At 34.6% G+C, this 72089-nt stretch overlaps 2 protein-coding genes and 2 long non-coding RNA genes across 8 annotated transcripts; all 4 read right to left on the reverse strand.

Annotated features, from left to right (window-relative positions):
- Positions 1-17776: 17776 nt before the first annotated feature.
- LOC139843439 (uncharacterized) lies at positions 17777-21591 on the reverse strand. Of its 3 annotated transcripts, none has more exons than XR_011757594.1 (5): positions 21314-21591; positions 21124-21172; positions 20213-20349; positions 20033-20111; positions 17777-19578 (listed from the first exon to the last, which is right to left on the reverse strand). It is a non-coding gene; the product is annotated as an uncharacterized lncRNA (long non-coding RNA). The 3 variants fall into 3 exon arrangements; XR_011757593.1 differs by having other exon boundaries at positions 17777-18730; positions 19228-19578; positions 20213-21172; XR_011757592.1 differs by having other exon boundaries at positions 20213-21172.
- Positions 21592-22046: 455 nt separating this feature from the next.
- Positions 22047-23462, reverse strand: LOC139841534 (acylsugar acyltransferase 3-like). The gene has a single exon (XM_071831745.1). It carries the CDS (start codon positions 23460-23462, stop codon positions 22047-22049), a length of 1416 nt encoding a protein of 471 aa, XP_071687846.1.
- Positions 23463-36762: 13300 nt separating this feature from the next.
- On the reverse strand, positions 36763-40573 carry LOC139843440 (uncharacterized). 3 transcript variants are annotated; one of them, XR_011757597.1, is made up of 5 exons: positions 40300-40573; positions 40110-40158; positions 39199-39335; positions 39019-39097; positions 36763-38564 (listed from the first exon to the last, which is right to left on the reverse strand). It is a non-coding gene; the product is annotated as an uncharacterized lncRNA (long non-coding RNA). The 3 variants fall into 3 exon arrangements; XR_011757596.1 differs by having other exon boundaries at positions 36763-37716; positions 38214-38564; positions 39199-40158; XR_011757595.1 differs by having other exon boundaries at positions 39199-40158.
- Positions 40574-41030: 457 nt separating this feature from the next.
- Positions 41031-42446, reverse strand: LOC139841535 (acylsugar acyltransferase 3-like). Its single transcript, XM_071831746.1, has one exon. It carries the CDS (start codon positions 42444-42446, stop codon positions 41031-41033), a length of 1416 nt encoding a protein of 471 aa, XP_071687847.1.
- Between the last annotated feature and the right edge of the window lie 29643 nt (positions 42447-72089).

A 72089-nucleotide genomic window follows, 5' to 3' on the forward strand; every position in this document is an offset into this window, starting at 1 on the left:
TTCAGGTAACGATTCCAACCAATCATTGGCTTCTCCCTTTAAAGTCCAGGGAAATAACATGAGATATATCTGTTCATCCTCAACTTCTCTTATTTTAAATAGAGTACAGATCCTATTAAAGGTACAAAGATGTTCATTTGGATCTTCCTTCGGCGCACCACTAAATTGGCATTGATTAGTCACCATGTGTAGAATTTGTCCTTTGATTTCATTATCTGGCGCATTAATGTCAGGTTGAGTAATTGCGTGACCTTGGCCAGTGTGTTTAGCTCTCATTCGGTCTTCCATACTTAATGGTTCCATATTTTCCATAATTGAATTTGTTGAATCTGAATCACTAGAGGATTCTGATTTAATGGTTGGTTCCTCGACAATCTCTGTTTGAATAATTGGTGGTTCAAGAGGAAAGATTAATGGTTCAGGATCTCTGAATCGTCCCTGAATATTCTCCGGATTCTCAATTGTGAGGTCGGGTTCAAAAAATGGATTATCGGAAATTTGAATTGGAGTACTTGGTCGACTGGATGACGATTCTAAAGAAAAATCAACGGCAAAAATATTTGCTAGATGTCTTGATCGAGTTACAGGTGGTGAACGTACAAAAGGTGGTGAACGTTTTGCTCGGTGCATTCACTGAATATCCTATTAATTTTTAAAAAGAAAGAAAAATTATATAAGTTATCCAATTAATAGACTTTTCTGCTTTTGCCCACGTTTCGAATAGCCAATAGATGTAGCAGGGAGCCAGAACCCTTTAAATCGGAAGCTCACAACTCAGCCACTAACAAATCCAACTATTACTATGAAGCAGAAAATTTTAGATGTCTATCAATTTAATCACTTAAAATAATTTTTCGTTAAAATTTAAAGAAATTTTAGAGAAGAAATAGAAAATTCTATGTTCTAAAAACTAGAGCGTCGAGAAATAAGAAAGAAAAAGAGCGCGTCAAAAAACGTCGAAAAATAAAAGGTCGAAAAATAATAGGCGTCGAAAAATAAAAATAAGAAAGTAGCGCGTCGAAACTTAAAAAGGAACTAAAAACTAAGAATTAAAAGTTGCGTCTAAAAATATTAAAGCTTAAAAGAAAAACTATATCCCAAAACGGCAATAACTTAAAAAGGTACTAAAATTTTAAAAAGGCGTCGCAAAATTCTAAAGCATCTAAATCTTAGTCTAAAGAAAAAGTACTCAAGGGATTTTACGGCAAAGCCTAAAAATCTAGAAATAAAAATAACTATGGCAAAAACTATGACTTAAAAGTAAATACGAGCGAAAAATACAAATATTACGCTAAAACGAATAAATAGATACAAAATATAAAAATAAATTTAAAGTTGTAAAAAGTACAATTTTTATAAAAATATTATTTTTATATTATTTATTTTATAAAACTATTAATTTTATAATTTAATAAAACTAAATAAACTTAAAATATAAATTAATTAAAAACTAATCTAATTAATTTAAAATTAAACCTAATTAGGGTTTTAATAATAATAATAATAAACTCCGTAATTATTGCAGTTACCAGTCAACTGTGGCGTGTCAGAGACGTTCATGCGATCGCATGAATTTTTGCCTTCGGGCTCATGCGGTCGCATGAGCTAGGGTTTCGGGCCAGGCTTTGGGCCGCTATAGTACCAGGCCGAATGTTTTTATTTTTTTTTCTGTTTTAATTTTTTATTTTATATTTATACAAAATATTTAAATAAAACTTATATTTTTACAAACTAAAATAAAAATAAAGAAACTTTATTAAACTTATATATTTAACAAACTCTTAAAAATACTTAAATTTTGTTTTTCTTTATATATATTTTTTTATATTTAAAACGTATTTTTACAAAAGCATATTTTTATAAAAGTAAACTAAAAATTAATAAAAATCTTTTTTTATAGCGTTGCGCTTTCGGCGTTTTAGTGTCCCCGGCAGCGGCGCCAAAAATACTTGATGTTATGCGAGGGGTATATGAAATAGTATTAATTTTTACAAGGAAATACTATTAAATACGATACAATTTTACACAAGTGATTTATTTATTTATAGAGTGGATATACCTAAACCTTGCTACAACACTTATAGGCAGTGTACCTAATCGTACAGTAGTGTAATTTTTAGTAAGTCTGGTTCGTTCCACAGGGATCTTTTAAACAAGCTTAACGCTATATTTTTAAAAACTATATTTGTAAAAATACACAAAAATATATAAGTAATATTATTATTATAAAAAGGGGGTTTTTACCGTTTAATGACCGGTTTGTCGATTTTAAAACTTAAGTCGCAGTTAAAACCTAATGTAAAATATTGAATAAATAAAAGACGTAATTTAAAGCGTAAAGTAAATAACAATAAATAAAATTGCTATAATTAAAAAGTACAATAATTAAAAGTGCAATTAAATACGATGACAGTAAATACAAGTGCGATAATTAAAAGTGCAATTAAATATGAAATAAAGGAATTATGCTTATTTAAACTTCCGTAATCATGATGTTCGACGTGTTGATTTTTAGTTTATTCCCATGGGTTAATTGTCCTTTTTCCTAGATTATTCAATATGTCCGTCTGGTTTTTGTCCATTACAGTCCATCAGTCATAAATATAAAGTGCGAGTGTCCTCGTCAAATTATCCTTATATCCGAAGTCAAATATTCCAACTAATTGGGGACTTAAACTGTAACAAGGTCTTAATACTTTGTTTAATAATTACACCAGGATATCAACTGCGTGTAACCCAAGGTTTTAATACTTTGTTATCAATTATGCCAAGTGTCCTTGTACATAATTCACCCCTGTTTTAATAAGTCTATTAACTATTAATTCATTCCCGTGTCCGGTTAAATGAACGATTATTCGTACATATAAATATCCCGCCCATCGTGTCCGATCGAGTGTGTGTGGTTATTTATAGGTACGTCTAATTGTAAATATTTATATTATATTAACAAACTATCATTTAATTAAACAAATATAAAGCCCATTAATAGCTCATAGTCTAATTTCCACAAGTGTCGTTCTTTTGTCCAAACCCCAATTATGGTACAAAGCCCAATTACCCCGTCTTAATATTTTAGCCCAACATCATGATTACTTCGTCTTAAATAAGCATAATAATAACTTAGCTACGAGACATTAAATTAAAAAGGTTGAACATAACTTACAATGATTAATAATAGCGTAGCGTTACACGGACAGAATTTCGACTTACACCCTTACAACATTCGCTAACATACCATTATTATTAGAATTTAAAATTAAAATTAAAATTAAAATTAAAATATATATATATATATATATATATATATATATATATATATATATATGTATACGTGAGTGAGATAGAGAGATGGATATATGGATATTTGATCAACCAAACTGCGAATTTATAGGGGTGTCGCCTGGATTTCAGGGCCATGCGATCGCATGAAAAATAAGTCTACAGGCCATGCGATCGCATGGAGGTAGGTATCTGAAATGTCCCGTTCTTATTGATTAAAAACGTTCCATATTAATTGATTTCGTTACGAGGTTTTGACCTCTATATGAGACGTTTTTCAAAGACTGCATTCATTTTAAAACAAACCATAACCATTATTTCATCAATAAAGGTTTAAAAAGCTTTACGTAGATTATCAAATAATAATAATCTAAAATATCCTGTTTACACACGACCATTACATAATGGTTTACAATACAAATATGTTACAACAAAATAAGTTTCTTGAATGCAGTTTTTACACAATATCATACAAGCATGGACTCCAAATCTCGTCCTTATTTAAGTATGCGACAGCGGAAGCTCTTAATAATCACCTGAGAATAAACATGCTTAAAACGTCAACAAAAATGTTGGTGAGTTATAGGTTTAACCTATATATATCAAATCATAATAATAGATCACGAGATTTCATATTTCAATACACATCCCATACATAGAGATAAAAATCATTCATATGGTGAACACCTGATAACCGACATTAACAAGATGCATATATAAGAATATCCCCATCATTCTGGGACACCCTTCCGATATGATATAAATTTCGAAGTACTAAAGCATCCGGTACTTTGGATGGGGTTTGTTAGGCCCAATAGATCTATCTTTAGGATTCGCGTCAATTAGGGTGTCTGTTCCCTAATTCTTAGATTACCAGACTTAATAAAAAGGGGCATATTCGATTTCGATAATTCAACCATAGAATGTAGTTTCACGTACTTGTGTCTATTTTGTAAATCATTTATAAAACCTGCATGTATTCTCATCCCAAAAATATTAGATTTTAAAAGTGGGACTATAACTCACTTTCACAGATTTTTACTTCGTCGGGAAGTAAGACTTGGCCACTGGTTGATTCACGAACCTATAAAAATATATACATATATATCAAAGTATGTTCAAAATATATTTACAACACTTTTAATATATTTTGATGTTTTAAGTTTATTAAGTCAGCTGTCCTCGTTAGTAACCTACAACTAGTTGTCCACAGTTAGATGTACAGAAATAAATCGATAAATATTATCTTGAATCAATCCACGACCTAGTGTATACGTATCTCAGTATTGATCACAACTCAAACTATATATATTTTGGAATCAACCTCAACCCTGTATAGCTAACTCCAACATTCACATATAGAGTGTCTATGGTTGTTCCGAAATATATATAGATGTGTTGACATGATAGGTCGAAATATTGTATACGTGTCTATGGTATCTCAAGATTACATAATATACAATACAAGTTGATTAAGTTATGGTTGGAATAGATTTGTTACCAATTTTCACGTAGCTAAAATGAGAAAAATTATCCAATCTTATTTTACCCATAACTTCTTAATTTTAAATCCGTTTTGAGTAAATCAAATTGCTATGATTTCATATTGAACTCTATTTTATGAATCTAAACAGAAAAATTATAGGTTTATAGTCGGAAAAATAAGTTACAAGTCATTTTTGTAAAGGTAGTCATTTCAGTCGAAAGAACGACGTCTAGATGACCATTTTAGAAAACATACTTCCACTTTGAGTTTAACCATAATTTTTGGATATAGTTTCATGTTCATAATAACAAACATTTTCTCAGAATAACAACTTTTAAATAAAAGTTTATCATAGTTTTTAATTAACTAACCCAAAACAGCCCGCGGTGTTACTACGACGGCGTAAATCCGGTTTTACGGTGTTTTTCGTGTTTCCAGGTTTTAAATCATTAAGTTAGCATATCATATAGATATAGAATATGTGTTTAGTTGATTTTAAAAGTCAAGTTAGAAGGATTAACTTTTGTTTGCGAACAAGTTTAGAATTAACTAAACTATGTTCTAGTGATTACAAGTTTAAACCTTCGAATAAGATAGCTTTATATGTATGAATCGAATGATGTTATGAATATCATTACTACCTTAAGTTCCTTGGATAAACCTACTGGAAAATAGAAAAATGGATCTAGCTTCAACGGATCCTTGGATGGCTCGAAGTTCTTGAAGCAGAATCATGACACGAAAACAAGTTCAAGTAAGATCATCACTTGAAATAAGATTGTTATAGTTATAGAAATTGAACCAAAGTTTGAATATGATTATTACCTTGTATTAGAATGATAACCTACTGTAAGAAACAAAGATTTCTTGAGGTTGGATGATCACCTTACAAGATTGGAAGTGAGCTAGCAAACTTGAAAGTATTCTTGATTTTATGTAACTAGAACTTGTAGAATTTATGAAGAACACTTAGAACTTGAAGATAGAACTTGAGAGAGATCAATTAGATGAATAAAATTGAAGAATTAAAGTGTTTGTAGGTGTTTTTGGTCGTTGGTGTATGGATTAGATATAAAGGATATGTAATTTTGTTTTCATGTAAATAAGTCATGAATGATTACTCATATTTTTGTAATTTTATGAGATATTTCATGCTAGTTGCCAAATGATGGTTCCCACATGTGTAAGGTGACTCACATGGGCTGCTAAAAGCTGATCATTGGAGTGTATATACCAATAGTACATACATCTAAAAGCTGTGTATTGTACGAGTACGAATACGGGTGCATACGAGTAGAATTGTTGATGAAACTGAACGAGGATGTAATTGTAAGCATTTTTGTTAAGTAGAAGTATTTTGATAAGTGTATTGAAGTCTTTCAAAAGTGTATAAATACATATTAAAACACTACATGTATATACATTTTAACTGAGTCGTTAAGTCATCGTTAGTCGTTACATGTAAGTGTTGTTTTGAAACCTTTAGGTTAACGATCTTGTTAAATGTTGTTAACCCAATGTTTATAATATCGAATGAGATTTTAAATTATTATATTATCATGATATTATCATGTATGAATATCTATTAATATGATATATATACATTAAACGTCTTTACAACGATAATCGTTACATATATGTCTCGTTTAAAAATCATTAAGTTACTAGTCTTGTTTTTACATATGTAGTTCATTGTTAATATACTTAATGATATGTTTACTTATCATAGTATCATGTTAACTATATATATATCCATATATATGTCATCATATAGTTTTTACAAGTTTTAACGTTCGTGAATCACCGGTCAACTTGGGTGGTCAATTGTCTATATGAAACATATTTCAATTAATCAAGTCTTAACAAGTTTGATTGTTTAACATGTTGGAAACATTTAATCATGTAAATATCAATCTCAATTAATATATATAAACATGGAAAAGTTCGGGTCACTACAGTACCTACCCGTTAAATAAATTTCGTCCCGAAATTTTAAGCTGTTGAAGGTGTTGACAAATCTTCTGGAAATAGATGCGGGTATTTCTTCTTCATCTGATCTTCACGCTCCCAGGTGAACTCGGGTCCTCTACGAGCATTCCATCGAACCTTAACAATTGGTATCTTGTTTTGCTTAAGTCTTTTAACCTCACGATCCATTATTTCGACGGGTTCTTCGATGAATTGAAGTTTTTCGTTGATTTGGATTTCATCTAACGGAATAGTGAGATCTTCTTTAGCAAAACATTTCTTCAAATTCGAGACGTGGAAAGTGTTATGTACAGCCGCGAGTTGTTGAGGTAACTCAAGTCGGTAAGCTACTGGTCCGACACGATCAATAATCTTGAATGGTCCAATATACCTTGGATTTAATTTCCCTCGTTTACCAAATTGTACAACGCCTTTCCAAGGTGCAACTTTAAGCATGACCATCTCTCCAATTTCAAATTCTATATCTTTTCTTTTAATGTCAGCGTAGCTCTTTTGTCGACTTTGGGCGGTTTTCAACCGTTGTTGAATTTGGATGATCTTCTCGGTAGTTTCTTGTATAATCTCCGGACCCGTAATCTGTCTATCCCCCACTTCACTCCAACAAATCGGAGACCTGCACTTTCTACCATAAAGTGCTTCAAACGGCGCCATCTCAATGCTTGAATGGTAGCTGTTATTGTAGGAAAATTCTGCTAACGGTAGATGTCGATCCCAACTGTTTTCGAAATCAATAACACATGCTCGTAGCATGTCTTCAAGCGTTTGTATCGTCCTTTCGCTCTGCCCATCAGTTTGTGGATGATAGGCAGTACTCATGTCTAGACGAGTTCCTAATGCTTGCTGTAATGTCTGCCAGAATCTTGAAATAAATCTGCCATCCCTATCAGAGATAATAGAGATTGGTATTCCATGTCTGGAGACGACTTCCTTCAAATACAGTCGTGCTAACTTCTCCATCTTGTCATCTTCTCTTATTGGCAGGAAGTGTGCTGATTTGGTGAGACGATCAACTATTACCCAAATAGTATCAAAACCACTTGCAGTCCTTGGCAATTTAGTGATGAAATCCATGGTAATGTTTTCCCATTTCCATTCCGGGATTTCGGGTTGTTGAAGTAGACCTGATGGTTTCTGATGCTCAGCTTTGACCTTAGAACACGTCAAACATTCTCCTACGTATTTAGCAATATCGGCTTTCATACCCGGCCACCAAAAATGTTTCTTGAGATCCTTGTACATCTTCCCTGTTCCAGGATGTATTGAGTATCTGGTTTTATGAGCTTCTCTAAGTACCATTTCTCTCATATCTTCAAATTTTGGTACCCAAATCCTTTCAGCCCTATACCGGGTTCCGTCTTCCCGAATATTAAGATGCTTCTCCGATCCTTTGGGTATTTCATCCTTTAAATTTCCCTTTTTTAAAACTCCTTGTTGCGCCTCCTTTATTGGAGTAGTAAGGTTATTATGAATCATTATATTCATAGATTTTACTCGAATGGGTTCTCTGTCCTTCCTGCTCAAGGCATCGGCTACCACATTTGCCTTCCCCGGGTGGTAACGAATCTCAAAGTCGTAATCATTCAACAATTCAATCCACCTACGCTGCCTCATATTCAGTTGTTTCTGATTAAATATGTGTTGAAGACTTTTGTGGTCGGTATATATAATACTTTTGACCCCATATAAGTAGTGCCTCCAAGTCTTTAATGCAAAAACAACCGCGCCTAATTCCAAATCATGCGTCGTATAATTTTGCTCGTGAATCTTCAATTGTCTAGACGCATAAGCAATCACCTTCGTCCGTTGCATTAATACACAACCGAGACCTTGCTTTGATGCGTCACAATAAATCACAAAATCATCATTCCCTTCAGGTAATGACAATATAGGTGCCGTAGTTAGCTTTTTCTTCAATAACTGAAATGCTTTCTCTTGTTCATCATTCCATTCAAATTTCTTCCCTTTATGCGTTAATGCAGTCAAGGGTTTTGCTATTCTGGAAAAGTCTTGGATGAACCTTCTGTAGTAACCAGCTAGTCCTAAAAATTGACGTATATGCTTCGGAGTTTTTGGGGTTTCCCACTTTTCAACAGTTTCTATCTTTGCCGGATCCACCTTAATACCTTCTTTGTTCACTATGTGACCGAGGAATTGAACTTCTTCCAACCAAAATGCACACTTTGAAAACTTAGCGTACAATTCTTCCTTCCTCAATACTTCTAACACCTTTCTCAAATGTTCACCGTGTTCTTGGTCATTCTTTGAGTAAATAAGTATGTCATCAATGAAAACAATGACAAACTTGTCAAGGTATGGTCCACACACTCGGTTCATAAGGTCCATGAACACAGCTGGTGCATTAGTTAAACCAAACGGCATGACCATAAACTCGTAATGACCGTAACGTGTTCTGAAAGCAGTCTTTGGAATATCATCTTCTTTCACCCGCATTTGATGATACCCGGAACGTAAGTCAATCTTTGAATAAATAGACGAGCCTTGTAGTTGATTAAATAAGTCGTCAATTCTCGGCAGTGGATAATGGTTCTTGATGGTAAGTTTGTTCAACTCTCGGTAGTCGATACACAACCTGAATGTACCATCTTTCTTCTTGACAAACAAAACAGGAGCTCCCCACGGTGATGTGCTTGGTCGAATGAAACCACGCTCTAAAAGTTCTTGTAATTGGCTTTGCAGTTCTTTCATCTCGCTGGGTGCGAGTCTGTAAGGAGCACGAGCTATTGGTGCAGCTCCTGGTACAAGATCTATTTGAAATTCAACGGATCGATGTGGGGGTAATCCCGGTAATTCTTTCGGAAATACATCGGGAAATTCTTTTGCAATGGGAACATCATTGATGCTCTTTTCTTCAGTTTGTACTTTCTCGACGTGTGCTAGAACAGCATAGCAACCTTTTCTTATTAGTTTTTGTGCCTTCAAATTACTAATAAGATGTAGCTTCGTGTTGCCCTTTTCTCCGTACACCATTAAGGGTTTTCCTTTTTCTCGTATAATGCGAATTGCATTTTTGTAACAAACGATCTCTGCTTTCACTTCTTTCAACCAGTCCATACCGATTATCACATCAAAACTCCCTAACTCTACTGGTATCAAATCAATCTTAAATGTTTCGCTAACCAGTTTAATTTCTCGATTCCGACATATATTATCTGCTGAAATTAATTTACCATTTGCTAATTCGAGTAAAAATTTACTATCCAAAGGCGTCAATGGACAACTTAATTTAGCACAAAAATCTCTACTCATATAGCTTCTATCCGCACCCGAATCAAATAAAACGTAAGCAGATTTATTGTCAATAAGAAACGTACCCGTAACAAGCTCCGGGTCTTCTTGTGCCTCTGCCGTATTAACATTGAAAACTCTTCCGCGGCCTTGTCCATTCGTGTTCTCCTGGTTCGGGCAATTTCTAATAATGTGGTCCGGTTTTCCACATTTATAACAAACTACATTGGCATAACTTGCTCCGACACTACTTGCTCCGCCATTACTCGTTCCGACACCATTTGTTCCTTTCGTTCTATTTACCCCTGGTCCGTAGACCTCACACTTCACCGCGCTATGACCATTTCTTTTACACTTGTTGCAAAATTTGGTGCAGAACCCCGAGTGGTACTTTTCACACCTTTGGCATAGCTGCTTCTGATTGTTGTTGTTGTTGCGGTTATTATTGTTGTTGGGATGATTGTTGTAGTTGCTGTTGTTGTTGTTGTTGTTGTTGTTGTTGTTGTTGGGCCGTTTGTTGTAGTTGCGATTGATGTTGCGATTGTTGGGATAATTGTTGCGATTATTGTTGTAATTGCTGTTGTTGTTGTATTGGTGATTATTATCACCGTTTTCCTCCCACTTTCTTTTGACTTGCTTCACATTGGCCTCTTCAGCAGTCTGTTCTTTAATTCTTTCTTCAATCTGGTTCACTAGTTTGTGAGCCATTCTACATGCCTGTTGTATGGAGGCGGGCTCGTGTGAACTTATATCTTCTTGGATTCTTTCCGGTAATCCTTTCACAAACGCGTCGATCTTCTCTTCCTCATCTTCGAACGCTCCCGGACACAATAGGCACAATTCTGTGAATCGTCTTTCGTACGTGGTAATATCAAATCCTTGGGTTCGTAACCCTCTAAGTTCTGTTTTGAGCTTATTGACCTCGGTTCTGGGACGGTACTTCTCGTTCATCAAGTGCTTGAATGCTGACCACGGTAGTGCGTACGCATCGTCTTGTCCCACTTGCTCTAGATAGGTATTCCACCATGTTAACGCAGAAACTGTGAAGGTATGCGTAGCGTACTTCACTTTGTCCTCTTCAGTACACTTACTTATGGCAAACACCGATTCGACCTTCTCGGTCCACCGTTTCAATCCGATCGGTCCTTCGGTTCCATCAAATTCCAAAGGTTTGCAGGCAGTGAATTCTTTGTAGGTGCATCCTACACGATTTCCTGTACTGCTAGATCCAAGGTTATTGTTGGTATGTAGCGCAGCCTGTACTGCGGTTATGTTTGAAGCTAGAAAAGTACGGAATTCCTCTTCATTCATATTCACGGTGTGTCGAGTAGTCGGTGCCATTTCCTTCAAAATAGTCAAATGGAACAAGTTAATCATACAGAATATTAAAAGTAGTTAATAGTATTTCGTAGCATAATATGAACTCATTTATAAAAGCTTTTTCTTCATATTAGCGTTTTATAAGTTTAAATTCGGGTAGTACCTACCCGTTAAGTTCATACTTAGTAGCTAATATACAATTCAACTACTACAATTCTATATGAAAAACTGATTATAATAATATTTCGCGTTCAAACTTTTACACAATATTTTACAAACTTACAATACCGCTTATTTTACATATAGCAAGAAATATAGCACACAATAAATTTGATACAAGATGGTTGTGAAGATAATTCTAGCTAGTACACAAGTCGTTCAGCAAAGGCAATAAAGACACGTAATTCATACGTCCAGAAACAAGTCATGCATTCTGGTTTTACTAGGATTACTTCCCATCCTTGGTCTTGTGGAACATAACCGTTATGGCCGTTGATAAGACAGCGTGTTGTAACGTCGTCAAAGGGACGAGGGTTACGTAATTTCCAACAGTCCCGTAACAATATAAAAACCTCATTTCTTACCCTAATTACCGACTCCGTCACTTGTGGGAACATTTTGTTTAATAGTTGTAGCCCGATGTTCTTGTTCTCACTTTGGTGAGAAGCGAACATTACTAATCCGTAAGCATAACATGCTTCTTTATGTTGCATGTTAGCCGCTTTTTCTAAATCACGAAGTCCAATATTCGGATATATTGAGTCAAAATAATTTCTTAACCCATTGAGTAAAATAGCATTTGGGTTCCCCGCAATATATGATTCAAAGTAAATACATCGTAACTTATGGATTTCCCAATGTGATATCCCCCATCTTTCGAACGAAAGCCTTTTATAAACCAAGGCATTCTTGGAACGTTCTTCGAATGTCTTACAAACTGATCTCGCATTAAATAGTTGTGCCGAAGAATTCTGACAGACTCTAGACAAGATTTCATCAATCATGTCTCCGGGTAGGTCTCTTAAAATATTGGGTTGTCTATCCATTTTGTATTTTTATACTGTAAAATAGACAAGAGTTAGATTCATAAAAAAAAATACTTATTAATACAAGCAATTTTTACATATATCATAAAGCATAAGCACACTATATTACATATATTACACCACACGAATACAACTATCTTATTCCGACTCGCTTGTTTCTTCTTCTTCGGTTTTAGTTCGTTTTGCCAAGTTTCTAGGGATATATGATGTTCCCCTAATACGAGCCGTCGTTTTCCACATTGGTTTAGAAAAACCTGGTGGTTTAGAGGTTCCCGGGTCATTGTTACAACTTAAGGACTTTGGGGGTTGACGATACATATAAAGTTCATCGGGGTTGAAATTAGATTTCTCTATTTTTATGCCCTTTCCCTTATTATTTTCTTTTGCCTTTTTAAATTCAGTTGGGGTAATTTCTATAACATCATCGGAATTCTCGTCGGAATCCGATTCATCGGAGAATTGGTAATCCTCCCAATATTTTGCTTCCTTGGCGGAAACACCATTGACCATAATTAACCTTGGTTGGTTGGTTGAGGATTTTCTATTACTTAACCATTTTATTATTTCCCCCACCGGTTCTATTTCTTCATCCGGTTTCGATTCTTCTTCCGGTTCCGATTCTTCTTCCGGTTCCGACTCTTCTTCCGGTTCCTCTTCGGGAATTTGTGAATCAGTCCATGAATCATTCCAATTTACATTTGACTCTTCATTATTATTAGATGAGTCAATGGGACTTGTTCTAGAGGTAGGCATCTATCACATAATATCAAACGCGTTAAGAGATTAATATATCACATAATATTCACATGTTAAAAATATATAGTTTCCAACAAAATTTGTTAAGCAATCATTTTTCAAGTAAACATGGTCGAAGTCCAGACTCACTAATGCATCCTAACAAACTCGATAAGACACACTAATGCAAAATTCTGGTTCTCTAAGACCAACGCTCGGATACCAACTGAAATGTCCCGTTCTTATTGATTAAAAACGTTCCATATTAATTGATTTCGTTGCGAGGTTTTGACCTCTATATGAGACGTTTTTCAAAGACTGCATTCATTTTAAAATAAACCATAACCTTTATTTCATCAATAAAGGTTTAAAAAGCTTTACGTAGATTATCAAATAATGATAATCTAAAATATCCTGTTTACATACGACCATTACATAATGGTTTACAATACAAATATGTTACAACAAAATAAGTTTCTTGAATGCAGTTTTTACACAATATCATACAAGCATGGACTCCAAATCTCGTCCTTATTTAAGTATGCGACAGCGGAAGCTCTTAATAATCACCTGAGAATAAACATGCTTAAAACATCAACAAAAATGTTGGTGAGTTATAGGTTTAACCTATATATATCAAATCATAATAATAGACCACAAGATTTCATATTTCAATACACATCCCATACATAGAGATAAAAATCATTCATATGGTGAACACCTGGTAACCGACATTAACAAGATGCATATATAAGAATATCCCCATCATTCCGGGACACCCTTCGGATATGATATAAATTTCGAAGTACTAAAGCATCCGGTACTTTGGATGGGGTTTGTTAGGCCCAATAGATCTATCTTTAGGATTCGCGTCAATTAGGGTGTCTGTTCCCTAATTCTTAGATTACCGGACTTAATAAAAAGGGGCATATTCGATTTTGATAATTCAACCATAGAATGTAGTTTCACGTACTTGTATCTATTTTGTAAATCATTTATAAAACCTGCATGTATTCTCATCCCAAAAATATTAGATTTTAAAAGTGGGACTATAACTCACTTTCACAGAGTTTTACTTCGTCGGGAAGCAAGACTTGGCCACTGTTGATTCACGAACCTATAACAATATATACATATATATCAAAGTATGTTCAAAATATATTTACAACACTTTTAATATATTTTGATGTTTTAAGTTTATTAAGTCAGCTGTCCTCGTTAGTAACCTACAACTAGTTGTCCACAGTTAGATGTACAGAAATAAATCGATAAATATTATCTTGAATCAATCCACGACCCAGTGTATACGTATCTCAGTATTGATCACAACTCAAACTATATATATTTTGGAATCAACCTCAACCCTGTATAGCTAACTCCAACATTCACATATAGAGTGTCTATGGTTGTTCCGAAATATATATAGATGTGTCGACATGATAGGTCGAAACATTGTATACGTGTCTATGGTATCTCAAGATTACATAATATACAATACAAGTTGATTAAGTTATGGTTGGAATAGATTTGTTACCAATTTTCACGTAGCTAAAATGAGAAAAATTATCCAATCTTGTTTTACCCATAACTTCTTAATTTTAAATCCGTTTTGAGTGAATCAAATTGCTATGATTTCATATTGAACTCTATTTTATGAATCTAAACAGAAAAAGTATAGGTTTATATTCGGAAAAATAAATTACAAGTCGTTTTTGTAAAGGTAGTCATTTCAGTCGAAAGAACGACGTCTAGATGACCATTTTAGAAAACATACTTCCACTTTGAGTTTAACCATAATTTTTGGATATAGTTTCATGTTCATAATAACAATCATTTTCTCAGAATAACAACTTTTAAATCAAAGTTTATCATAGTTTTTAATTAACTAACCCAAAACAGCCCGCGGTGTTACTACGACGGCGTAAATCCGGTTTTACGGTGTTTTTCGTGTTTCCAAGTTTTAAATCATTAAGTTAGCATAGCATATAGATATATAATATGTGTTTAGTTGATTTTAAAAGTCAAGTTAGAAGGATTAACTTTTGTTTGCGAACAAGTTTAGAATTAACTAAACTATGTTCTAGTGATTACAAGTTTAAACCTTCGAATAAGATAGCTTTATATGTATGAATCGAATGATGTTATGAACATCATTACTACCTTAAGTTCCTTGGATAAACCTACTGGAAAAGATAAAAATGGATCTAGCTTCAACGGATCCTTGGATGGCTCAAAGTTCTTGAAGCAGAATCATGACACGAAAACAAGTTCAAGTAAGATCATCACTTGAAATAAGATTGTTATAGTTATATAAATTGAACCAAAGTTTGAATATGATTATTACCTTGTATTAGAATGATAACCTACTGTAAGAAACAAAGATTTCTTGAGGTTGGATGATCACCTTACAAGATTGGAAGTGAGCTAGCAAACTTGAAAGTATTCTTGATTTTATGTAACTAGAACTTGTAGAATTTATGAAGAACACTTAGAACTTGAAGATAGAACTTGAGAGAGATCAGTTAGATGAATAAAATTGAAGAATGAAAGTGTTTGTAGGTGTTTTTGGTCGTTGGTGTATGGATTAGATATAAAGGATATGTAATTTTATTTTCATGTAAATAAGTCATGAATGATTACTCATATTTTTGTAATTTTATGAGATATTTCATGCTAGTTGCCAAATGATGGTTCCCACATGTGTTAGGTGACTCACATGGGCTACTAAGAGCTGATCATTGGAGTGTATATACCAAGAGTACATACATCTAAAAGCTGTGTATTGTACGAGTACGAATACGGGTGCATACGAGTAGAATTGTTGATGAAACTGAACGAGGATGTAATTGTAAGCATTTTTGTTAAGTAGAAGTATTTTGATAAGTGTATTGAAGTCTTTCAAAAGTGTATAAATACATATTAAAACACTACATGTATATACATTTTAACTGAGTCGTTAAGTCATCGTTAGTCGTTACATGTAAGTGTTGTTTTGAAACCTTTAGGTTAATGATCTTGTTAAATGTTGTTAACCCAATGTTTATAATATCAAATGAGATTTTAAATTATTATATTATCATGATATTATCATGTATGAATATCTCTTAATATGATATATATACATTAAACGTCTTTACAACGATAATCGTTACATATATGTCTCGTTTAAAAATCATTAAGTTACTAGTCTTGTTTTTACATATGTAGTTCATTGTTAATATACTTAATGATATGTTTACTTATCATAGTATCATGTTAACTATATATATATCCATATATATGTCATCATATAGTTTTTACAAGTTTTAACCTTCGTGAATCACCGGTCAACTTGGGTGGTCAATTGTCTATATGAAACATATTTCAATTAATCAAGTCTTAACAAGTTTGATTGTTTAACATGTTGGAAACATTTAATCATGTAAATATCAATCTCAATTAATATATATAAACATGGAAAAGTTCGGGTCACTACAGTATCAGCTCACATGAGTTTGTTTTCTTGTTTACCGACGTTTATAATATATAATATAATATATATATTAATTTTAAGAATTAATTATATATTATATTATATTCATGTGCATAGTTAACTTGTAATTTTTAGTTCGTTGCATCGAGCGTTGAGAGTTGACTTTGGTCCCGGTTCCGGATTTTCGAACGTCCTTGCGTATAATTTAATATCTTGTACTTTGCATTTCGCATCTTGTACTCTTGTAATTTTGAGACGTTTCTTATCAATAATTGAAACCACTTTGGTTGTACTTTGTACTTTTGAGCTTTTTGGTCATTTGCGTCTTCAATTTGTCGAATCTGTCTTTTGTCTTCACCTTTTATTATTTAAACGAATATCACTTGTAAATAGAACAATTGCAACTAAAAGCTTGTCTTTCCTGAAGGATAATGCTATGAAATATATATTCGTTTTTAGCATTATTAGTTTCATTAAATAAGTATGAAATGTGAAACCACAAACTGTAAGCATTTATTGTGTAGAAGATTAAGGAGAGAGATTCGCTTTTTCACACTGTGTAGTGATAAAAGTAATCTGATTCCGCCAAGCAAACATGCAAGTTTAATAGGTCAGCGATAGCAACTGTTGATGAGAAAACTGAACTTGTAACTAAGACTTGGGATTTACCCTGGATTTGACACCTTTATTACTAAAGACATCATGACTAATAATGACCAACAAAATTATAAGTTAAGAACCATAAGAAAAACTATATCAAAAAGCTCGAAAAAAGAAATACAAAATTATGAGTGAATGTGCATGAGAAGCGATGTAAAGTTGGTAGTTCACTTATAGTTTTTGGACTCATAACTCAAATTTACAAAAATTATAGAGTTGTTGACGGTTGGTCACAACCCCGCCCGTTCCGAGCCACACAAAAAAGTGCACATAAGAAATGTACCCATTTGCACCCAATCCCATTTAGACATAATATTTATGTCGTTAGGTGACAACGTATACACATTAACAAAATAGGTGTGTGAAGTGAAGTAGGCTTGCACCCACCTGAGGGAAATGAAAAATGCCATCAATGAAATGAAGCGCGTATTGTTCTAAAGACACTCGATCCACAAAACCAACATGATAAATATTATGTTGTTAGTTTATTCGATGATAGCACTACACAAACATGTTACAACATATGATATTACAGTACTATCATAGTATTATTATAAGTGGGGAAAAAGCCACCAATAAGTTTGTTTGCTTACCAATAGGTTGATGACACCCCTCTCCATCATTTACCTTTATAATTCGCAAACTTGTAAGTGTCTTTTCTAACACCAACAAACATAGAAAAGTCACCTAATTAAATGATTAAAAAAAATAGTTTATAAACATGTTAGGAAATTTTGACTATTATGTTACTTTTTGGGTTACTTGCCCAATATATAACTATAATTATAAACTATCAATATACACATATATAAGATGACCTGGGGCAGTAACACCATAAGCAGAGGCTGTCAACGATCTGTTTCTCGGCTACTTTTGTACAGTTCTTAAAATCAAAAACAGCCCCGCCAGCATTATGCACGGTTGATATGTTTGGTAGTTCGTGGAGTGAAACGCAGCATTGTGCATCAAGGTTAAGGATCATAGAAGGAAGTTTAGGCATTACTTTAAGCTTCTTACAGCCAATCATTCTTAAACACGAAAGTTGCGGGAGCAGACTAAAGTTTGCATTGATGCTTAAAAAATCATTTACACTAACGTCTAGCTCTTCAAGTGAACATATACTCTTCAGGTTACACGGATTAAAACTTGATATATTGCAATGGCTAAAATCTAAAACTCTTAGCGAAACTAAATTTGACAATGAAGGTAGCATGATGGGTGAATTGTTAGCCAAATTTTCCATTTTTGAGCAACCGGAGAGGATGAGATGTTTGAGTGATTCAAGTTGAGTTATATTTGTTTGAATTTTAAGGTTTTTGCAATTTTTAAGATTTAAGAAAATAAGGATCTTTAGAGTTCCGGTTGAAAGGTGAATTCGAACCAAATTTTCACAACCATCAATTTTTAGATCTTTGAGATTTGGAGTTTCTGTGAAGTCTGGTGTCTTTATTAATTTTGTCAATGACTGAGCTTCAATATTGTCAGCTTTTTGAAACCCTGACTATAACATAAAAAAGTATATATGTTAGATAACTATTTACATGACAAAATGAAAAAAAGGTAGCATTTTAGATGTGGCAAGATGGGCGGGTAAGAAATACAGATTGGAACGGATCATTGACAAAACTGGTCAAAACTGCCTGACTGGGTTGGATTGATCCGCAAACTGTTAGATTATAGAAAAAAATTAAAAAAAATAGATGCACTACCTATATTACAAAAATGATATAAATCTTCAAGTGGAAGAAATTAAGAAGATTGTGTAAATTTAGAAGATGTTGCATGACTTTCAACCCGTTTTCCACTTCAAATATATCCTCATTTGACCCGTTTTAATAACAAAACTGACCAAATCAACCCATTTATAAAAAAGCTTGTTGATTTTGGGCGTATAGGATGTACTTGCTATACGCGTTTGGGTGTATAGTATGTATTTATGCTGGTTGTCTTTATAATTTTATATGACTTAGTTTGCGTGTGTAGTATGTACTTACGCGTTGAATGATTCGTGAAATTCTGGGATGTTTGGGTTGAGTTAGTAATGCATTGTCGGGGATCTTATGCGCTTTGGTTTCTCTGCAATCAAAGCGTTTTATCGATAGTAAAAAGGAATCAGCAATAAAATATGTTGATGATAAAAAAGAAGAAGAAGAAGCCGGATGTTTTTGCAGCCACTTAAATTAGTTTGTTTAAGTATAGAATGTATAAATAAATCATTAAATTGTACTTACGAATAAAGAGCAGATGATGTTGCAACCTCAGTCATAATGCGTGGCAGATGCAGATGATGTTGCAACCTCAGCCCCCTGCGTAGCAGTGACAAATGATCTTCTAACCTCAGCGATCTGCGCAGTAGCAACAGATTATGTTTTATCATTCACACATATGCATTCAATTCAATATATCTCTAATTTCACGCACAATAATCTCCCTAGCCAACCTTATGTTTGTACCACTATAAGCTTTCAATACACGACCTTTGAAAATGAATTAACAATGTAAAATTGTTAAAATTAATGGTTATATAAAGCACAATTTATACTTTGAGGCAACTATAATAGACTCCTAGTTAATAGCATTTAACAACAATACACATAACAAAGTTTAATAATGTGGAAAAAAGGATTTCTTAAAATACCACAATACAAAACATAACAATTAATAGATCTTCATACACAATACTAATAGCTACAGATTTATGTTTCAATAGTGTATTGATAAATCACCTACAACAATTGGTGCTCATACTCATGTATATGAATTTGTACATCAGAATGCAAATTGAAAACGTGAACATACCTTCAGAGATTAATTTTCCAGTAAGAGTGCAGATGATCAGCAGCTATTGCATGATATCCAGCTGACGTTGATAGAGAATCTGTGACCACACCTATATACTTCAATACCTTATAGTACAATCACAAAGTGCATACAAAAAACAAAACATTGAACCAAAATTAATTGAATCTAATTACATACCTAGAGCTGAATTCAATGACGAAATTTCAAATCACATGTCGCTTGACTTGGGCAAAGATGCGTTAGAGGCAGGCGTGCCAACGCTTGCATCGAGAATATAATGGCCTAGTAATATTTACGGGTCCAAGTTCAGTAGTCTGCACAGGTGCAACCGAGGAAAAGATTGGACTATCCTGATGGCTAAGGACAATAGACTGACCAACAACTGCAGCTGAAACTGTTAAAAACCCAACAGCTACAAATACACAGTCTAATCTACCAGACAATAAGGAAGAGAAAAACAAATAATAAAAAATCTAAAGACAATAATTCCTGGAACTAACGTGCTCAATTCTGGACATCAAAACCAATACAGGCGAGACAAGAGCAGCTGCATTAGTTACACCAACAATGAACGACTCGGGAACATGAGCAATATATAAAGAAGTGAAATACTCTAATGGATGTTCCATCAAGTGTTGAAAGGCATCTTATTGTAACTAACATCTATAACTGCATAATTCATTAAATCAAATTACAAATGGTACACAAATAACTTCAAGACAATGAAAACCTATTAAATCCTATAATACTACCTAAAACACTTGTGTTACTATCCGAAGCACCCCTCGCACTTGAAGCAAAATGCACGGGCTCATGACACTTTAGCACATGTTCACTCAGGTTAACCCATAAAATAGGGATGCACAACAGAGGTTTTAGGACGTTTGTTACTGGCCATTAAACTAATGTAAACAAACACGGTAAAATGATAACATTAGCATCCGAAACCTTCATTGATAAAACACTTCATTTGAATCTGAGTCGCTAGCATTGTTAATCTGAACCCAAGAGATCACAAGTGCAGCCTAAATTAATTTACAAAATGCAAATCAAACCCTGAAGCTACAATGTCGAAGATCCAGAAAAACCTGTTTTAATTTGATAATCCATTTCTTTTCCAAGACTTCATAAAACAACCTGAAAAGGAAAAAAAAAACCTTAAAGAAGAAAAATAATAAGATTCATCCATCACAAAATCGATATATCAATATCAATATTAATAAAAATTAAACAAAAACAAAAACTCATTAATCGATACATGAAACATTGAATACTTACAACAGATCAATCGATAACTGAATGTTGAAATCGTTTGAGAATGTGAACTAAAAGTCTCATAATCGTTGACGATAGGTTGTAATATTCGTACCTTTAAACCGATTTCATCATCTCCATATGAGATTCAAGAGATTACGTCATGACTTTATGAAATTGGAAACCCTAAATCAACCGATTGCATCATCAGTTTATGAAAGGAAAAAGAACGTATCTGTTTATGAAATTGGAAGCCCTAATTCAAGCGATGGATGAATCTTCAATTGTAATTGAATCGTTACGGTTTGATGGTTTGAAGAGAGAGAGAGGGGGACGGTTTGAATGTTTGAATTGAAGAAGGAGAATTAAAAAGGGTTAATTAACCTAAAACAAAATTTGTGATTAATTAGGGACACGTATCAACAGTAGGTAATTAGTGATTAATTTAATTCAAAATTAGGAGAAAATTAGGATTTTTGAGGAGTATTGCGAAGCTGCCACGTGTCCGAATTAGTATTATGATTTATGTAGATAAATGAAGTTTATGATTTTTATCATTAGAACTTTGTCATTGTACATATAAGTTTTGGTGTTACATTCAAAATGTAATTAATATTAATATATCAGGAATTGAATACACAATATCTTAATCACAGAGTTTATACACTTAACAATTATTGATTGATGGATAAGTTACCAATTGATACATAAACAAATGGACTTGTTGAACTACAAAAAAATAGAAATAATGGTACATCTAATTAATTTGGCAAAATGAAAGCAGTTCCTTATCATTCTCAAATATGTCCATGCATTCTTTTTCCAAAGTAACAAATGCTTCAATGCCATCACCAAATGGAGTATCCATTAGCACAAAACCATTTTTTTTAGGATTTTTGGTATTGAGTGCAAGAGTTATACCCATAGGCTTTCCCCATCCAAAGTCTAATTTGTTAAAAGGAAACCCACAAAAGCTTGAACACCAATATGATCCCTTTGCAAAATTCTCTAAATCTGGATTTTCCAATTTGGCACGTAACGATTTTACATTTTCGACTACTTGTTGAACATTTTCAATCCCTTCAACTTGCAACTTTTCTTTCTTAAGTTGTGTTACAATTGTAGCTAAGGAAGCAGTTTCACTTCTATGTATGCTTGGTATCATCACAAACAACACAAAATTTCCAATGGTAGTTTGTGGGAGCTTTTTGACGAATTTGTCACGCATATTAAACATAAACAACAAATAATACGGCTTAAAGCAACCGGTTCTTTTGGTAGCTGCAGCTGTTGCGGTTTTGTAAATTAGAGAGGTCAACACTTCAATCCTTGTAGGATAAACATTTTTTGGTAATGCAGATCCATTGGTGGCAACCTCAACCGCGACTTGGTTCTTAAGGTCACTTAATTTTGAGTTAGGGAACACAAATTTCTTTCCCACAAAATTAGTTTTATTGTTATCACTAATTGGACATGTACCTCGATCTGGAGCTGAAGATGCAGTTGTTGAATCTGGAGCTGGAGCTGGTGCTGGTTCTGGTGACTGGACGGAGTTGATAAAATAAGGTTCAAGTTCTAGTACATGTTTGTGATTAGTCGAACCATGAAGCGCTATGCAAGCCCAATAACTAAGAAACGACCCTAGACTAGATCCATCAGCAATGAGGTGAGACAAAGAAATCGCCACCGCAACTCCACCACATGAAAAGTGATTGAGTTGAATCGCAAGCACATTCGTACTACTAATATTGTTATACCACCGAACACCATCAGCAAAAAGTTGGTCCAAAGTGTCATCATGTGCACTCATACGTTGAAATGTGTCGAGTTGATTATCATTTGTAGCTTCAACAAATACAACACCATTATCATTACAATCGATGTATGTTCTGTTCGTAGAAAACTTACCTGCAAATGGATAGTATCGTGTTAAGCTTTGTGACAAGGATTTTTTCAACAACTTGCCTTTTTCGTCGTCACTTAAACTGTGATTGTGATTAGCGTTTGGGTAGAAGAGAATTAAAGGCATATATGCTTTCGTGTTAAGTAGATCGAGCTCGGAAAGATTATAAACGCGAGGATGAGGAGGAGTTGGAGATGAAGGCTTGATTATTTCTCGAGAAATAATGGTGTGAAGTTGTCTTCTTCCGAATCTAAAAAAATTTGTTAACATCTTTTTTTGTTTTGTTTTCTAGCTAGTTTGTAAGAGTTGCAGAGTTTGTGATTGATTACTATAATTTATATAATGAATGACTATTGTTTAATTCATGACTATTGTTTAATTGATTAATTATATGTCCTACGTTGATATTCCACCTAGTAGTAATATAATAATATGATAATAAAAAAATCATTTGGAAAAAAATGAAAAATCAGAAAACTCGTGAATCACGTAGAAATTTAATAAATCCATCTTGATGGTGTATCGAGTATTTTTATATTACGTACCTTACCTTTTAAATAAATCGTAATGATTAGAGTTTTTTTTTTTCGTATTTGTAATCGTGTCAGTACTCGGTTCATATATAATTATAATATATAAATAATACTAGGTTTTTAGCCGTATGATCCTGGTCGTTGAATAATTATTTAAAAAATTAGATTTGATAAATTGCACATTATATCATTAAGCATGTGTGATGCACGATCGGTAAAAAAAAAAATAATAGTTATGATTTATTCTAGATTAATAGTGTTATTTAAGTTAAATAATGTAAGTACAAATGTAAATAAACTGAATAAGTAAAAAAAAAAAAAAAATTTATGAAAGGCAGTATATTTATTAAAACTGGAAACAGTATTACAACATGGGATATGCTTACAATGAAAGAGCAGTATCCCCTGAACACGAATATAGATACATGAAAGATCACGAAACAAAATAAGCTCACTAGGATGCTAAGGTAGTATCTAACACGACCAAAACATGATTAAATATTTAGAAAAGTTTGAGGATTGTGGAACCAACTATGCCAATCTATTTTCTTTTTCGACTTACATCTTTTCGCGATCCAATCGTAACTTGCAACTTGAATTTCGCTTAGAGCCACCGGAGTACTCCAACTCACACTTTTGAAGATTTTTTGATTCCGATTCTTCCAAATAAGATACACACTCGACCACCGCACCGCTTGCCATATTTTTGCCTCTACTTCCGACATTGTGTTTGACGAGGGAACATCAAGAACATCCCCCAGACATGTTACTCCCGAACCATTTAAGCCCCACCACTCGACAATTTTTTCCCAAATATCCGACGAAAGGCCACAATGAACAAGAGAGTGATTCACCGTTTTGATGTCGTTGTCACATATTGGGCACAGAACGGAGTTGAGATCAATCCCTCGTTTATCGAGTTCCGTTAGGACGGGCAATCTTTTCTTTCTCAACCTCCAAATGAAAACCCTCCACTTTTTAGGAATTAAATTGTTTCTCAATGTTTCACATCGATTTGAAATTACAGCCCTTTGATTCGCGTTTAAAGCAGCAGCAAAAATCCTTGTCTCAAAACTGCCATGACTGATCGAAATCCACTATGTTTTAATCTTTACTGACCTGATCAAATTGCTTAACTCTTCCAGATCACCGATAAGCCTACACGTTAATTCTCTTGTCCACTGCCACGCCACGCAAACTGACCCGTTCCAGTCAACTCGTTCGCCCACCGAGACCTGCTGATTCGTTTCTAATCTAAACAATCTGTTGAATTTCACATGAAGTGGTTCATTTGATACCCAACTGTCCATCCAGAAGGAAGTGTCTGTGCCATCCCCAATTTCCTTACAGAAGGTGTTTTTGAATGAAATGCCAGCTTCCTCAATTGGATTTCCTGTTTTGATAATATTTGACCAACAAGATACATAGTTAGTCGAAATAGTAAGCCCCCCCCCCCCCCCCCCCCGAATCAAGACCACCCGAGTTCCCGAAAATACTTTTGATGACTCTAACCCACAAGGAAGTGGGTTCGGTTTTAAACCTCCACCACCACTTGCCGAATAGAGCCAAGTTTTTATTTTTTTAGTGCACCGAGATTAAGCCCACCCTCTTCGAAAGGAAGAAGGACCTCATCCCACTTGACCCACGAAATTTTTGTGTTATTTCCCGACCCGCCCCAAAAGAAAGAACGTCCACCACAAACTATTAAGCACCGAATTCACGAGGGTCATACGTCCACCAAAAGACACCGAGCGTGCCTTCCAATTCGCGAGTCTTTTTTCGAATTTATCAATCACCAGCTTCCAACTTACACCTTTGTTCATTTTTGCACCTATAGGAAGCCAAGGTAGGTGCACGGGAACGAGCCAACTTTACATCCGAAAATACTTGCCATTGCCTCAACTTCATTTGAATCAACATTAACACCAAAGAGATTACTTTTATTGTAGTTAACTTTTAGTCCCGAGGTTAGTTCAAAACACTTTAAAAGCTTCATTAAATTGTCAATGTTACTCCCACTCCACGAACCAAAGAAAATTGTATCATCCGCATATTGAAGGTGAGAAATAGGGATTTTATCAACACCTATTTCAACACCCTCAAAAAGATTACAACTAACCGCGGATTTAGTCAATAAGTTTAAACCTTCTGCCTCTAAAATAAAAAGAAATGGGGAAAGAGGGTCGCCTTGCCTCACCCCTCTTTTAAGCTTGAACTCATTAGTAGGAGAACCGTTGACAAGGATTGAGATTGAAGCCGATCTTAAACACGAGAGGATCCACCTTCTCCATTTATCCCCGAAACCCATGATTCCCATCATCTCTAAAAGAAAGTCCCAACTTAAAGAGTCGAACACCTTTTCAAAGTCCACTTTGAAAATAAGACTTTTTAAACGTTTGTGCTTGAGAAAATCAAGAGACTCGTTTGCAATCAACGCCCCATCAATGATGTTTCTACCTTTTAAGAAAGCGCTATGTTCATATCCAACAAGATCCGGAACCACCTTCTTAAGACGGTTCGAAAGGATCTTCGCCAAAATTTTATAGAAACTACCAATTAAGCTAATTGGCCGGTAGTCATTTAGGCTTAACGGGTCCGGCTTCTTAGGAATTAATGTGATAAATGATGCACTGCATCCACTTGATAACTCACCTTTCGACCAAAACCATGTAAGGCAGCTAATAAATCATATTTGATAGTATTCCAAAATCTTTTATAAAAACTAAAGTTAAAACCGTCCGGCCCGGGAGCTTTATGATTGCCGCACGATTTTATCGCATTCCACACTTCGCTTTTAGTAAATGGACTTTCAAGCTCGCTGTTTTGATGGTGTGTGAGACGAAAGTGAGAGTGCCCAGCAGTTTCGGCCCATCCAGCAAAATTGGGCCTGTCGACACTTGCTTTGGAAAACAGTTTCTTGAAATGATTGAATACAGCACCTTTTATTTGAGACGACCCGTCCATATCCATAAGGACGAATACAATAACATATGGATACATTGCGAGGTACTTGACCTCTATATGATACATTTTACAACATTGCACTCATTTTAAAAAGACAAACTTTCATTACATCGAAAGTTGACAGGCATGCATATCATTTCATAATATCCAAACTATAAATGACCTAAACTGTTATTTACTTAATAATAATCTTTATTGAACTCAATGACTTGAATGCAACGTCTTTTGAAATATTCCATGAATGACTCTAATTAATATTTTTAAAATGAGCAAATGCACAGCGGAAGATTTCTTGAATACATGAGAATAAACATGCTTAAAAGTGTCAACCAAAAGGTTGGTGAGTTCATTAGTTTATCATCAATATTCATTTCCATCATTTTTAATTGACCACAAGATTTTCATATTCATAAACAATCTTACACTCGAAAGTGTATAAGACTCATTTGTGATGACCCGGAAATTTCCGACCAAATTTAAACTTTAATCTTTATATTATTCCGACACGATAAGCAAAGTTTGTTAAGTTAAATCTCAAGAATTTTAAACTGTGTTCATACATTCATTATAACCTCGACCAAATTTCGACGATTCACGAACCGTTATATATAAATAGATATGTATATGTATATATATATTATAACTTGAGAATATTAATAAAGTATTAAACGTATAATATCTTACACGAACGTATTTGTTTCAATATGATTTTCGATGAAATTAAAAAAATATATTAAATGATTGAATTATCAGAAACATTGAATTATGATTACAAGTCTCTGTTGAGAGGTCCACTATGATTTGAGAAAATCTATTCCTCTTAACGATATTCAGAATAATTTGTAAAGCTATTTATAAATAAAAACAAAAAGTGTCATTTACGAAAGTTAGACAAAAGTTAGTGGAGAATTGGTTTCCATAATATTCTATTAATTTAGTTTCAAAAGTACAAAAAACGTAGTTAGCTTTATGCGTTAATGAAATGCTTTCTCTTGTTCATCATTCCATTCAAATTTCTTCCCTTTATGCGTTAATGCAGTCAAGGGTTTTGCTATTCTGGAAAAGTCTTGGATGAACCTTCTGTAGTAACCAGCTAGTCCTAAAAATTGACGTATATGCTTCGGAGTTTTTGGGGTTTCCCACTTTTCAACAGTTTCTATCTTTGCCGGATCCACCTTAATACCTTCTTTGTTCACTATGTGACCGAGGAATTGAACTTCTTCCAACCAAAATGCACACTTTGAAAACTTAGCGTACAATTCTTCCTTCCTCAATACTTCTAACACCTTTCTCAAATGTTCACCGTGTTCTTGGTCATTCTTTGAGTAAATAAGTATGTCATCAATGAAAACAATGACAAACTTGTCAAGGTATGGTCCACACACTCGGTTCATAAGGTCCATGAACACAGCTGGTGCATTAGTTAAACCAAACGGCATGACCATAAACTCGTAATGACCGTAACGTGTTCTGAAAGCAGTCTTTGGAATATCATCTTCTTTCACCCGCATTTGATGATACCCGGAACGTAAGTCAATCTTTGAATAAATAGACGAGCCTTGTAGTTGATTAAATAAGTCGTCAATTCTCGGCAGTGGATAATGGTTCTTGATGGTAAGTTTGTTCAACTCTCGGTAGTCGATACACAACCTGAATGTACCATCTTTCTTCTTGACAAACAAAACAGGAGCTCCCCACGGTGATGTGCTTGGTCGAATGAAACCACGCTCTAAAAGTTCTTGTAATTGGCTTTGCAGTTCTTTCATCTCGCTGGGTGCGAGTCTGTAAGGAGCACGAGCTATTGGTGCAGCTCCTGGTACAAGATCTATTTGAAATTCAACGGATCGATGTGGGGGTAATCCCGGTAATTCTTTCGGAAATACATCGGGAAATTCTTTTGCAATGGGAACATCATTGATGCTCTTTTCTTCAGTTTGTACTTTCTCGACGTGTGCTAGAACAGCATAGCAACCTTTTCTTATTAGTTTTTGTGCCTTCAAATTACTAATAAGATGTAGCTTCGTGTTGCCCTTTTCTCCGTACACCATTAAGGGTTTTCCTTTTTCTCGTATAATGCGAATTGCATTTTTGTAACAAACGATCTCTGCTTTCACTTCTTTCAACCAGTCCATACCGATTATCACATCAAAACTCCCTAACTCTACTGGTATCAAATCAATCTTAAATGTTTCGCTAACCAGTTTAATTTCTCGATTCCGACATATATTATCTGCTGAAATTAATTTACCATTTGCTAATTCGAGTAAAAATTTACTATCCAAAGGCGTCAATGGACAACTTAATTTAGCACAAAAATCTCTACTCATATAGCTTCTATCCGCACCCGAATCAAATAAAACGTAAGCAGATTTATTGTCAATAAGAAACGTACCCGTAACAAGCTCCGGGTCTTCTTGTGCCTCTGCCGTATTAACATTGAAAACTCTTCCGCGGCCTTGTCCATTCGTGTTCTCCTGGTTCGGGCAATTTCTAATAATGTGGTCCGGTTTTCCACATTTATAACAAACTACATTGGCATAACTTGCTCCGACACTACTTGCTCCGCCATTACTCGTTCCGACACCATTTGTTCCTTTCGTTCTATTTACCCCTGGTCCGTAGACCTCACACTTCACCGCGCTATGACCATTTCTTTTACACTTGTTGCAAAATTTGGTGCAGAACCCCGAGTGGTACTTTTCACACCTTTGGCATAGCTGCTTCTGATTGTTGTTGTTGTTGCGGTTATTATTGTTGTTGGGATGATTGTTGTAGTTGCTGTTGTTGTTGTTGTTGTTGTTGTTGGGCCGTTTGTTGTAGTTGCGATTGATGTTGCGATTGTTGGGATAATTGTTGCGATTATTGTTGTAATTGCTGTTGTTGTTGTATTGGTGATTATTATCACCGTTTTCCTCCCACTTTCTTTTGACTTGCTTCACATTGGCCTCTTCAGCAGTCTGTTCTTTAATTCTTTCTTCAATCTGGTTCACTAGTTTGTGAGCCATTCTACATGCCTGTTGTATGGAGGCGGGCTCGTGTGAACTTATATCTTCTTGGATTCTTTCCGGTAATCCTTTCACAAACGCGTCGATCTTCTCTTCCTCATCTTCGAACGCTCCCGGACACAATAGGCACAATTCTGTGAATCGTCTTTCGTACGTGGTAATATCAAATCCTTGGGTTCGTAACCCTCTAAGTTCTGTTTTGAGCTTATTGACCTCGGTTCTGGGACGGTACTTCTCGTTCATCAAGTGCTTGAATGCTGACCACGGTAGTGCGTACGCATCGTCTTGTCCCACTTGCTCTAGATAGGTATTCCACCATGTTAACGCAGAAACTGTGAAGGTATGCGTAGCGTACTTCACTTTGTCCTCTTCAGTACACTTACTTATGGCAAACACCGATTCGACCTTCTCGGTCCACCGTTTCAATCCGATCGGTCCTTCGGTTCCATCAAATTCCAAAGGTTTGCAGGCAGTGAATTCTTTGTAGGTGCATCCTACACGATTTCCTGTACTGCTAGATCCAAGGTTATTGTTGGTATGTAGCGCAGCCTGTACTGCGGTTATGTTTGAAGCTAGAAAAGTACGGAATTCCTCTTCATTCATATTCACGGTGTGTCGAGTAGTCGGTGCCATTTCCTTCAAAATAGTCAAATGGAACAAGTTAATCATACAGAATATTAAAAGTAGTTAATAGTATTTCGTAGCATAATATGAACTCATTTATAAAAGCTTTTTCTTCATATTAGCGTTTTATAAGTTTAAATTCGGGTAGTACCTACCCGTTAAGTTCATACTTAGTAGCTAATATACAATTCAACTACTACAATTCTATATGAAAAACTGATTATAATAATATTTCGCGTTCAAACTTTTACACAATATTTTACAAACTTACAATACCGCTTATTTTACATATAGCAAGAAATATAGCACACAATAAATTTGATACAAGATGGTTGTGAAGATAATTCTAGCTAGTACACAAGTCGTTCAGCAAAGGCAATAAAGACACGTAATTCATACGTCCAGAAACAAGTCATGCATTCTGGTTTTACTAGGATTACTTCCCATCCTTGGTCTTGTGGAACATAACCGTTATGGCCGTTGATAAGTCAGCGTGTTGTAACGTCGTCAAAGGGACGAGGGTTACGTAATTTCCAACAGTCCCGTAACAATATAAAAACCTCATTTCTTACCCTAATTACCGACTCCGTCACTTGTGGGAACATTTTGTTTAATAGTTGTAGCCCGATGTTCTTGTTCTCACTTTGGTGAGAAGCGAACATTACTAATCCGTAAGCATAACATGCTTCTTTATGTTGCATGTTAGCCGCTTTTTCTAAATCACGAAGTCCAATATTCGGATATATTGAGTCAAAATAATTTCTTAACCCATTGAGTAAAATAGCATTTGGGTTCCCCGCAATATATGATTCAAAGTAAATACATCGTAACTTATGGATTTCCCAATGTGATATCCCCCATCTTTCGAACGAAAGCCTTTTATAAACCAAGGCATTCTTGGAACGTTCTTCGAATGTCTTACAAACTGATCTCGCATTAAATAGTTGTGCCGAAGAATTCTGACAGACTCTAGACAAGATTTCATCAATCATGTCTCCGGGTAGGTCTCTTAAAATATTGGGTTGTCTATCCATTTTGTATTTTTATACTGTAAAATAGACAAGAGTTAGATTCATAAAAAAAAATACTTATTAATACAAGCAATTTTTACATATATCATAAAGCATAAGCACACTATATTACATATATTACACCACACGAATACAACTATCTTATTCCGACTCGCTTGTTTCTTCTTCTTCGGTTTTAGTTCGTTTTGCCAAGTTTCTAGGGATATATGATGTTCCCCTAATACGAGCCGTCGTTTTCCACATTGGTTTAGAAAAACCTGGTGGTTTAGAGGTTCCCGGGTCATTGTTACAACTTAAGGACTTTGGGGGTTGACGATACATATAAAGTTCATCGGGGTTGAAATTAGATTTCTCTATTTTTATGCCCTTTCCCTTATTATTTTCTTTTGCCTTTTTAAATTCAGTTGGGGTAATTTCTATAACATCATCGGAATTCTCGTCGGAATCCGATTCATCGGAGAATTGGTAATCCTCCCAATATTTTGCTTCCTTGGCGGAAACACCATTGACCATAATTAACCTTGGTTGGTTGGTTGAGGATTTTCTATTACTTAACCATTTTATTATTTCCCCCACCGGTTCTATTTCTTCATCCGGTTTCGATTCTTCTTCCGGTTCCGATTCTTCTTCCGGTTCCGACTCTTCTTCCGGTTCCTCTTCGGGAATTTGTGAATCAGTCCATGAATCATTCCAATTTACATTTGACTCTTCATTATTATTAGATGAGTCAATGGGACTTGTTCTAGAGGTAGGCATCTATCACATAATATCAAACGCGTTAAGAGATTAATATATCACATAATATTCACATGTTAAAAATATATAGTTTCCAACAAAATTTGTTAAGCAATCATTTTTCAAGTAAACATGGTCGAAGTCCAGACTCACTAATGCATCCTAACAAACTCGATAAGACACACTAATGCAAAATTCTGGTTCTCTAAGACCAACGCTCGGATACCAACTGAAATGTCCCGTTCTTATTGATTAAAAACGTTCCATATTAATTGATTTCGTTGCGAGGTTTTGACCTCTATATGAGACGTTTTTCAAAGACTGCATTCATTTTAAAATAAACCATAACCTTTATTTCATCAATAAAGGTTTAAAAAGCTTTACGTAGATTATCAAATAATGATAATCTAAAATATCCTGTTTACACACGACCATTACATAATGGTTTACAATACAAATATGTTACAACAAAATAAGTTTCTTGAATGCAGTTTTTACACAATATCATACAAGCATGGACTCCAAATCTCGTCCTTATTTAAGTATGCGACAGCGGAAGCTCTTAATAATCACCTGAGAATAAACATGCTTAAAACATCAACAAAAATGTTGGTGAGTTATAGGTTTAACCTATATATATCAAATCATAATAATAGACCACAAGATTTCATATTTCAATACACATCCCATACATAGAGATAAAAATCATTCATATGGTGAACACCTGGTAACCGACATTAACAAGATGCATATATAAGAATATCCCCATCATTCCGGGACACCCTTCGGATATGATATAAATTTCGAAGTACTAAAGCATCCGGTACTTTGGATGGGGTTTGTTAGGCCCAATAGATCTATCTTTAGGATTCGCGTCAATTAGGGTGTCTGTTCCCTAATTCTTAGATTACCGGACTTAATAAAAAGGGGCATATTCGATTTTGATAATTCAACCATAGAATGTAGTTTCACGTACTTGTATCTATTTTGTAAATCATTTATAAAACCTGCATGTATTCTTATCCCAAAAATATTAGATTTTAAAAGTGGGACTATAACTCACTTTCACAGAGTTTTACTTCGTCGGGAAGCAAGACTTGGCCACTGTTGATTCACGAACCTATAACAATATATACATATATATCAAAGTATGTTCAAAATATATTTACAACACTTTTAATATATTTTGATGTTTTAAGTTTATTAAGTCAGCTGTCCTCGTTAGTAACCTACAACTAGTTGTCCACAGTTAGATGTACAGAAATAAATCGATAAATATTATCTTGAATCAATCCACGACCCAGTGTATACGTATCTCAGTATTGATCACAACTCAAACTATATATATTTTGGAATCAACCTCAACCCTGTATAGCTAACTCCAACATTCACATATAGAGTGTCTATGGTTGTTCCGAAATATATATAGATGTGTCGACATGATAGGTCGAAACATTGTATACGTGTCTATGGTATCTCAAGATTACATAATATACAATACAAGTTGATTAAGTTATGGTTGGAATAGATTTGTTACCAATTTTCACGTAGCTAAAATGAGAAAAATTATCCAATCTTGTTTTACCCATAACTTCTTAATTTTAAATCCGTTTTGAGTGAATCAAATTGCTATGATTTCATATTGAACTCTATTTTATGAATCTAAACAGAAAAAGTATAGGTTTATATTCGGAAAAATAAATTACAAGTCGTTTTTGTAAAGGTAGTCATTTCAGTCGAAAGAACGACGTCTAGATGACCATTTTAGAAAACATACTTCCACTTTGAGTTTAACCATAATTTTTGGATATAGTTTCATGTTCATAATAACAATCATTTTCTCAGAATAACAACTTTTAAATCAAAGTTTATCATAGTTTTTAATTAACTAACCCAAAACAGCCCGCGGTGTTACTACGACGGCGTAAATCCGGTTTTACGGTGTTTTTCGTGTTTCCAAGTTTTAAATCATTAAGTTAGCATAGCATATAGATATATAATATGTGTTTAGTTGATTTTAAAAGTCAAGTTAGAAGGATTAACTTTTGTTTGCGAACAAGTTTAGAATTAACTAAACTATGTTCTAGTGATTACAAGTTTAAACCTTCGAATAAGATAGCTTTATATGTATGAATCGAATGATGTTATGAACATCATTACTACCTTAAGTTCCTTGGATAAACCTACTGGAAAAGATAAAAATGGATCTAGCTTCAACGGATCCTTGGATGGCTCAAAGTTCTTGAAGCAGAATCATGACACGAAAACAAGTTCAAGTAAGATCATCACTTGAAATAAGATTGTTATAGTTATATAAATTGAACCAAAGTTTGAATATGATTATTACCTTGTATTAGAATGATAACCTACTGTAAGAAACAAAGATTTCTTGAGGTTGGATGATCACCTTACAAGATTGGAAGTGAGCTAGCAAACTTGAAAGTATTCTTGATTTTATGTAACTAGAACTTGTAGAATTTATGAAGAACACTTAGAACTTGAAGATAGAACTTGAGAGAGATCAGTTAGATGAATAAAATTGAAGAATGAAAGTGTTTGTAGGTGTTTTTGGTCGTTGGTGTATGGATTAGATATAAAGGATATGTAATTTTATTTTCATGTAAATAAGTCATGAATGATTACTCATATTTTTGTAATTTTATGAGATATTTCATGCTAGTTGCCAAATGATGGTTCCCACATGTGTTAGGTGACTCACATGGGCTACTAAGAGCTGATCATTGGAGTGTATATACCAAGAGTACATACATCTAAAAGCTGTGTATTGTACGAGTACGAATACGGGTGCATACGAGTAGAATTGTTGATGAAACTGAACGAGGATGTAATTGTAAGCATTTTTGTTAAGTAGAAGTATTTTGATAAGTGTATTGAAGTCTTTCAAAAGTGTATAAATACATATTAAAACACTACATGTATATACATTTTAACTGAGTCGTTAAGTCATCGTTAGTCGTTACATGTAAGTGTTGTTTTGAAACCTTTAGGTTAATGATCTTGTTAAATGTTGTTAACCCAATGTTTATAATATCAAATGAGATTTTAAATTATTATATTATCATGATATTATCATGTATGAATATCTCTTAATATGATATATATACATTAAACGTCTTTACAACGATAATCGTTACATATATGTCTCGTTTAAAAATCATTAAGTTACTAGTCTTGTTTTTACATATGTAGTTCATTGTTAATATACTTAATGATATGTTTACTTATCATAGTATCATGTTAACTATATATATATCCATATATATGTCATCATATAGTTTTTACAAGTTTTAACCTTCGTGAATCACCGGTCAACTTGGGTGGTCAATTGTCTATATGAAACATATTTCAATTAATCAAGTCTTAACAAGTTTGATTGTTTAACATGTTGGAAACATTTAATCATGTAAATATCAATCTCAATTAATATATATAAACATGGAAAAGTTCGGGTCACTACAGTATCAGCTCACATGAGTTTGTTTTCTTGTTTACCGACGTTTATAATATATAATATAATATATATATTAATTTTAAGAATTAATTATATATTATATTATATTCATGTGCATAGTTAACTTGTAATTTTTAGTTCGTTGCATCGAGCGTTGAGAGTTGACTTTGGTCCCGGTTCCGGATTTTCGAACGTCCTTGCGTATAATTTAATATCTTGTACTTTGCATTTCGCATTTTGTACTCTTGTAATTTTGAGACGTTTCTTATCAATAATTGAAACCACTTTGGTTGTACTTTGTACTTTTGAGCTTTTTGGTCATTTGCGTCTTCAATTTGTCGAATCTGTCTTTTGTCTTCACCTTTTATTATTTAAACGAATATCACTTGTAAATAGAACAATTGCAACTAAAAGCTTGTCTTTCCTGAAGGATAATGCTATGAAATATATATTCGTTTTTAGCATTATTAGTTTCATTAAATAAGTATGAAATGTGAAACCACAAACTGTAAGCATTTATTGTGTAGAAGATTAAGGAGAGAGATTCGCTTTTTCACACTGTGTAGTGATAAAAGTAATCTGATTCCGCCAAGCAAACATGCAAGTTTAATAGGTCAGCGATAGCAACTGTTGATGAGAAAACTGAACTTGTAACTAAGACTTGGGATTTACCCTGGATTTGACACCTTTATTACTAAAGACATCATGACTAATAATGACCAACAAAATTATAAGTTAAGAACCATAAGAAAAACTATATCAAAAAGCTCGAAAAAAGAAATACAAAATTATGAGTGAATGTGCATGAGAAGCGATGTAAAGTTGGTAGTTCACTTATAGTTTTTGGACTCATAACTCAAATTTACAAAAATTATAGAGTTGTTGACGGTTGGTCACAACCCCGCCCGTTCCGAGCCACACAAAAAAGTGCACATAAGAAATGTACCCATTTGCACCCAATCCCATTTAGACATAATATTTATGTCGTTAGGTGACAACGTATACACATTAACAAAATAGGTGTGTGAAGTGAAGTAGGCTTGCACCCACCTGAGGGAAATGAAAAATGCCATCAATGAAATGAAGCGCGTATTGTTCTAAAGACACTCGATCCACAAAACCAACATGATAAATATTATGTTGTTAGTTTATTCGATGATAGCACTACACAAACATGTTACAACATATGATATTACAGTACTATCATAGTATTATTATAAGTGGGGAAAAAGCCACCAATAAGTTTGTTTGCTTACCAATAGGTTGATGACACCCCTCTCCATCATTTACCTTTATAATTCGCAAACTTGTAAGTGTCTTTTCTAACACCAACAAACATAGAAAAGTCACCTAATTAAATGATTAAAAAAAATAGTTTATAAACATGTTAGGAAATTTTGACTATTATGTTACTTTTTGGGTTACTTGCCCAATATATAACTATAATTATAAACTATCAATATACACATATATAAGATGACCTGGGGCAGTAACACCATAAGCAGAGGCTGTCAACGATCTGTTTCTCGGCTACTTTTGTACAGTTCTTAAAATCAAAAACAGCCCCGCCAGCATTATGCACGGTTGATATGTTTGGTAGTTCGTGGAGTGAAACGCAGCATTGTGCATCAAGGTTAAGGATCATAGAAGGAAGTTTAGGCATTACTTTAAGCTTCTTACAGCCAATCATTCTTAAACACGAAAGTTGCGGGAGCAGACTAAAGTTTGCATTGATGCTTAAAAAATCATTTACACTAACGTCTAGCTCTTCAAGTGAACATATACTCTTCAGGTTACACGGATTAAAACTTGATATATTGCAATGGCTAAAATCTAAAACTCTTAGCGAAACTAAATTTGACAATGAAGGTAGCATGATGGGTGAATTGTTAGCCAAATTTTCCATTTTTGAGCAACCGGAGAGGATGAGATGTTTGAGTGATTCAAGTTGAGTTATATTTGTTTGAATTTTAAGGTTTTTGCAATTTTTAAGATTTAAGAAAATAAGGATCTTTAGAGTTCCGGTTGAAAGGTGAATTCGAACCAAATTTTCACAACCATCAATTTTTAGATCTTTGAGATTTGGAGTTTCTGTGAAGTCTGGTGTCTTTATTAATTTTGTCAATGACTGAGCTTCAATATTGTCAGCTTTTTGAAACCCTGACTATAACATAAAAAAGTATATATGTTAGATAACTATTTACATGACAAAATGAAAAAAAGGTAGCATTTTAGATGTGGCAAGATGGGCGGGTAAGAAATACAGATTGGAACGGATCATTGACAAAACTGGTCAAAACTGCCTGACTGGGTTGGATTGATCCGCAAACTGTTAGATTATAGAAAAAAATTAAAAAAAATAGATGCACTACCTATATTACAAAAATGATATAAATCTTCAAGTGGAAGAAATTAAGAAGATTGTGTAAATTTAGAAGATGTTGCATGACTTTCAACCCGTTTTCCACTTCAAATATATCCTCATTTGACCCGTTTTAATAACAAAACTGACCAAATCAACCCATTTATAAAAAAGCTTGTTGATTTTGGGCGTATAGGATGTACTTGCTATACGCGTTTGGGTGTATAGTATGTATTTATGCTGGTTGTCTTTATAATTTTATATGACTTAGTTTGCGTGTGTAGTATGTACTTACGCGTTGAATGATTCGTGAAATTCTGGGATGTTTGGGTTGAGTTAGTAATGCATTGTCGGGGATCTTATGCGCTTTGGTTTCTCTGCAATCAAAGCGTTTTATCGATAGTAAAAAGGAATCAGCAATAAAATATGTTGATGATAAAAAAGAAGAAGAAGAAGCCGGATGTTTTTGCAGCCACTTAAATTAGTTTGTTTAAGTATAGAATGTATAAATAAATCATTAAATTGTACTTACGAATAAAGAGCAGATGATGTTGCAACCTCAGTCATAATGCGTGGCAGATGCAGATGATGTTGCAACCTCAGCCCCCTGCGTAGCAGTGACAAATGATCTTCTAACCTCAGCGATCTGCGCAGTAGCAACAGATTATGTTTTATCATTCACACATATGCATTCAATTCAATATATCTCTAATTTCACGCACAATAATCTCCCTAGCCAACCTTATGTTTGTACCACTATAAGCTTTCAATACACGACCTTTGAAAATGAATTAACAATGTAAAATTGTTAAAATTAATGGTTATATAAAGCACAATTTATACTTTGAGGCAACTATAATAGACTCCTAGTTAATAGCATTTAACAACAATACACATAACAAAGTTTAATAATGTGGAAAAAAGGATTTCTTAAAATACCACAATACAAAACATAACAATTAATAGATCTTCATACACAATACTAATAGCTACAGATTTATGTTTCAATAGTGTATTGATAAATCACCTACAACAATTGGTGCTCATACTCATGTATATGAATTTGTACATCAGAATGCAAATTGAAAACGTGAACATACCTTCAGAGATTAATTTTCCAGTAAGAGTGCAGATGATCAGCAGCTATTGCATGATATCCAGCTGACGTTGATAGAGAATCTGTGACCACACCTATATACTTCAATACCTTATAGTACAATCACAAAGTGCATACAAAAAACAAAACATTGAACCAAAATTAATTGAATCTAATTACATACCTAGAGCTGAATTCAATGACGAAATTTCAAATCACATGTCGCTTGACTTGGGCAAAGATGCGTTAGAGGCAGGCGTGCCAACGCTTGCATCGAGAATATAATGGCCTAGTAATATTTACGGGTCCAAGTTCAGTAGTCTGCACAGGTGCAACCGAGGAAAAGATTGGACTATCCTGATGGCTAAGGACAATAGACTGACCAACAACTGCAGCTGAAACTGTTAAAAACCCAACAGCTACAAATACACAGTCTAATCTACCAGACAATAAGGAAGAGAAAAACAAATAATAAAAAATCTAAAGACAATAATTCCTGGAACTAACGTGCTCAATTCTGGACATCAAAACCAATACAGGCGAGACAAGAGCAGCTGCATTAGTTACACCAACAATGAACGACTCGGGAACATGAGCAATATATAAAGAAGTGAAATACTCTAATGGATGTTCCATCAAGTGTTGAAAGGCATCTTATTGTAACTAACATCTATAACTGCATAATTCATTAAATCAAATTACAAATGGTACACAAATAACTTCAAGACAATGAAAACCTATTAAATCCTATAATACTACCTAAAACACTTGTGTTACTATCCGAAGCACCCCTCGCACTTGAAGCAAAATGCACGGGCTCATGACACTTTAGCACATGTTCACTCAGGTTAACCCATAAAATAGGGATGCACAACAGAGGTTTTAGGACGTTTGTTACTGGCCATTAAACTAATGTAAACAAACACGGTAAAATGATAACATTAGCATCCGAAACCTTCATTGATAAAACACTTCATTTGAATCTGAGTCGCTAGCATTGTTAATCTGAACCCAAGAGATCACAAGTGCAGCCTAAATTAATTTACAAAATGCAAATCAAACCCTGAAGCTACAATGTCGAAGATCCAGAAAAACCTGTTTTAATTTGATAATCCATTTCTTTTCCAAGACTTCATAAAACAACCTGAAAAGGAAAAAAAAAACCTTAAAGAAGAAAAATAATAAGATTCATCCATCACAAAATCGATATATCAATATCAATATTAATAAAAATTAAACAAAAACAAAAACTCATTAATCGATACATGAAACATTGAATACTTACAACAGATCAATCGATAACTGAATGTTGAAATCGTTTGAGAATGTGAACTAAAAGTCTCATAATCGTTGACGATAGGTTGTAATATTCGTACCTTTAAACCGATTTCATCATCTCCATATGAGATTCAAGAGATTACGTCATGACTTTATGAAATTGGAAACCCTAAATCAACCGATTGCATCATCAGTTTATGAAAGGAAAAAGAACGTATCTGTTTATGAAATTGGAAGCCCTAATTCAAGCGATGGATGAATCTTCAATTGTAATTGAATCGTTACGGTTTGATGGTTTGAAGAGAGAGAGGGGGACGGTTTGAATGTTTGAATTGAAGAAGGAGAATTAAAAAGGGTTAATTAACCTAAAACAAAATTTGTGATTAATTAGGGACACGTATCAACAGTAGGTAATTAGTGATTAATTTAATTCAAAATTAGGAGAAAATTAGGATTTTTGAGGAGTATTGCGAAGCTGCCACGTGTCCGAATTAGTATTATGATTTATGTAGATAAATGAAGTTTATGATTTTTATCATTAGAACTTTGTCATTGTACATATAAGTTTTGGTGTTACATTCAAAATGTAATTAATATTAATATATCAGGAATTGAATACACAATATCTTAATCACAGAGTTTATACACTTAACAATTATTGATTGATGGATAAGTTACCAATTGATACATAAACAAATGGACTTGTTGAACTACAAAAAAATAGAAATAATGGTACATCTAATTAATTTGGCAAAATGAAAGCAGTTCCTTATCATTCTCAAATATGTCCATGCATTCTTTTTCCAAAGTAACAAATGCTTCAATGCCATCACCAAATGGAGTATCCATTAGCACAAAACCATTTTTTTTAGGATTTTTGGTATTGAGTGCAAGAGTTATACCCATAGGCTTTCCCCATCCAAAGTCTAATTTGTTAAAAGGAAACCCACAAAAGCTTGAACACCAATATGATCCCTTTGCAAAATTCTCTAAATCTGGATTTTCCAATTTGGCACGTAACGATTTTACATTTTCGACTACTTGTTGAACATTTTCAATCCCTTCAACTTGCAACTTTTCTTTCTTAAGTTGTGTTACAATTGTAGCTAAGGAAGCAGTTTCACTTCTATGTATGCTTGGTATCATCACAAACAACACAAAATTTCCAATGGTAGTTTGTGGGAGCTTTTTGACGAATTTGTCACGCATATTAAACATAAACAACAAATAATACGGCTTAAAGCAACCGGTTCTTTTGGTAGCTGCAGCTGTTGCGGTTTTGTAAATTAGAGAGGTCAACACTTCAATCCTTGTAGGATAAACATTTTTTGGTAATGCAGATCCATTGGTGGCAACCTCAACCGCGACTTGGTTCTTAAGGTCACTTAATTTTGAGTTAGGGAACACAAATTTCTTTCCCACAAAATTAGTTTTATTGTTATCACTAATTGGACATGTACCTCGATCTGGAGCTGAAGATGCAGTTGTTGAATCTGGAGCTGGAGCTGGTGCTGGTTCTGGTGACTGGACGGAGTTGATAAAATAAGGTTCAAGTTCTAGTACATGTTTGTGATTAGTCGAACCATGAAGCGCTATGCAAGCCCAATAACTAAGAAACGACCCTAGACTAGATCCATCAGCAATGAGGTGAGACAAAGAAATCGCCACCGCAACTCCACCACATGAAAAGTGATTGAGTTGAATCGCAAGCACATTCGTACTACTAATATTGTTATACCACCGAACACCATCAGCAAAAAGTTGGTCCAAAGTGTCATCATGTGCACTCATACGTTGAAATGTGTCGAGTTGATTATCATTTGTAGCTTCAACAAATACAACACCATTATCATTACAATCGATGTATGTTCTGTTCGTAGAAAACTTACCTGCAAATGGATAGTATCGTGTTAAGCTTTGTGACAAGGATTTTTTCAACAACTTGCCTTTTTCGTCGTCACTTAAACTGTGATTGTGATTAGCGTTTGGGTAGAAGAGAATTAAAGGCATATATGCTTTCGTGTTAAGTAGATCGAGCTCGGAAAGATTATAAACGCGAGGATGAGGAGGAGTTGGAGATGAAGGCTTGATTATTTCTCGAGAAATAATGGTGTGAAGTTGTCTTCTTCCGAATCTAAAAAAATTTGTTAACATCTTTTTTTGTTTTGTTTTCTAGCTAGTTTGTAAGAGTTGCAGAGTTTGTGATTGATTACTATAATTTATATAATGAATGACTATTGTTTAATTCATGACTATTGTTTAATTGATTAATTATATGTCCTACGTTGATATTCCACCTAGTAGTAATATAATAATATGATAATAAAAAAATCATTTGGAAAAAAATGAAAAATCAGAAAACTCGTGAATCACGTAGAAATTTAATAAATCCATCTTGATGGTGTATCGAGTATTTTTATATTACGTACCTTACCTTTTAAATAAATCGTAATGATTAGAGTTTTTTTTTTTCGTATTTGTAATCGTGTCAGTACTCGGTTCATATATAATTATAATATATAAATAATACTAGGTTTTTAGCCGTATGATCCTGGTCGTTGAATAATTATTTAAAAAATTAGATTTGATAAATTGCACATTATATCATTAAGCATGTGTGATGCACGATCGGTAAAAAAAAAAATAATAGTTATGATTTATTCTAGATTAATAGTGTTATTTAAGTTAAATAATGTAAGTACAAATGTAAATAAACTGAATAAGTAAAAAAAAAAAAAAAAATTTATGAAAGGCAGTATATTTATTAAAACTGGAAACAGTATTACAACATGGGATATGCTTACAATGAAAGAGCAGTATCCCCTGAACACGAATATAGATACATGAAAGATCACGAAACAAAATAAGCTCACTAGGATGCTAAGGTAGTATCTAACACGACCAAAACATGATTAAATATTTAGAAAAGTTTGAGGATTGTGGAACCAACTATGCCAATCTATTTTCTTTTTCGACTTACATCTTTTCGCGATCCAATCGTAACTTGCAACTTGAATTTCGCTTAGAGCCACCGGAGTACTCCAACTCACACTTTTGAAGATTTTTTGATTCCGATTCTTCCAAATAAGATACACACTCGACCACCGCACCGCTTGCCATATTTTTGCCTCTACTTCCGACATTGTGTTTGACGAGGGAACATCAAGAACATCCCCCAGACATGTTACTCCCGAACCATTTAAGCCCCACCACTCGACAATTTTTTCCCAAATATCCGACGAAAGGCCACAATGAACAAGAGGGTGATTCACCGTTTTGATGTCGTTGTCACATATTGGGCACAGAACGGAGTTGAGATCAATCCCTCGTTTATCGAGTTCCGTTAGGACGGGCAATCTTTTCTTTCTCAACCTCCAAATGAAAACCCTCCACTTTTTAGGAATTAAATTGTTTCTCAATGTTTCACATCGATTTGAAATTACAGCCCTTTGATTCGCGTTTAAAGCAGCAGCAAAAATCCTTGTCTCAAAACTGCCATGACTGATCGAAATCCACTATGTTTTAATCTTTACTGACCTGATCAAATTGCTTAACTCTTCCAGATCACCGATAAGCCTACACGTTAATTCTCTTGTCCACTGCCACGCCACGCAAACTGACCCGTTCCAGTCAACTCGTTCGCCCACCGAGACCTGCTGATTCGTTTCTAATCTAAACAATCTGTTGAATTTCACATGAAGTGGTTCATTTGATACCCAACTGTCCATCCAGAAGGAAGTGTCTGTGCCATCCCCAATTTCCTTACAGAAGGTGTTTTTGAATGAAATGCCAGCTTCCTCAATTGGATTTCCTGTTTTGATAATATTTGACCAACAAGATACATAGTTAGTCGAAATAGTAAGCCCCCCCCCCCCCCGAATCAAGACCACCCGAGTTCCCGAAAATACTTTTGATGACTCTAACCCACAAGGAAGTGGGTTCGGTTTTAAACCTCCACCACCACTTGCCGAATAGAGCCAAGTTTTTATTTTTTTAGTGCACCGAGATTAAGCCCACCCTCTTCGAAAGGAAGAAGGACCTCATCCCACTTGACCCACGAAATTTTTGTGTTATTTCCCGACCCGCCCCAAAAGAAAGAACGTCCACCACAAACTATTAAGCACCGAATTCACGAGGGTCATACGTCCACCAAAAGACACCGAGCGTGCCTTCCAATTCGCGAGTCTTTTTTCGAATTTATCAATCACCAGCTTCCAACTTACACCTTTGTTCATTTTTGCACCTATAGGAAGCCAAGGTAGGTGCACGGGAACGAGCCAACTTTACATCCGAAAATACTTGCCATTGCCTCAACTTCATTTGAATCAACATTAACACCAAAGAGATTACTTTTATTGTAGTTAACTTTTAGTCCCGAGGTTAGTTCAAAACACTTTAAAAGCTTCATTAAATTGTCAATGTTACTCCCACTCCACGAACCAAAGAAAATTGTATCATCCGCATATTGAAGGTGAGAAATAGGGATTTTATCAACACCTATTTCAACACCCTCAAAAAGATTACAACTAACCGCGGATTTAGTCAATAAGTTTAAACCTTCTGCCTCTAAAATAAAAAGAAATGGGGAAAGAGGGTCGCCTTGCCTCACCCCTCTTTTAAGCTTGAACTCATTAGTAGGAGAACCGTTGACAAGGATTGAGATTGAAGCCGATCTTAAACACGAGAGGATCCACCTTCTCCATTTATCCCCGAAACCCATGATTCCCATCATCTCTAAAAGAAAGTCCCAACTTAAAGAGTCGAACACCTTTTCAAAGTCCACTTTGAAAATAAGACTTTTTAAACGTTTGTGCTTGAGAAAATCAAGAGACTCATTTGCAATCAACGCCCCATCAATGATGTTTCTACCTTTTAAGAAAGCGCTATGTTCATATCCAACAAGATCCGGAACCACCTTCTTAAGACGGTTCGAAAGGATCTTCGCCAAAATTTTATAGAAACTACCAATTAAGCTAATTGGCCGGTAGTCATTTAGGCTTAACGGGTCCGGCTTCTTAGGAATTAATGTGATAAATGATGCACTGCATCCACTTGATAACTCACCTTTCGACCAAAACCATGTAAGGCAGCTAATAAATCATATTTGATAGTATTCCAAAATCTTTTATAAAAACTAAAGTTAAAACCGTCCGGCCCGGGAGCTTTATGATTGCCGCACGATTTTATCGCATTCCACACTTCGCTTTTAGTAAATGGACTTTCAAGCTCGCTGTTTTGATGGTGTGTGAGACGAAAGTGAGAGTGCCCAGCAGTTTCGGCCCATCCAGCAAAATTGGGCCTGTCGACACTTGCTTTGGAAAACAGTTTCTTGAAATGATTGAATACAGCACCTTTTATTTGAGACGACCCGTCCATATCCATAAGGACGAATACAATAACATATGGATACATTGCGAGGTACTTGACCTCTATATGATACATTTTACAACATTGCACTCATTTTAAAAAGACAAACTTTCATTACATCGAAAGTTGACAGGCATGCATATCATTTCATAATATCCAAACTATAAATGACCTAAACTGTTATTTACTTAATAATAATCTTTATTGAACTCAATGACTTGAATGCAACGTCTTTTGAAATATTCCATGAATGACTCTAAGTAATATTTTTAAAATGAGCAAATGCACAGCGGAAGATTTCTTGAATACATGAGAATAAACATGCTTAAAAGTGTCAACCAAAAGGTTGGTGAGTTCATTAGTTTATCATCAATATTCATTTCCATCATTTTTAATTGACCACAAGATTTTCATATTCATAAACAATCTTACACTCGAAAGTGTATAAGACTCATTTGTGATGACCCGGAAATTTCCGACCAAATTTAAACTTTAATCTTTATATTATTCCGACACGATAAGCAAAGTTTGTTAAGTTAAATCTCAAGAATTTTAAACTGTGTTCATACATTCATTATAACCTCGACCAAATTTCGACGATTCACGAACCGTTATATATAAATAGATATGTATATGTATATATATATTATAACTTGAGAATATTAATAAAGTATTAAACGTATAATATCTTACACGAACGTATTTGTTTCAATATGATTTTCGATGAAATTAAAAAAATATATTAAATGATTGAATTATCAGAAACATTGAATTATGATTACAAGTCTCTGTTGAGAGGTCCACTATGATTTGAGAAAATCTATTCCTCTTAACGATATTCAGAATAATTTGTAAAGCTATTTATAAATAAAAACAAAAAGTGTCATTTACGAAAGTTAGACAAAAGTTAGTGGAGAATTGGTTTCCATAATATTCTATTAATTTAGTTTCAAAAGTACAAAAAACGTTTTCAGTTTAAAAAGAACTTTATTATTAAAACGTATATATCTTTTATAAATATCTAGAACCACTTTTGACAACTCATTACTTAACCAGTATGATAAAGATAACGATATTTATATTTTATTTTATTAAATATATATAATGATTTAAATTAATATTATATATACTTATACGCGTATTATACGTATATAGTTTTATACTTTTAATATACTTTAACTTTACCTTTACTTTACTTTTATTTTACTTTAACTTTATTAATTCATACTTTAATAATTCAATTTAATACATCATACTTTAATAATTCACTTTAATAATTCATACTTTAATAATTCACTTTAATAATTCATACTTTAATAATTCACTTTAATAATTCACTTTAATAATTCATACTTTAATAATTCACTTTAATAATTCACTTTAATAATTCATACTTTAATAATTCACTTTAATAATTCACTTTAATAATTCATACTTTAATGATTCACTTTAATAATTCACTTTAATAATTCATACTTTAATAATTCATTTTAATAATTCATACTTTAATAATTCACTTTAATAATTCAAAAATCTTTTTTAAATAGAATTCAATAGGTTTCATTATTTCATAGAAACTTGAAAATATATTTCTCTAAACTCTCTCAATCGAATTACATATATATATTTTCTTTGTATTATTTCAAGATATTATTAGTATACATAAAATATTACGACGGAGTGCTGTCCGAGTGATTTCAAAATAGTTTTTTGAATGATTCGAAGCTAAGGAAATTATGGGTTATAGCTATGGAGGTGATGGGTATGGTTCATGGGTATGCTCGTGAGGTCAATCTAGTGTTTATCATCTCCGTTGCGTCTACGTACTTTTCTGCAATATTGAATCTCAATATTGATACGTTCGTGAATCCGAGTCCAACCTTGCACTTGTTAAATGACGTTATATGTATTTTTACTACGAAATACAGTATTGTGAGTTTCATTTGCTCCCTTTTTAATTGCTTTTGCAATATATATTTTTGGGCTGAGAATACATGCGCTGTTTTATAAATGCTTTACGAAATAGGCACAAGTACTAAAACTAATTCTACGTGGGTTTAAACCAGAAATATACCCTTATCTTGGTAACATTAAACTACTTGTCTATGTACGGTAGGCGCGAATCCTAAAGATAGATCTATTGGGCCTGACAAACCCCATCCTGACTATGGGATGCTTTAGTACTCCGAGGTTATTTTAAACACACCTGATCTGGTGTACTTCAGAGGGTAAAACATGAACGTTAAGGCTTGTTACCGGGTGCCTACAACTTATAGAATACTTTTATACACTTGCGAGTGTACATATATTTATAAACGGAAATCTTGTGGTCTATTAATATATTGAAATAATTGTTATGATAAACCTATGAACTCACCAACCTTTTGGTTGACACTTTAAAGCATGTTTATTCTCAGGTATTAAAGAAATCTTCCGCTGTGCATTAGCTCATTTTAAAGATATTACTTGGAGTCATTCATGGCATATTCTGAAAGACGTTGCATTCGAGCCATTGAGTTCATCAAGATTATTATTAAGCCAATTATAGTTGGATGTATTATGAAATGGTGTGCATGCCGTCAACTTTCATTGTAAAGAAAGTTTGTCTTTTAAAAACGAATGCAATGTTTGTAAAATGTATCATATAGAGGTCAAATACCTTGCGATGTAATCAACTATTGTGAATCGTTTATAATGTATATGAACGGGTCCTTTCAGTTGGTATCAGAGCGGTGGTCTTAGCGAACCAGGTCTGCATTAGTGTGTCTAACTGATAGTCGTTAGGATGCATTAGTGAGTCTGGACTTCGACCGTGTCTGCATGTCAAAAGTTTTGCTCATCATTTTTGTCAGAAATTATCTGCTTATCATTCTTAGTCTAGACACATCTTATTGCATTGATTGCATGAATAGTGTATAGACAAAATTCATATCTTAGCGTATCTGCTAATTCATATCTTAGCGTATCTGTTACTGTAAACTTTGCCTGACATATTCCGTAAATTCCTCCGTAATCTACGAAACCTTTTGCTCTATATAATTAGAATACCACCTGATAGCCAGAAAATCATTTCATATCGAAAAATTCTTTATGCAATCGTACGAAATGGAATTCGTCATTAGTTCAAGTCCCTCGGATTCCGAAATGGAATCCCACTCAAGTTCCGAAAGCAGTGTGACCGGAATGGATCAACCAATTAGTCATCATCTATTCTGGATGAATTGGGGATGGGTTCGTAGCCTCCTTAATCATTGGAGACAAGAAGAAGGTGACCCCTTCCATCCACCACATTGCCCTCTTGGCAAAGAACCTGAAGCACTTACCGGCGAACCTATTCGAAACACCATTTTCTCTCTCATTTCCAGAGTATCTCGTCATGATTATATACTACACCAAATTCTAGATCTTATTTATCCGCTCGTCCGAACCGACAATCACCCCGGTGTAATAGAAGAAGTCAACGAGCTTCGCGCTCGGGTAGTGGCTTTGGAGAATATGGTGCAAAGGTTACAAACACCAGCAGCAGCACCAACAACATAACCAGTACCACCAGCAACAACATCAACAGTACCATTACCACCACCAACAACAACCGCATCGCAAACCTCAACTTCACAATCTGTCCCATGAGCATCGACGTCATATGAAATGTCCCGTTCTTATTGATTAAAAACGTTCCATATTAATTGATTTCGTTGCGAGGTTTTGACCTCTATATGAGACGTTTTTCAAAGACTGCATTCATTTTTAAAACAAACCATAACCTTTATTTCATCAATAAAGGTTTAAAAAGCTTTACGTAGATTATCAAATAATGATAATCTAAAATAACCTATTTACACATGACCATTACATAATGGTTTACAATACAAATATGTTACAACAAAATAAGTTTCTTGAATGCAGTTTTTACACAATATCATACAAGCATGGACTCCAAATCTCGTCCTTATTTAAGTATGCGACAGCGGAAGCTCTTAATAATCACCTGAGAATAAACATGATTAAAACGTCAACAAAAATGTTGGTGAGTTATAGGTTTAACCTATATATATCAAATCATAATAATAGACCACAAGATTTCATATTTCAATATACATCCCATACATAGAGATAAAAATCATTCATATGGTGAACACCTGGTAATCGACATTAACAAGATGCATATATAAGAATATCCCCATCATTCCGGGACACCCTTCGGATATGATATAAATTTCGAAGTACTAAAGCATCCGGTACTTTGGATGGGGTTTGTTAGGCCCAATAGATCTATCTTTAGGATTCGCGTCAATTAGGGTGTCTGTTCCCTAATTCTTAGATTACCAGACTTTAATAAAAAGGGGCATATTCGATTTCGATAATTCAACCATAGAATGTAGTTTCACGTACTTGTGTCTATTTTGTAAATCGTTTATAAAACCTGCATGTATTCTCATCCCAAAAATATTAGATTTTAAAAGTGGGACTATAACTCACTTTCACAGATTTTTACTTCGTCGGGAAGTAAGACTTGGCCACTGGTTGATTCACGAACCTATAACAATATATACATATATATCAAAGTATGTTCAAAATATATTTACAACACTTTTAATATATTTTGATGTTTTAAGTTTATTAAGTCAGCTGTCCTCGTTAGTAACCTACAACTAGTTGTCCACAGTTAGATGTACAGAAATAAATCGATAAATATTATCTTGAATCAATCCACGACCCAGTGTATACGTATCTCAGTATTGATCACAACTCAAACTATATATATTTTGGAATCAACCTCAACCCTGTATAGCTAACTCCAACATTCACATATAGAGTGTCTATGGTTGTTCCGAAATATATATAGATGTGTCAACATGATAGGTCGAAACATTGTATACGTGTCTATGGTATCTCAAGATTACATAATATACAATACAAGTTGATTAAGTTATGGTTGAAATAGATTTGTTACCAATTTTTACGTAGCTAAAATGAGAAAAATTATCCAATCTTGTTTTACCCATAACTTCTTCATTTTAAATCCGTTTTGAGTGAATCAAATTGCTATGGTTTCATATTGAACTATATTTTATGAATCTAAACAGAAGAAGTATAGGTTTATAGTCGGAAAAATAAGTTACAAGTCGTTTTTGTAAAGGTAGTCATTTCAGTCGAAAGAACGACGTCTAGATGACCATTTTAGAAAACATACTTTCACTTTGAGTTTAACCATAATTTTTGGATATAGTTTCATGTTCATAATAAAAATCATTTTCTCAGAATAACAACTTTTAAATCAAAGTTTATCATAGTTTTTAATTAACTAACCCAAAACAGCCCGCGGTGTTACTACGACGGCGTAAATCCGGTTTTACGGTGTTTTTCGTGTTTCCAGGTTTTAAATCATTAAGTTAGCATATCATATAGATATAGAACATGTGTTTAGTTGATTTTAAAAGTCAAGTTAGAAGGATTAACTTTTGTTTGCGAACAAGTTTAGAATTAACTAAACTATGTTCTAGTGATTACAAGTTTAAACCTTCGAATAAGATAGCTTTATATGTATGAATCGAATGATGTTATGAACATCATTACTACCTTAATTTCCTTGGATAAACCTACTGGAAAATAGAAAAATGGATCTAGCTTCAATGGATCCTTGGATGGCTCGAAGTTCTTGAAGCAGAATCATGACACGAAAACAAGTTCAAGTAAGATCATCACTTGAAATAAGATTGTTATAGTTATAGAAATTGAACCAAAGTTTGAATATGATTATTACCTTGTATTAGAATGATTACCTACTGTAAGAAACAAAGATTTCTTAAGGTTGGATGATCACCTTACAAGATTGGAAGTGAGCTAGCAAACTTAAAAGTATTCTTGATTTTATGAAACTAGAACTTTTGGAATTTATGAAGAACACTTAGAACTTGAAGATAGAACTTGAGAGAGATCAATTAGATGAAGAAAATTGAAGAATGAAAGTGTTTGTAGGTGTTTTTGGTCGTTGGTGTATGGATTAGATATAAAGGATATGTAATTTTGTTTTCATGTAAATAAGTCATGAATGATTACTCATATTTTTGTAATTTTATGAGATATTTCATGCTAGTTGCCAAATGATGGTTCCCACATGTGTTAGGTGACTCACATGGGCTGCTAAGAGCTGATCATTGGAGTGTATATACCAATAGTACATACATCTAAAAGCTGTGTATTGTACGAGTACGAATACAGGTGCATACGAGTAGAATTGTTGATGAAACTGAACGAGGATGTAATTGTAAGCATTTTTGTTAAGTAGAAGTATTTTGATAAGTGTATTGAAGTCTTTCAAAAGTGTATAAATACATATTAAAACACTACATGTATATACATTTTAACTGAGTCGTTAAGTCATCGTTAGTCGTTACATGTAAATGTTGTTTTGAAACCTTTAGGTTAACGATCTTGTTAAATGTTGTTAACCCAATGTTTATAATATCAAAAGAGATTTTAAATTATTATATTATCATGATATTATGATGTACGAATATCTCTTAATATGATATATATACATTAAATGTCGTTACAACGATAATCGTTACATATATGTCTCGCTTCAAAATCATTAAGTTAGTAGTCTTGTTTTTACATATGTAGTTCATTGTTAATATACTTAATGATATGTTTACTTATCATAATATAATGTTCACTATATATATAACCATATATATGTCATCATATAGTTTTTACAAGTTTTAACGTTCGTGAATCACCGGTCAACTTGGGTGGTCAATTGTCTATATGAAATATATTTCAATTAATCAAGTCTTAACAAGTTTGATTGCTTAACATGTTGGAAACATTTAATCATGTAAATATCAATCTCAATTAATATATATAAACATGGAAAAGTTCGGGTCACTACAGTACCTACCCGTTAAATAAATTTCGTCCCGAAATTTTAAGATGTTGAAGGTGTTGACGAATCTTCTGGAAATAGATGCGGGTATTTCTTCTTCATCTGATCTTCACGCTCCCAGGTGAACTCGAGTCCTCTACGAGCATTCCATCGAACCTTAACAATTGGTATCTTGTTTTGCTTAAGTCTTTTAACCTCACGATCCATTATTTCGACGGGTTCTTCGATGAATTGAAGTTTTTCGTTGATTTGGATTTCATCTAACGGAATAGTGAGATTTTCTTTAGCAAAACATTTCTTCAAATTCGAGACGTGGAAAGTGTTGTGTACAGCCGCGAGTTGTTGAGGTAACTCAAGTCGGTAAGCTACTGGTCCGACACGATCAATAATCTTGAATGGTCCAATAAACCTTGGATTTAATTTCCCTCGTCTACCAAATCGAACAACGCCTTTCCAAGGTGCAACTTTAAGCATGACCATCTCTCCAATTTCAAATTCTATATCTTTTCTTTTAATGTCAGCGTAGCTCTTTTGTCGACTTTGGGCGGTTTTCAACCGTTGTTGAATTTGGATGATCTTCTCGGTAGTTTCTTGTATAATCTCCGGACCCGTAATCTGTCTATCCCCCACTTCACTCCAACAAATCGGAGACCTGCACTTTCTACCATAAAGTGCTTCAAACGGCGCCATCTCAATGCTTGAATGGTAGCTGTTGTTGTAGGAAAATTCTGCTAACGGTAGATGTCGATCCCAACTGTTTCCAAAATCAATAACACATGCTCGTAGCATGTCTTCAAGCGTTTGTATCGTCCTTTCGCTCTGCCCATCAGTTTGTGGATGATAGGCAGTACTCATGTCTAGACGAGTTCCTAATGCTTGCTGTAATGTCTGCCAGAATCTTGAAATAAATCTACCATACCTATCAGAGATAATAGAGATTGGTATTCCATGTCTGGAGACGACTTCCTTCAAATACAGTCGTGCTAACTTCTCCATCTTGTCATCTTCTCTTATTGGCAGGAAGTGTGCTGATTTGGTGAGACGATCAACTATTACCCAAATAGTATCAAAACCACTTGCAGTCCTTGGCAATTTAGTGATGAAATCCATGGTAATGTTTTCCCATTTCCATTCTGGGATTTCGGGTTATTGAAGTAGACCTGATGGTTTCTGATGCTCAGCTTTGACCTTAGAACACGTCAAACATTCTCCTACGTATTTAGCAACATCGGCTTTCATACCCGGCCACCAAAAATGTTTCTTGAGATCCTTGTACATCTTCCCCGTTCCAGGATGTATTGAGTATCTGGTTTTATGAGCTTCTCTAAGTACCATTTCTCTCATATCTCCAAATTTTGGTACCCAAATCCTTTCAGCCCTATACCGGGTTCCGTCTTCCCGAATATTAAGATGCTTCTCCGATCCTTTGGGTATTTCATCCTTTAAATTTCCCTCTTTTAAAACTCCTTGTTGCGCCTCCTTTATTTGAGTAGTAAGGTTATTATGAATCATTATATTCATAGATTTTACTCGAATGGGTTCTCTGTCCTTCCTGCTCAAGGCATCGGCTACCACATTTGCCTTCCCCGGGTGGTAACGAATCTCAAAGTCGTAATCATTCAATAATTCAATCCACCTACGCTGCCTCATATTCAGTTGTTTCTGATTAAATATGTGTTGAAGACTTTTGTGGTCGGTATATATAATACTTTTGACCCCATATAAGTAGTGCCTCCAAGTCTTTAATGCAAAAACAACCGCGCCTAATTCCAAATCATGCGTCGTATAATTTTGTTCGTGAATCTTCAATTGTATATATGCATAAGCAATCACCTTCATTCGTTGCATTAATACACAACCGAGACCTTGCTTTGATGCATCACAATAAATCACAAAATCATCATTCCCTTCAGGCAATGACAATATAGGTGCCGTAGTTAGCTTTTTCTTCAATAACTGAAATGCTTTCTCTTGTTCATCATTCCATTCAAATTTCTTCCCTTTATGCGTTAATGCAGTTAAGGGTTTTGCTATTCTGGAAAAGTCTTGGATGAACCTTCTGTAGTAACCAGCTAGTCCTAAAAACTGACGTATGTGTTTCGGAGTTTTCGGGGTTTCCCACTTTTCAACAGTTTCTATCTTTGCCGGATCCACCTTAATACCTTCTTTGTTCACTATGTGACCGAGGAATTGAACTTCTTCCAACCAAAATGCACACTTTGAAAACTTAGCGTACAATTCTTCCTTCCTCAATACTTCTAACACCTTTCTCAAATGTTCACCGTGTTCTTGGTCATTCTTTGAGTAAATAAGTATGTCATCAATGAAAACAATGACAAACTTGTCAAGGTATGGTCCACACACTCGGTTCATAAGGTCCATGAACACAGCTGGTGCATTAGTTAAACCAAACGGCATGACCATAAACTCGTAATGACCGTAACGTGTTCTGAAAGCAGTCTTTGGAATATCATCTTCTTTCACCCGCATTTGATGATACCTGGAACGTAAGTCAATCTTTGAATAAACAGACGAGCCTTGTAGTTGATCAAATAAGTCGTCGATTCTCGGTAGTGGGTAGCGGTTCTTAATGGTAAGTTTGTTCAACTCTCGGTAGTCGATACACAACCTGAATGTACCATCTTTCTTCTTGACAAACAAAACAGGAGCTCCCCACGGTGATGTGCTTGGTCGAATGAAACCACGCTCTAAAAGTTCTTGTAATTGGCTTTGCAGTTCTTTCATCTCGCTGGGTGCGAGTCTGTAAGGAGCACGAGCTATTGGTGCAGCTCCTGGTACAAGATCTATTTGAAATTCAACGGATCGATGTGGGGGTAATCCCGGTAATTCTTTCGGAAATACATCGGGAAATTCTTTTGCGACGGGAACATCATTGATGCTCTTTTCTTCAGTTTGTACTTTCTCGACGTGTGCTAGAACAGCATAGCAACCTTTTCTTATTAGTTTTTGTGCCTTCAAATTACTAATAAGATGTAGCTTCGTGTTGCCCTTTTCTCCGTACACCATTAAGGGTTTTCCTTTTTCTCGTATAATGCAAATTGTATTTTTGTAACAAACGATCTCTGCTTTCACTTCTTTCAACCAGTCCATACCGATTATCACATCAAAACTCCCTAACTCTACTGGTATCAAATCAATCTTAAATGTTTCGCTAACCAGTTTAATTTCTCGATTCCGACATATATTATCTGCTGAAATTAATTTACCATTTGCTAATTCGAGTAAAAATTTACTATCCAAAGGCGTCAATGGACAACTTAATTTAGCACAAAAATATCTACTCATATAGCTTCTATCCGCACCCGAATCAAATAAAACGTAAGCAGATTTATTGTCAATAAGAAACGTACCCGTAACAAGCTCCGGGTCTTCCTGTGCCTCTGCCGCATTAATATTGAAAACTCTTCCGCGGCCTTGTCCATTCGTGTTCTCCTGGTTCGGGCAATTTCTAATAATGTGGCCCGGTTTTCCACATTTATAACAAACTACATTGGCATAACTTGCTCCGACACTACTTGCTCCGCCATTACTCGTTCCGACACCATTTGTTCCTTTCGTTCTATTAACCCCTGGTCCGTAGACCTCACACTTCGCCGCGCTATGACCATTTATTTTACACTTGTTGCAAAATTTGGTGCAGAACCCCGAGTGATACTTTTCACACCTTTGGCATAGCTGCTTCTGATTGTTGTTATTGTTGCGGTTATTATTGTTGTTGGGATGATTGTTGTAGTTGATGTTGTTGTTGTTGTTGTTGTTGGGCCGTTTGTTGTAGTTGCGATTGATGTTGCGATTGTTGGGATAATTGTTGCGGTTATTGTTGTAATTGCTGTTGTTGTTGTATTGGTGATTCTTATCACCGTTTTCCTCCCACTTTCTTTTGACTTGCTTCCCATTGGCCTCTTCAGCAGTCTGTTCTTTAATTCTTTCTTCAATCTGGTTCACTAGTTTGTGAGCCATTCTACATGCCTGTTGTATGGAGGCTGGCTCGTGTGAACTTATATCTTCTTGGATTCTTTCCGGTAATCCTTTCACAAACGCGTCGATCTTCTCTTCCTCATCTTCGAATGCTCCCGGACACAATAGGCACAATTCTGTGAATCGTCTTTCGTACGTGGTAATATCAAATCCTTGGGTTCGTAACCCTCTAAGTTCTGTCTTGAGCTTATTGACCTCGGTTCTGGGACGGTACTTCTCGTTCATCAAGTGCTTGAATGCTGACCACGGTAGTGCGTACGCATCGTCTTGTCCCACTTGCTCTAGATAGGTATTCCACCATGTTAACGCAGAACCTGTGAAGGTATGCGTAGCGTACTTCACTTTGTCCTCTTCAGTACACTTACTTATGGCAAACACCGATTCGACCTTCTCGGTCCACCGTTTCAATCCGATCGGTCCTTCGGTTCCATCAAATTCCAAAGGTTTGCAGGCAGTGAATTCTTTGTAGGTGCATCCTACACGATTTCCTGTACTGCTAGATCCAAGGTTATTGTTGGTATGTAGCGCAGCCTGTACTGCGGCTATGTTTGAAGCTAGAAAAGTACGGAATTCCTCTTCATTCATATTCACGGTGTGTCGAGTAGTCGGTGCCATTTCCTTCAAAATAGTCAAATGGAACAAGTTAATCATACAGAATATTAAGAGTAGTTAATAGTATTTCGTAGCATAATATGAACTCATTTATAAAAGCTTTTTCTTCATATTAGTGTTTTATAAGTTTAAATTCGGTTAGTACCTACCCGTTAAGTTCATACTTAGTAGCTAATATACAATTCAACTACTACAATTCTATATGAAAAACTGATTATAATAATATTTCGCGTTCAAACTTTTATACAATATTTTACAAACTTACAATACCGCTTATTTTACATAAAGCATGAAATATAGCACACAATAACTTTGATACAAGATAGTTGTGAAGATAATTCTAGCTAGTACACAAGTCGTTCAGCAAAGGCAATAAAGACACGTAATTCATACGTCCAGAAACAAGTCATGCATTCTGGTTTTACTAGGACTACTTCCCATCCTTGGTCTTGTGGAACATAACCGTTATGGCCGTTGATAAGACAGCGTGTTGTAACGTCGTCAAAGGGACGAGGGTTACGTAATGTCCAACAGTCCCGTAATAATCTAAAAACCTCATTTCTTACCCCAATTACCGACTCCGTCACTTGTGGAAACGTTTTGTTTAATAGTTGTAGCCCGATGTTCTTGTTCTCACATTGGTGAGAAGCGAACATTACTAATCCGTAAGCATAACATGCTTCTTTATGTTGCATGTTAGCCGCTTTTTCTAAATCACAAAGTCCAATATTCGGATATATTGAGTCAAAATAATTTCTTAACCCGTTGCGTAAAATAGCATTTGGGTTCCCCGCAATATATGCGTCAAAGTAAACACATCGTAACTTATGGGTTTCCCAATGTGATATCCCCCATCTTTCAAAAGAAAGTCTCTTATAAACCAAGACATTCTTGGAACGTTCTTCGAATGTCTTACAAACTGATCTCGCCTTAAATAGTTGTGTCGAGGAATTCTGACCGACTCTAGACAAGATTTCATCAATCAGGTCTCCGGGTAGGTCTCTTAAAATATTGGGTTGTCTATCCATTTTGTGTTTTAAACTGTAAAATAGACAAGAGTTAGATTCATAAAAAAATACTTATTAATACAAGCAATTTTTACATATATCATAAAGCATAAGCACACTATATTACATATATTACACCACACGAATACAACTATCTTATTCCGACTCGCTCGTTTCTTCTTCTTCAGTTTTGGTTCGTTTTTCCAGGTTTCTAGGGATATATGATGTTCCCCTAATACGAGCCGTAATTTTCCACATTGGTTTAGAAAAACCTGGTGGTTTAGAGATTCCCGGGTCATTGTTACAACTTAAGGACTTCGGGGGTTGACGATACATATAAAGTTCATCGGGGTTGGAATTAGATTTCTCTATTTTTATATCCTTTCCCTTATTATTTTCTTTTGCCTTTTTAAATTCAGTTGGGGTAATTTCTATAACATCATCGGAATTCTCGTCGGAATCCGATTCATCGGAGAATTGGTAATCCTCCCAATATTTTGCTTCCTTGCCGGAAACACCATTGACCATAATTAACCTTGGTCGGTTGGTTGAGGATTTTCTTTTACTTAACCGTTTTATTATTTCCCCCACCGGTTCTATTTCTTCATCCGGTTCCTCCTCTTCCGGTTCCGACTCTTCTTCCGGTTCCGACTCTTCTTCCGGTTCCGATTCGGGAACTTGTGAATCAGTCCACGAATCATTCCAATTTACATTTGACTCTTCATTATTATTAGGTGAGTCAATGGAACTTGTTCTAGAGGTAGACATCTATCACATAATATCAAACGAGTTAAGAGATTAATATATCACATAATATTCACATGTTAAAAATATATAGTTTCCAACAAAATTTGTTAAGCAATCATTTTTCAAGTAAACACGGTCGAAGTCCAGACTCACTAATGCATCCTAACAAACTCGATAAGACACACTAATGCAAAATTCTGGCTCTCTAAGACCAACGCTCGGATACCAACTGAAATGTCCCGTTCTTATTGATTAAAAACGTTCCATATTAATTGATTTCGTTGCGAGGTTTTGACCTCTATATGAGACGTTTTTCAAAGACTGCATTCATTTTTAAACAAACCATAACCTTTATTTCATCAATAAAGGTTTAAAAAGCTTTACGTAGATTATCAAATAATGATAATCTAAAATATCCTGTTTACACACGACCATTACATAATGGTTTACAATACAAATATGTTACAACAAAATAAGTTTCTTGAATGCAGTTTTTACACAATATCATACAAGCATGGACTCCAAATCTTGTCCTTATTTAAGTATGCGACAGCGGAAGCTCTTAATAATCACCTGAGAATAAACATGCTTAAAACGTCAACAAAAATGTTGGTGAGTTATAGGTTTAACCTATATATATCAAATCGTAATAATAGACCACAAGATTTCATATTTCAATACACATCCCATACATAGAGATAAAAATCATTCATATGGTGAACACCTGGTAACCGACATTAACAAGATGCATATATAAGAATATCCCCATCATTCCGGGACACCCTTCGGATATGATATAAATTTCGAAGTACTAAAGCATCCGGTTCTTTGGATGGGGTTTGTTAGGCCCAATAGATCTATCTTTAGGATTCGCGTCAATTAGGGTGTCTGTTCCCTAATTCTTAGATTACCAGACTTAATAAAAAGGGGCATATTCGATTTCGATAATTCAACCATAGAATGTAGTTTCACGTACTTGTGTCTATTTTGTAAATCATTTATAAAACCTGCATGTATTCTCATCCCAAAAATATTAGATTTTAAAAGTGGGACTATAACTCACTTTCACAGATTTTTTACTTCGTCGGGAAGTAAGACTTGGCCACTGGTTGATTCACGAACCTATAACAATATATACATATATATCAAAGTATGTTCAAAATATATTTACAACACTTTTAATATATTTTGATGTTTTAAGTTTATTAAGTCAGCTGTCCTCGTTAGTAACCTACAACTAGTTGTCCACAGTTAGATGTACAGAAATAAATCGATAAATATTATCTTGAATCAATCCACGACCCAGTGTATACGTATCTCAGTATTGATCACAACTCAAACTATATATATTTTGGAATCAACCTCAACCCTGTATAGCTAACTCCAACATTCACATATAGAGTGTCTATGGTTGTTCCGAAATATATATAGATGTGTCGACATGATAGGTCGAAACATTGTATACGTGTCTATGGTATCTCAAGATTACATAATATACAATACAAGTTGATTAAGTTATGGTTGGAATAGATTTGTTACCAATTTTCACGTAGCTAAAATGAGAAAAATTATCCAATCTTGTTTTACCCATAACTTCTTCATTTTAAATCCGTTTTGAGTGAATCAAATTGCTATGGTTTCATATTGAACTCTATTTTATGAATCTAAACAGAAAAAGTATAGGTTTATAGTCGAAAAAATAAGTTACAAGTCGTTTTTGTAAAGGTAGTCATTTCAGTCGAAAGAACGACGTCTAGATGACCATTTTAGAAAACATACTTCCACTTTGAGTTTAACCATAATTTTTGGATATAGTTTCATGTTCATAATAAAAATCATTTTCTCAGAATAACAACTTTTAAATCAAAGTTTATCATAGTTTTTAATTAACTAACCCAAAACAGCCCGCGGTGTTACTACGACGGCATAAATCCGGTTTTACGGTGTTTTTCGTGTTTCCAGGTTTTAAATCATTAAGTTAGCATATCATATAGATATAGAACATGTGTTTAGTTGATTTTAAAAGTCAAGTTAGAAGGATTAACTTTTGTTTGCGAACAAGTTTAGAATTAACTAAACTATGTTCTAGTGATTACAAGTTTAAACCTTCGAATAAGATAGCTTTATATGTATGAATCGAATGATGTTATGAACATCATTACTACCTTAATTTCCTTGGATAAACCTACTGGAAAATAGAAAAATGGATCTAGCTTCAATGGATCCTTGGATGGCTCGAAGTTCTTGAAGCAGAATCATGACACGAAAACAAGTTCAAGTAAGATCATCACTTGAAATAAGATTGTTATAGTTATAGAAATTGAACCAAAGTTTGAATATGATTATTACCTTGTATTAGAATGATAACCTACTGTAAGAAAAAAAGATTTCTTGAGGTTGGATGATCACCTTACAAGATTGGAAGTGAGCTAGCAAACTTGAAAGTATTCTTGATTTTATGAAACTAGAACTTTTGGAATTTATGAAGAACACTTAGAACTTGAAGATAGAACTTGAGAGAGATCAATTAGATGAATAAAATTGAAGAATGAAAGTGTTTGTAGGTGTTTTTGGTCGTTGGTGTATGGATTAGATATAAAGGATATGTAATTTCGTTTTCATGTAAATAAGTCATGAATGATTACTCATATTTTTGTAATTTTATGAGATATTTCATGCTAGTTGCCAAATGATGGTTCCCACATGTGTTAGGTGACTCACATGGGCTGCTAAGAGCTGATCATTGGAGTGTATATACCAATAGTACATACATCTAAAAGCTGTGTATTGTACGAGTACGAATACGGGTGCATACGAGTAGAATTGTTGATGAAACTGAACGAGGATGTAATTGTAAGCATTTTTGTTAAGTAGAAGTATTTTGATAAATGTCTTGAAGTCTTTCAAAAGTGTATGAATACATATTAAAACACTACATGTATATACATTTTAACTGAGTCGTTAAGTCATCGTTAGTCGTTACATGTAAATGTTGTTTTGAAACCTTTAGGTTAACGATCTTGTTAAATGTTGTTAACCCAATGTTTATAATAACAAAAGAGATTTTAAATTATTATATTATCATGATATTATGATGTACGAATATCTCTTAATATGATATATATACATTAAATGTCGTTACAACGATAAACGTTACATATATGTCTCGTTTCAAAATCATTAAGTTAGTAGTCTTGTTTTTACATATGTAGTTCATTGTTAATATAATTAATGATATGTTTACTTATCATAATATCATGTTAACTATATATATAACCATATATATGTCATCATATAGTTTTTTTACAAGTTTTAACGTTCGTGAATCACCGGTCAACTTGGGTGGTCAATTGTCTATATGAAACCTATTTCAATTAATCAAGTCTTAACAAGTTTGATTGCTTAACATGTTGGAAACATTTAATCATGATAAATCTTATATACTAAACCTCCCCCGGCTTTTGGTCGTTTCAGTTTTACCTCATTGTCGTTTTGAGTTTGCGTTCACACTACAAATGGTCCTCCAACTTTCGCACAAATTACACAACAACCCCTCAGCTTTACACTTTTTCAGGGGTAAAAAACGTAAATTTATAATTTAATTAAAATAAAAAAACCTTACTCCACCCGAATTTATAACGGGCCCTATCTTCTCGCTCCAAACTTGTTAAGACTTGATTAATTGAAATAGGTTTCATATAGACAATTGACCACCCAAGTTGACCGGTGATTCACGAACGTTAAAACTTGTAAAAAAACTATATGATGACATATATATGGTTATATATATAGTTAACATGATATTATGATAAGTAAACATATCATTAATTATATTAACAATGAACTACATATGTAAAAACAAGACTACTAACTTAATGATTTTGAAACGAGACATATATGTAACGTTTATCGTTGTAACGACATTTAATGTATATATATCATATTAAGAGATATTCGTACATCATAATATCATGATAATATAATAATTTAAAATCTCTTTTGTTATTATAAACATTGGGTTAACAACATTTAACAAGATCGTTAACCTAAAGGTTTCAAAACAACATTTACATGTAACGACTAACGATGACTTAACGACTCAGTTAAAATGTATATACATGTAGTGTTTTAATATGTATTCATACACTTTTGAAAGACTTCAAGACATTTATCAAAATACTTCTACTTAACAAAAATGCTTACAATTACATCCTCGTTCAGTTTCATCAACAATTCTACTCGTATGCACCCGTATTCGTACTCGTACAATACACAGCTTTTAGATGTATGTAATATTGGTATATACACTCCAATGATCAGCTCTTAGCAGCCCATGTGAGTCACCTAACACATGTGGGAACCATCATTTGGCAACTAGCATGAAATATCTCATAAAATTACAAAAATATGAGTAATCATTCATGACTTATTTACATGAAAACAAAATAACATATCCTTTATATCTAATCCATACACCAACGACCAAAAACACCTACAAACACTTTCATTCTTCAATTTTCTTCATCTAATTGATCTCTCTCAAGTTCTATCTTCAAGTTCTAAGTGTTCTTCATAAATTCCAAAAGTTCTAGTTTCATAAAATCAAGAATACTTTCAAGTTTGCTAGCTCACTTCCAATCTTGTAAGGTGATCATCCAACCTCAAGAAATCTTTGTTTCTTACAGTAGGTTATCATTCTAATACAAGGTAATAATCATATTCAAACTTTGGTTCAATTTCTATAACTATAACAATCTTATTTCAAGTGATGATCTTACTTGAACTTGTTTTCGTGTCATGATTCTGCTTCAAGAACTTCGAGCCATCAAAGGATCCATTGAAGCTAGATCCATTTTTCTCTTTTCCAGTAGGTTTATCCAAGGAACTTAAGGTAGTAATGATGTTCATAACATCATTCGATTCATACATATAAAGCTATCTTATTCGAAGGTTTAAACTTGTAATCACTAGAACATAGTTTAGTTAATTCTAAACTTGTTCGCAAACAAAAGTTAATCCTTCTAACTTGACTTTTAAAATCAACTAAACACATGTTCTATATCTATATGATATGCTAACTTAATGATTTAAAACCTGGAAACACGAAAAACACCGTAAAACCGGATTTACGCCGTCGTAGTAACACCGCGGGCTGTTTTGGGTTAGTTAATTAAAAACTATGATAAACTTTGATTTAAAAGTTGTTATTCTGAGAAAATGATTTTTATTATGAACATGAAACTATATCCAAAAATTATGGTTAAACTCAAAGTGGAAGTATGTTTTCTAAAATGGTCATCTAGACGTCGTTCTTTCGACTGAAATGACTACCTTTACAAAAACGACTTGTAACTTATTTTTTCGACTATAAACCTATACTTTTTCTGTTTAGATTCATAAAATAGAGTTCAATATGAAACCATAGCAATTTGATTCACTCAAAACGGATTTAAAATGAAGAAGTTATGGGTAAAACAAGATTGGATAATTTTTCTCATTTTAGCTACGTGAAAATTGGTAACAAATCTATTCCAACCATAACTTAATCAACTTGTATTGTATATTATGTAATCTTGAGATACCATAGACACGTATACAATGTTTCGACCTATCATGTCGACACATCTATATATATTTCGGAACAACCATAGACACTCTATATGTGAATGTTGGAGTTAGCTATACAGGGTTGAGGTTGATTCCAAAATATATATAGTTTGAGTTGTGATCAATACTGAGATACGTATACACTGGGTCGTGGATTGATTCAAGATAATATTTATCAATTTATTTCTGTACATCTAACTGTGGACAACTAGTTGTAGGTTACTAACGAGGACAGCTGACTTAATAAACTTAAAACATCAAAATATATTAAAAGTGTTGTAAATATATTTTGAACATACTTTGATATATATGTATATATTGTTATAGGTTCGTGAATCAACCAGTGGCCAAGTCTTACTTCCCGACGAAGTAAAAAATCTGTGAAAGTGAGTTATAGTCCCACTTTTAAAATCTAATATTTTTGGGATGAGAATACATGCAGGTTTTATAAATGATTTACAAAATAGACACAAGTACGTGAAACTACATTCTATGGTTGAATTATCGAAATCGAATATGCCCCTTTTTATTAAGTCTGGTAATCTAAGAATTAGGGAACAGACACCCTAATTGACGCGAATCCTAAAGATAGATCTATTGGGCCTAACAAACCCCATCCAAAGAACCGGATGCTTTAGTACTTCGAAATTTATATCATATCCGAAGGGTGTCCCGGAATGATGGGGATATTCTTATATATGCATCTTGTTAATGTCGGTTACCAGGTGTTCACCATATGAATGATTTTTATCTCTATGTATGGGATGTGTATTGAAATATGAAATCTTGTGGTCTATTATTACGATTTGATATATATAGGTTAAACCTATAACTCACCAACATTTTTGTTGACGTTTTAAGCATGTTTATTCTCAGGTGATTATTAAGAGCTTCCGCTGTCGCATACTTAAATAAGGACAAGATTTGGAGTCCATGCTTGTATGATATTGTGTAAAAACTGCATTCAAGAAACTTATTTTGTTGTAACATATTTGTATTGTAAACCATTATGTAATGGTCGTGTGTAAACAGGATATTTTAGATTATCATTATTTGATAATCTACGTAAAGCTTTTTAAACCTTTATTGATGAAATAAAGGTTATGGTTTGTTTAAAAATGAATGCAGTCTTTGAAAAACGTCTCATATAGAGGTCAAAACCTCGCAACGAAATCAATTAATATGGAACGTTTTTAATCAATAAGAACGGGACATTTCAGTTGGTATCCGAGCGTTGGTCTTAGAGAGCCAGAATTTTGCATTAGTGTATCTTATCGAGTTTGTTAGGATGCATTAGTGAGTCTGGACTTCGACCGTGTTTACTTGAAAAATGATTGCTTAACAAATTTTGTTGGAAACTATATATTTTTAACATGTGAATATTATGTGATATATTAATCTCTTAACGCGTTTGATATTATGTGATAGATGTCTACCTCTAGAACAAGTTCCATTGACTCACCTAATAATAATGAAGAGTCAAATGTAAATTGGAATGATTCGTGGACTGATTCACAAGTTCCCGAATCGGAACCGGAAGAAGAGTCGGAACCGGAAGAAGAGTCGGAACCGGAAGAAGAATCGGAACCGGAAGAAGAATCGGAACCGGATGAAGAAATAGAACCGGTGGGGCAAATAATAAAACGGTTAAGTAAAAGAAAATCCTCAACCAACCGACCAAGGTTAATTATGGTCAATGGTGTTTCCGCCGAGGAAGCAAAATATTGGGAGGATTACCAATTCTCCGATGAATCGGATTCCGACGAGAATTCCGATGATGTTATAGAAATTACCCCAACTGAATTTAAAAAGGCAAAAGAAAATAATAAGGGAAAGGGCATAAAAATAGAGAAATCTAATTCCAACCCCGATGAACTTTATATGTATCGTCAACCCCCGAAGTCCTTAAGTTGTAACAATGACCCGGGAACCTCTAAACCACCAGGTTTTTCTAAACCAATGTGGATCACGACGGCTCGTATTAGGGGAACATCATATATCCCTAGAAACTTGGCAAAACGAACCAAAACCGAAGAAGAAGAAACGAGCGAGTCGGAATAAGATAGTTGTATTCGTGTGGTGTAATATATGTAATATAGTGTTCGTATGCTTTATGATATATGTAAAAATTGCTTGTATTAATAAGTATTTTTTTTATGAATCTAACTCTTGTCTATTTTACAGTTTAAAAACACAAAATGGATAGACAACCCAATATTTTAAGAGACCTACCCGGAGACATGATTGATGAAATCTTGTCTAGAGTCGGCCAGAATTCTTCGGCACAACTATTTAAGGCGAGATCAGTTTGTAAGACATTCGAAGAACGTTCCAAGAATGTCATGGTTTATAAGAGACTTTCGTTTGAAAGATGGGGATATCACATTGGGAAACCCAAAAGTTACGATGTGTTTACTTTGACGCATATATTGCGGGGAACCCAAATGCTATTTTACGCAACGGGTTAAGAAATTATTTTGACTCAATATATCCGAATATTGGACTTCGTGATTTAGAAAAAGCGGCTAACATGCAACATAAAGAAGCATGTTATGCTTACGGATTAGTAATGTTCGCTTCTCACCAAAGTGAGAACAAGAACATCGGGCTACAACTATTAAACAAAACGTTTCCACAAGTGACGGAGTCGGTAATTGGGGTAAGAAATGAGGTTTTTAGATTATTACGGGACTGTTGGACATTACGTAACCCTCGTCCCTTTGATGACGTTACAACACGTTGTCTTATCAACGGCCATAACGGTTATGTTGCACAAGACCAAGGATGGGAAGTAGTCATAGTAAAACCAGAATGCATGACTTGTTTCTGGACGTATGAATTACGTGTCTTTATTGCCTTTGCTGAACGACTTGTGTACTAGCTAGAATTATCTTCACAACTATCTTGTATCAAAGTTATTGTGTGCTATATTTCATGCTTTATGTAAAATAAGCGGTATTGTAAGTTTGTAAAATATTGTATAAAAGTTTGAACGCGAAATATTATTATAATCAGTTTTTCATATAGAATTGTAGTAGTTGAATTGTATATTAGCTACTAAGTATGAACTTAACGGGTAGGTACTACCCGAATTTAAACTTATAAAACGCTAATATGAAGAAAAAGCTTTTATAAATGAGTTCATATTATGCTACGAAATACTATTAACTACTCTTAATATTCTGTATGATTAACTTGTTCCATTTAACTATTTTGAAGGAAATGGCACCGACTACTCGACACACCGTGAATATGAATGAAGAGGAATTCCGTACTTTTCTAGCTTCAAACATAGCCGCAGTACAGGCTGCGCTACATACCAACAATAACCTTGGATCTAGCAGTACAGGAAATCGTGTAGGATGCACCTACAAAGAATTCACTGCCTGCAAACCTTTGGAATTTGATGGAACCGAAGGACCGATCGGATTGAAACGGTGGACCGAGAAGGTCGAATCGGTGTTTGCCATAAGTAAGTGTACTGAAGAGGACAAAGTAAAGTACGCTACGCATACCTTCACAGGTTCTGCGTTAACATGGTGGAATACCTATCTAGAGCAAGTGGGACAAGACGATGCGTACGCACTACCGTGGTCAGCATTCAAGCACTTGATGAACGAGAAGTACCGTCCCAGAACCGAGGTCAATAAGCTCAAGACAGAACTTAGAGGGTTACGAACCCAAGGATTTGATATTACCACGTACGAAAGACGATTCACAGAATTGTGCCTATTGTGTCCGGGAGCATTCGAAGATGAGGAAGAGAAGATCGACGCATTTGTGAAAGGATTACCGGAAAGAATTCAAGAAGATATAAGTTCACACGAGCCCGCCTCCATACAACAGGCATGTAGAATGGCTCACAAACTAGTGAACCAGATTGAAGAAAGAATTAAAGAACAGACTGCTGAAGAGGCCAATGTGAAGCAAGTCAAAAGAAAGTGGGAAGAAAACGGTGATAAGAATCACCAATACAACAACAACAGTAATTACAACAATAATCGCAACAATTATCCCAACAATCGCAACATCAATCGCAACTACAACAAACGGCCTAACAACAACAACAATAATAACAACAGCAACTACAACAATCATCCCAACAACAATAATAACCGCAACAACAACAACAATCAGAAGCAGCTATGCCAAAGGTGTGAAAAGAATCACTCGGGGTTCTGCACCAAATTTTGCAACAAGTGTAAAAGAAATGGTCATAGCGCGGCGAAGTGTGAGGTCTACGGACCAGGGGTTAATAGAACGAAAGGAACAAATAGTGTCGGAACGAGTAATGGTGGAGCAAGTAGTGTCGGAGCAAGTTATGCCAATGTAGTTTGTTATAAATGTGGAAAACCGGGCCACATTATTAGAAATTGCCCGAACCAGGAGAACACGAATGGACAAGGCCGTGGAAGAGTTTTCAATATTAATGCGGCAGAGGCACAGGAAGACCCGGAGCTTGTTACGGGTACGTTTCTTATTGACAATAAATCTGCTTACGTTTTATTTGATTCGGGTGCGGATAGAAGCTATATGAGTAGAGATTTTTGTGCTAAATTAAGTTGTCCATTGACGCCTTTGGATAGTAAATTTTTACTCGAATTAGCAAATGGTAAATTAATTTCAGCAGATAATATATGTCGGAATCGAGAAATTAAACTGGTTAGCGAAACATTTAAGATTGATTTGATACCAGTAGAGTTAGGGAGTTTTGATGTGATAATCGGTATGGACTGGTTGAAAGAAGTGAAAGCGGAGATCGTTTGTTACAAAAATGCAATTCGCATTATACGAGAAAAAGGAAAACCCTTAATGGTGTACGGAGAAAAGGGCAACACGAAGCTACATCTTATTAGTAATTTGAAAGCACAAAAACTAATAAGAAAAGGTTGCTATGCTGTTCTAGCACACGTCGAGAAAGTACAAACTGAAGAAAAGAGAATCAATGATGTTCCCGTCGCAAAAGAATTTCCTGATGTATTTCCGAAAGAATTACCGGGATTACCCCCACATCGATCCGTTGAATTTCAAATAGATCTTGTACCAGGAGCTGCACCAATAGCTCGTGCTCCTTACAGACTCGCACCCAGCGAGATGAAAGAACTGCAAAGCCAATTACAAGAACTTTTAGAGCGTGGTTTCATTCGACCAAGCACATCACCGTGGGGAGCTCCTGTTTTGTTTGTCAAGAAGAAAGATGGTACATTCAGGTTGTGTATCGACTACCGAGAGTTGAACAAACTTACCATCAAGAACCGCTACCCACTACCGAGAATCGACGACTTATTTGATCAACTACAAGGCTCGTCTGTTTATTCAAAGATTGACTTACGTTCCGGGTATCATCAAATGCGGGTGAAAGAAGATGATATTCCAAAGACTGCTTTCAGAACACGTTACGGTCATTACGAGTTTATGGTCATGCCGTTTGGTTTAACTAATGCACCAGCTGTGTTCATGGACCTTATGAACCGAGTGTGTGGACCATACCTTGACAAGTTTGTCATTGTTTTCATTGACGACATACTTATTTACTCAAAGAATGACCAAGAACACGGTGAACATTTGAGAAAGGTGTTAGAAGTATTGAGGAAGGAAGAATTGTACGCTAAGTTTTCAAAGTGTGCATTTTGGTTGGAAGAAGTTCAATTCCTCGGTCACATAGTGAACAAAGAAGGTATTAAGGTGGATCCGGCAAAGATAGAAACTGTTGAAAAGTGGGAAACCCCGAAAACTCCGAAACACATACGCCAGTTTTTAGGACTAGCTGGTTACTACAGAAGGTTCATCCAAGACTTTTCCAGAATAGCAAAACCCTTGACTGTATTAACGCATAAAGGGAAGAAATTTGAATGGAATGATGAACAAGAGAAAGCGTTTCAGTTATTGAAGAAAAAGCTAACTACGGCACCTATATTGTCATTGCCTGAAGGGAATGATGATTTTGTGATTTATTGTGACGCATCAAAGCAAGGTCTCGGTTGTGTATTAATGCAACGAACGAAGGTGATTGCTTATGCGTCTAGACAATTGAAGATTCACGAACAAAATTATACGACGCATGATTTGGAATTAGGCGCGGTTGTTTTTGCATTAAAAACTTGGAGGCACTACTTATATGGGGTCAAAAGTATTATATATACCGACCACAAAAGTCTTCAACACATATTTAATCAGAAACAACTGAATATGAGGCAGCGTAGGTGGATTGAATTATTGAATGATTACGATTTTGAGATTCGTTACCACCCGGGGAAGGCAAATGTGGTAGCCGATGCCTTGAGCAGGAAGGATAGAGAACCCATTCGAGTAAAATCTATGAATATAATGATTCATAATAACATTACTACTCAAATAAAGGAGGCGCAACAAGGAGTTTTAAAAGAGGGAAATTTAAAGGATGAAATACCCAAAGGATCGGAGAAGCATCTTAATATTCGGGAAGACGGAACCCGGTATAGGGCTGAAAGGATTTGGGTACCAAAATTTGGAGATATGAGAGAAATGGTACTTAGAGAATCTCATAAAACCAGATACTCAATACATCCTGGAACGGGGAAGATGTACAAGGATCTCAAGAAACATTTTTGGTGGCCGGGTATGAAAGCCGATGTTGCTAAATACGTAGGAGAATGTTTGACGTGTTCTAAGGTCAAAGCTGAGCATCAGAAACCATCAGGTCTACTTCAACAACCCGAAATCCCGGAATGGAAATGGGAAAACATTACCATGGATTTCATCACTAAATTGCCAAGGACTGCAAGTGGTTTTGATACTATTTGGGTAATAGTTGATCGTCTCACCAAATCAGCACACTTCCTACCAATAAGAGAAGATGACAAGATGGAGAAATTAGCACGACTGTATTTGAAGGAAGTCGTCTCCAGACATGGAATACCAATCTCTATTATCTCTGATAGGGATGGCAGATTTATTTCAAGATTCTGGCAGACATTACAGCAAGCATTAGGAACTCGTCTAGACATGAGTACTGCCTATCATCCACAAACTGATGGGCAGAGCGAAAGGACGATACAAACACTTGAAGACATGCTACGAGCATGTGTTATTGATTTCGGAAACAGTTGGGATCGACATCTACCGTTAGTAGAATTTTCCTACAACAACAGCTACCATTCAAGCATTGAGATGTCGCCGTTTGAAGCACTTTATGGTAGAAAGTGCAGGTCTCCGATTTGTTGGAGTGAAGTGGGGGATAGACAGATTACGGGTCCGGAGATTATACAAGAAACTACCGAGAAGATCATCCAAATTCAACAACGGTTGAAAACCGCCCAAAGTCGACAAAAGAGCTACGCTGACATTAAAAGAAAAGATATAGAATTTGAAATTGGAGAGATGGTCATGCTTAAAGTTGCACCTTGGAAAGGCGTTGTTCGATTTGGTAAACGAGGGAAATTAAATCCAAGGTATATTGGACCATTCAAGATTATTGATCGTGTCGGACCAGTAGCTTACAGACTTGAGTTACCTCAACAACTCGCGGCTGTACATAACACTTTCCACGTCTCGAATTTGAAGAAATGTTTTGCTAAAGAAGATCTCACT

Source organism: Rutidosis leptorrhynchoides, chromosome 4 (genome assembly GCF_046630445.1).
Source record: "Rutidosis leptorrhynchoides isolate AG116_Rl617_1_P2 chromosome 4, CSIRO_AGI_Rlap_v1, whole genome shotgun sequence".
Classification (NCBI taxonomy): domain Eukaryota; kingdom Viridiplantae; phylum Streptophyta; class Magnoliopsida; order Asterales; family Asteraceae; genus Rutidosis; species Rutidosis leptorrhynchoides.

Coding starts and splice junctions, on each gene's coding strand:
- LOC139841535 (XM_071831746.1), bottom strand. CDS start 42,446: ATGTTAACAAATTTTTTTAGATTCGGAAGAAGACAACTTCACACCATT.
- LOC139841534 (XM_071831745.1), bottom strand. CDS start 23,462: ATGTTAACAAATTTTTTTAGATTCGGAAGAAGACAACTTCACACCATT.